Source organism: Pogoniulus pusillus, chromosome 37 (assembly GCF_015220805.1).
Source record: "Pogoniulus pusillus isolate bPogPus1 chromosome 37, bPogPus1.pri, whole genome shotgun sequence".
In the NCBI taxonomy this organism is placed as follows: Eukaryota; Metazoa; Chordata; class Aves; order Piciformes; family Lybiidae; genus Pogoniulus; species Pogoniulus pusillus.
The window spans coordinates 2,658,743-2,719,690 of record NC_087300.1 but is presented as its reverse complement, the minus strand read 5'-3'; the positions used below and the strand labels follow the sequence as shown (position 1 = coordinate 2,719,690).

At 61.0% G+C, this 60,948-nt stretch overlaps 1 protein-coding gene across 7 annotated transcripts; it reads right to left on the bottom strand.

The window, feature by feature from the left end:
- Positions 1 to 2,591: 2,591 nt before the first annotated feature.
- Positions 2,592 to 37,829, bottom strand: ADGRB2 (adhesion G protein-coupled receptor B2). Of its 7 annotated transcripts, XM_064172901.1 has the most exons (32): positions 37,752 to 37,829; positions 27,963 to 28,764; positions 21,900 to 21,983; positions 20,261 to 20,425; positions 18,284 to 18,448; positions 16,801 to 16,965; positions 15,820 to 15,984; positions 15,629 to 15,730; positions 15,312 to 15,418; positions 14,284 to 14,478; positions 14,109 to 14,177; positions 13,913 to 14,021; positions 13,693 to 13,839; positions 12,972 to 13,047; positions 12,792 to 12,894; positions 12,310 to 12,353; positions 11,144 to 11,270; positions 10,496 to 10,599; positions 10,153 to 10,255; positions 9,753 to 9,903; positions 9,137 to 9,206; positions 8,942 to 9,008; positions 8,733 to 8,818; positions 7,954 to 8,052; positions 6,870 to 7,041; positions 6,665 to 6,760; positions 6,441 to 6,480; positions 5,643 to 6,301; positions 5,246 to 5,281; positions 4,832 to 4,936; positions 4,595 to 4,648; positions 2,592 to 3,350 (listed from the first exon to the last, which is right to left on the bottom strand). In XM_064172901.1, the coding sequence occupies exons 2-32, from the start codon at positions 28,747 to 28,749 to the stop codon at positions 3,156 to 3,158; spliced, it is 4,647 nt and encodes a 1,548-aa protein (XP_064028971.1). In that variant the 5' UTR covers positions 28,750 to 28,764; positions 37,752 to 37,829; the 3' UTR covers positions 2,592 to 3,155. The 7 variants fall into 7 exon arrangements, with proteins under 7 accessions (XP_064028971.1, XP_064028975.1, XP_064028972.1 ...); XM_064172905.1 differs by lacking the exon at positions 4,832 to 4,936; XM_064172902.1 differs by lacking the exon at positions 5,246 to 5,281.
- Positions 37,830 to 60,948: the final 23,119 nt, after the last annotated feature.

Here is a 60,948-nt window from a genome sequence, read left to right as displayed (position 1 = left end):
AGCTGAGCTCGCTGTCGTCTGTCCGTGTCCCCCCCACCCCCGCCCCCGGGCTGCGCAGCCTCGGAGCTGCTTCTCCATCATTTCCTCCCTCCTAAACCCAACATTTTTGGCACGGAGCAGGGGTGCAGCTTGGCTCAGATGGAAGCTGCAGATGGAAAACGGCTCCAGAGTTCTGCAACCTTCTCAGACCCTCTCTGTATTCCCTCCCCCCTTGGACCTGCAGAACTGGGGGATGGTCTCCTGTCCGCCCCCCCCCCGACCCGTGCCGGGGCACGCCACAAGCCTGTGCCTCTCGCCCGGGCTCCGTTCCCTCCCCGCATATGGCTGCTCCATGAGTAATAAAAGCTGCTAATTGCCAACAGATGCCCCAGGAAACCCTGACGCTGCCTCTCACGGCTGCCTTTGGCTGGGAAGGGAAAGGAGGGGAGCTGGAGCTAGCCCCCAGCATCCCCCCCGAAGCATGGAGCGGGAGGATCCCAGTGAGTGGCAGCTCCCAGCAACTGGAGCTAGGGAAGGAGTTGGCTATCATTAGCCAAAAGGCAGTGGGCAAACACCTCTGGGGAAGGGCTGGTGCCCTCCAACCCCCAGCAGCACCCCTAGAACACCACCCACCTACTGCTCTCTATGAGGCTGGGAAGCCACAGCTGAGCCCCTACTGCAGCCCTTTGCCAGGCTGGGCTCTGCCACCCCTGTACCCCCTCAGTATGGGCAACCAAAGCCTCCACATCTGGACCTGGCCTCTTCCCTAGGTCACAGCTCCAGCATCTGTTGCACAACTGGAGCTGGCACCAGCCCAGTGCTAGGAAATCCGGGGACAAGAGGTGGCTGTGGGGGGCCTGGGACCCCCTGACCTCGCTTTCTGCTTTGTTTGAGGTTGCTTTAATGAGAGGGGGAAAGAGTTTGCCCCCTTCTCTCACAGGATGTCAGAGGTTGGAAGGGACCCAAAGAGATCATCCAGTCCAACTCATTTACCAGTGCAGGACTATACAATCTAGCTCAGGTCACACAGGAACACATCCAGCCAGGCCTCAAAAGGCTCCAGAGAAGGAGACTCCACAACCTCCCTGGGGAGTTCCCCCTTGTGTGGAAGTGGAACCTGCTGTGCTCCTTGTCCTGTCACAGGGTGTGAAGAAGCAGCTCTCAACCACCACCTCAGGACCACTGGTGAAAAACAAAGCCACTCCCTTCCTGCTCCCATCACTGTGCTGCAGCTCCCAGTTTGCTTCTCTCTCCACCCTAAGCCTGAACTGATGCTGCAGCAAAGAGCAGCTGCCCAGGTCTGGCACAGCACCCCTGAACCCCAGCACCCAGGGGATATGGAGTGCCTGGGGCACCACAGTGCAGACAAGAAGCAAACCAACACCTTGCAGCCCACTGGTCCAGACTGGACATCACGCTTTGCCCAGGAGATCTTGGCAGTGCTGGCATCCCTGGAGAGCAGGAATCCTCTGCCAGCCCTACAGATCTCACCAGCTTCATCCCTGTGGGAGAGCTGCCTGCCCAAAACAGGAGTGCTGGAGGGTGCTGTCTGCTCGCCCACAGCCACCTCCTCATCAAAACAAGCCCTTGAAGAAGCTTCTGGTGGCTTCTCCCAGAAAATTGGCAGCCATGGACAACCAGGGCATGTTCCTCACTGTCACAGCAGCCACACAGCTCTTCCCATGCCATGGTGGGAGGGTTTTGGTGCCAGGCTCCAGCTGAGCAGTCTGGGAGCCTGTCCCACGCTGTGGATCAACACTTAGCATGGATCTCATCAGTCCCTGAGGTGCTGAGAGCCACCAAGTAGAGATGTCATAGAACAGAATCATAGAATCAGTCAGGGACCACAAGGATCATCTAGTTCCAACCCCCCTGCCACGTCACGGAACCACAGAATGCATCCAGTCGGAAGGGACCCTCGAAGGTCATCTTGCCCAAGCCTCCTGCAGGCAGCAGGGGCACCTCCAACCAGAGCAAGCTGCTCAGAGCCTCCACCGCCCCTCCGGGCAGCCTGTTCCAGCGTTCCACCACCCTCCCTGTCAAGAACCTCCTCCTAACATCCTCTCCTCCAGCACTTTTCCTCTTCTCCCAACACAGTTCCTTATCCAGCATGAACCTGGCGGCCACGGCCATTGGCATCACCGTCCTGCAGGCACCCACACGGGCGGTACCCCCCCTGCAATGCCCAGCTGCAGCGGTGCCGACGCCGGGGCCGCTCCGGCAGCGCGCAGGACCTCACGTTCTGTGCCTCTCCAGCTTGCACGGTAATTGCCTTCGAAGTTCCTAATTTGCTCATAGATTAATTACCGTGTAATTTCCTGCCCTTGGCTCCCGCGATAAGGCGCTCTCCTTTGCAAGGCAGCTCATGGGCATTGCAGGGGGGGGTGGCGCCCGTGTGGGTGCCTGCAGGACGGCGATGCCAGCCCTGGGCAGCGAGGATCGCTCCAAGGCTCCGGGCAGGGATGGAGCCGGGAGGGAATGGCAAGGGGTGGGGGAAGCAAACAAGCTGCGGGTCCCCAATAGGTGACAGCCACTCCCCTCCCCAACCAGACTCCCCCTCCCCCTCTCCTCCCCTCCAACAGCAAGCACAAAGCGGCGGCCGCAGCCCCACGGAGCCACAGAGAGTGAACTTTTATTTCCAACAACGACAGCACCTGCCCCGTGGGGTGGGGACGGTGGGGAGGGGTGGCCTAAAAGCCTTGGGGTTTGGTTGGGGGTTTGGGGGGGGGGGTTGGGAGGGTTTGGGGGGCGAGGGCAGCCCAGCCCCGGGGGGCAGCCGCTCGCGTGCACACGGTGCACGGTGTGAAGAAACATCCCGGTAGAAAAGAAAGAAAATCTGGTGGCCTCCGCGGCCGGGCCTGCCCCGGGGGGTGCAGGCGTGATCGGTGGGGGGGGGGTTGGGAGGGGAAAGGGGTGAGGATGAGGAGGGTGAGTGGGTGCTTGTGTCCCCTCCACCCCCACATCCGAAGGGTGCCAGGGAGGAGGAACCGCGCCAGGACGGGGGTGGGGAGGCGTGGGCCATCCCGTGGGGACGGCTCTAGCCAAGTAGGGACCACCTCCCGCCCCACCCCCCCCACCCCGCCCCGACCCCCGGCCACCGAGACGATGAGAACGGAGCAAACCCAGCGTGGTGGCTGCGTGCCGAGCCGGGGGCGATGGACGGCGGGCGCGGGGGCTCACACCTCCGTCTGGAAGTCGCCGTCGGTGGCGTCCAGGCCGCTGCAGGGACTCTCCCAGTCTGCGCAGCGCAGCTCCAGCCGCTCCCGGTGGGCACTGGGCAGGGATCCCAGCGTCATGGCCTTGAACGTGCTCCACGGCTTCGGCGGCGCGGGCGGTGCCTGCTGCTGCTGCTGCTCAGGGCTGGCCATGTCCTGCCAGGTGAGAGCAAGCTGGGGCTGGGCTGCTTGGTGACACACGGCTCTGGTCCCCTGGGAACCAGCCCACCCATCCCCACCCATCTGGGATTCATAGAATGGTTTGGGTTGGAAGAGATCTAAAGATCATCCAGTGCCAACCTAGCACCCAGCCCTGCCCAACCAACCACACCATGGCACTCAGTGCCCCAGCCAGGCTTGGCTTCAACACCTCCAGCCACGGCCACTCCACCACCTCCCTGGGCAGCCCATTCCAATGCCAAGCACTCTCTCTGACAACAACTTCCTAACAACATCCAGCCTCAACCTGCCCTGGCACAGATTAGGGCTGTGTCCCTTTGTTCTCTTGCTGGCTGCCTGGCAGCAGAGCCCAACCCCACCTGGCTACAGCCTCCCTGCAGGCAGCTGCAGGCAGCAATCAGCTCTGCCCTGAGCCTCCTCTGCTGCAGGCTGCACACCCCCAGCTCCCTCAGCCTCTCCTCACAGGGCTGTGCTCCAGGCCCCTCCCCAGCCTTGTTGCCCTTCTCTGGGCACCTTCCAGCACCTCAACATCTCTCTGCAATTCAGGAGCCCAGAACTGGACACAGCACTGCAGGTGTGGCCTGAGCAGTGCTGGGCACAGGGACACAAGAACCTCCCTTGTCCTGCTGCCCACACTGCTCTTGAGCCAGCCCAGGATGCCATTGGCTCTGCTGCCCACCTGGGCACTGCTGCCTCCTCTGCAGCTCCTCTCTCCCAGCACACTCAGCTCTCTCTCTGCCTGGCTGCTCTCAGCCACTCTGCCCCCGGTCTGTAGCTCTGCTTGAGTTTATTCCTCCTGATGTCCAACCCAGGGAGGTGGTGGAGTCACTGTCCCTGGAGGCGTTCAAGCAAAGCCTGGATGAGGCACTTAGTGCCCTGGTCTGGTTGTTTGCATAGGGCTGGGTGCTAGCTTGGGCTGGATGAGCTTGGAGGTCTCTTCCAACCTGGCTGATTCTATTCTATCCTAGTCTCTATTCTATTCTATTTTCTATTCTGTTCTATATTCTCTTCTGTTCTAGTCTCTTCTAGTCCATCTCTTCCCTGCTTCAGTTTCAAACCATTGCCTCCTGCCCTATCGCCACAACTCCTTCTCAAGGAGTCACTCCTCAGCCTTCCTCTAGGTCCCCTTCAGACACCGCAACGCTGCTCTAAGGTCTCCTCTTCTGCAGGCTGAGCAGCCCCACCTCACCCTGAGGCAGACCAGCCTCCGGGGCACTTACATTGGCCGTGCTCTTCTCCCCGCCTCCCGACGAGACGCTCCACCGCTTTTCTCGCTGCGGGAAGAAAACCCGCCAGCACTCAGCCCCGGCATCACCTCAGGCATCTGGGGTCTCCCCCCATCCTTCCTGGGATGCTGCCCTCCTAGTCCATGCAAGGGGAGGTGAAGGATCACAGAGGAACGGATCAGAGCAGGATGGGCACCCCCCCCACCCCACCCCCCCCAACTACGACCTCACCTTGGAGGAGCCGGCAGCCGGGGCCCGGTACCGGTCCAGTGTGTGAAACTTCTGGTTGAGCTCGTGGTAGAGCTCGGAGTGACGCTTCCGTGTGTGCATCACCTTCTGCGGGATGAGAGCAGAGCCCGTGGCCGTTTGGCATCCAGTATGGCTCTGCACCCGCTGGGACACACCCCAACCCCCTCCCCCTTGTCGTCCCCTGCCTTCCCAGGGCACCCCTTGGTCCCTGGAGGAAGAGGGTGCGGGTGAGCAGCAGAACCAGCACCCGCTTGGTGCTGGGGTTTTAATCCCAGCTCAGTCACTGCTGTGCTGACAGGGAGCTGAAGGGAGCTGGGGACAAGGTGGTTCAGTCACCAGGTGGCACCCAACCCCATGATGGGCAGTGGTGATGCCCGCTGCCGTGGCAAGACTTACCTCAAAGTCCAGGTCAGAGTACCGCAACCTCTTCCTCTGGCAGGGGACAGGCAGGGACCAGAGCAGGGGGAGGAGATGGAGAAGAAAAGGGAAAGGTCTTTGGAGGTCCAGGATGCAGCAGGGAGCAGGGGCAGCAGTGGGGGTGAAGCTCATGCCAGCCTCAGGCTGTGCCACTTGCAGGGGGCAGAGCCCAACTGGAGACACGAGGTGCCCAGAGAGAGACACAGGGTGCCCAGCTGAGCTACTGGGGTCAAGCAAGCCCTGAGCAAAGGGTGGCACAAAGGGCACTGAGCACGGGGGCACCTCATGCAACCTTGCACATGCACACATGCTCCTGCATGCCTAACTCCATTCCTCTGTCCCCTGGCACAGGCTTCCAGCCCAGCCCTCCACTCACCTCCAGGGACCCCACTTTCATGGCAGAGCCGGGCACCGTGCGGGGCATGGTGCGGCTGCGCTCCGACAGCTCCGAGGCCAGGATCTGCCTCACCGTGGGGTGCTGCTTGAACTGGAGACCGTAGGGAGCCTTCATGGTGGCATAGGGCTGGCTCAGGTTGACATTGACGTGATCCATGGCCACAAAGCCGGGGTAGGCATCGCCCTCAGCAGCCGGGCGCCCCGTCCCGCTGGGCATCCCCTCCTCGGTGCTGGGAGCCAGAGCGGCTTCTTCCCTCGGGAAGGGCTTGAGGCTGCTGGTGCGGCGAGGCAGCATCATGTAGTCGCTCTCCCGGGGGGGTTCGGGGGCCCGGACCCAGCCGTACTCCAGGGGGCGAAGACTGCTCTCCGTGCACAGGTAGACGGGACCCGGCGCCTCCATGCCCAGCGGCTGTGCCGGCGGCTCGCCCAGCTCGCTCAAACCTGCCACCACGTTGGGGGTCATCTTGGGGACCTGGACCAGGATGCTTGAGGGAGGGATGTTCCCTGGCAGGCTGGAGAAACCCAGGCCACCTTCTGAGGTGGTGTTGAGCTTGGGGTCTTCATCCCCGTCCAGGGAGATGCGGGACAAGGTGCCCGTGATGGTGGCAGGGTTGCAGGTGTTCACCTCCTTGAAGAGCACTGTGGGCAGGGAGATAGGTCAGAGCCGGAGCCGGGGGTGCCGTGGGAGGGTCGGACTGGTCCCCTGCACGCTGGCATGGCTGTCCCTCCCCGGCGCGGCACGGTGCCATCCCTGTGCCCAGCGCGGGGAGTCCCTCACCTGTCTGACACGCCAGGTCAACGTCCTTTTCAAAATCTGTCTATAAAAACACAGGAAGAGGGGGAAGAGAGAGAGAGAGGAGAGAGAGAGAGAGAGAGAAAGAGAGGGGAGGGAGAGGGGGAAATGAATGCACCTTGGCCAGCACGGGGAGCAGCGGCATGTGCCAGAGCCACCCTGCCCCCTGGCCGGCCCCGCGGTGCCCTGGCCGGCGCTGCCACACTCACCAGGATCTGCACCTGCCCGTTCTTGCAGGAGTCGGGCGAGTTCTCATTCTCCTCGCTCCTGCACCCCCCCATCTGACACTTCACCACGTCCTGGACCTGCGGAGACAAGAGCTGGTCACATCATCCCCCCCCCCCTCCCCGCCCTGCGCTGTGGCCAGGCCAGGGGATGTCCTCCCACCCTGGCACCCCTTTGGGGCCCCCCCACCTCTCGGCGCAGGAAGCCGTGGACGGTGATGATGACGAAGCCCTGGACGGAGTTGAAGACGGCGAAGAGGACCTGGAAGAGGATGGAGCGCCGGTCGGTCATGGCGAGCACGGCCGACATCCAGGTCAGCGCCAGCAGGGGCAGCACCACGCAGGAGCTCCACAGCGATGCCCTGGGGGCAGGGAAAGAGGGGCCAGGGTCAGCCCGTTGTGCCAGGGTTGCCCGGTGACAGCCCCTCCCCCCCCCGCACCCCAAGCGGCACCTCTCGCCCCACAAGCGATGCCACGGCTGACTGTGCACACGCAGTGTGGCACAGAGACCCGAGCCGGGCCCTCTGCTGCCCCCTCTTCCTCATTGTCCTCAAGCTGGCACCGGCTGGGTGCTCATGGCACTGCCTGCCTAAGGGTGAGGGGACCCATGGGTCCCTTCTGTTCCCCTGGTTTGAGCCGTTGGCATTGCCAAGGTGGCCCAGGCAGGGTACAGCCACATGTGTCCCTGTTCCCAACACAGGCAGCAAGGGTGCTGGGGGTGGGGTGGGGGCACAGGGCCACTGTCACTCTGCCACAGCCACGAGAAGAGCAGGAAGGAGATTTCTTTCTCTTCTTTTAACGGTGACTTTTTGGGGCAGCTTCCATCACGCCTAAACCCCTGGGAGCAGGGACCTCAGCTGGTGGTCACAGCCCAGCCCAGACAGGGGCCCCAGGTGCCAGGAAGAGGATTCTGGGGACACCCCCATGGCCAAGACCGACTCGTGGCCCCACAGCACACCTCATGCCCTCCTCCCCTCTCCCATGCCACCCCAAGGAAAAAGAACTGAGCCCCCCCAACGCCCCGACCCCAGAGATGAAGTGACCTGCGGGAAGCCATGCCATGCAGACGGGATGGCCATGGGGGAGGGAAGGGGGGCACGCACCCCCACCCTGAGCACACAGCCTTCACCTTTGTCCTGGAGACATCCCCTCCCCTCCCCCTCCCCAACCCCAGAGCCTGTTCCGCTTCCCCGGGGCGACGCCCAGAGCCCACCCTCCCCATTCGCACGGGTTCCAAGGCTGTGCTCGGGGCGGGGGGCGAGGCGGGCACTAACATGGCACTGCTGGCGGTGGCGGAGGTCATGGCCGCGCTGGACACCACGCCGCACTTGGTGCATTTCAGCAGCAGGTTACCACAGGGAGGGGGCTTGGAGCTAAGCACCCACAACCCCCCCAAGGGTGCCCCGCGGCCAGGACCGGGCCACGCGGGGATGCGGGCGAGGGAAGCAAGGCAGTGGGATGCAAGGGGCGGGGGGGGGGAATGGAAAAGGCAAGGGGAGGGATCAGACAGATGGATGGAGGGATGGATGGAGGGATGGATGGACAGACAGACACAGGCAAAAAGCAGATGGGAGAAGGAAAAGAGAAAGAGAGAAAGAAAGAGCCGGGTTAGTTGGGGGGCAGCAGTTGTTAATGGCGAGCCAAATGGCAGCAGGATGGGGCGGGCAGGGCTCAGCCCTCCTCCTCTGGCAGTGGGCACAAGGCTCAGCCCTCCTCTTCTGGCAGTGGGCACAAGGCTCAGCCCTCCTCCCCTGGCAGTGGGCACAAGGCTCAGCCCTCCTCCCCTGGCAGTGGGCACAAGGGGTCCCCAGGGTGTGGTTTCTCCCTTCCCCAGGGGAAGGTGTGGGGTTAACAGCTCCTCCCCGCTCCCCGCCCAGCCCCTCCAACAAGAGGCTGTTGTTGCCTAAGGCTTGACCCTTGTGTCCACTGATGAGATGAGGTCTGTCCCGCTCCTCAGCCCACTCCCGGGGGAGAACCCATGCCATGCCCCGCAGCAGGGCAGGGTGCTCCGTGCCAGCCCCAGGGACAGCCCCGCAGGGCGCAGGGCACTTACCCAGCTCGCTGCTTTTTGGACTTATCTGAAATGCCATCGCGGGACATGAGCTTGTTGAACACGATGATGCCAACCAGCATGTTCACCTTGGGCGAGAGCGGTGCTGGCATTAGGGCCAGGCACGGGGGCCCTCCAGGAGCCAGGACTGGCAGGAGCTGCCACCCACCAGGGTGGATCTGGGGGGGCTTCGAGGCTCGGGGTCAGCTCACCAGCACGATGACGGCAGCAGGTCCCACGAAGGCGTAGAGCAAACCGCCCTCCAGCGAGAGCCAGCAGCTGCAGGGGACCGCAGCCTGTCAAGGGCCAGCGGGGAAGGGACATCCCCGCAGTCCCCGCTGTGCCCTGCTGCCAACCCAGAGCGGTCCCCATGCCCGGCCCTGTGCCCCGCCCCCATCCCCACGTACTAGCTGGCTGTCCCGTAGCCTTTGGTCCGTGTGAAGCCGACGGAGACTGCGACCACGAGGGCGGGCAAGCCTGGAGAGGGGAGACAAGGCTGGAGCTGTAGGGGGGTGGCACCACTGTCCCCCTCCCGGCATTGATTCTGAGCCAGCATCCGTGGCTGGAGGACAGGGATGGAGCCATTCTGCTCTGGCTGGTCAGAGGGTGGTGCCACATTGAAGTGACCTCCACTGTGCCTCAGTTTCCCCATCTAGGGGGTGCCAGGAAGAGGCATAGGGCAGGATTATAAGATCATAGAATGGGGTTGGTTGGCAGAGACCTTTAAGATCACCCAGACCAACCATTCTCTAGCTCTGCCAAGACTGGTGCTAAACCATGGCCCTCAGCACCACAGCTCTGCCTCCTTGAAACACCTCCAGGAATGGGCACTCAACCACCTCCCTGGGCAGCCTGTGCCAGGCTTTGAGAACCCTTCCAGCCAAGAAGCTTCTTCTCATGTCCAACCTAATCCTCTCCTACTGCAGCCTGAGGCCATTTCCTCTTGTCCTGCCACTTGTTACTCGGGGGAAGAGGTTCCCTCCCCTCCAGCCCACCCCAGGACCAGCCATGCCAGGCTCTTACCCCATCCCAAGCACAGGAATCTCTTCCTGACCAGGCGTGTCCGGATCCGGCCGATCACCGCCAGGTAGGACTGCCAGGCTTCAGTCAGCACCCAGCAGAAGGACGAGAGGAAGAAGAAGTGGAGGAAGGCAGCTGTCATGGTGCACACACCCTGCAGGGACATGGGGCACGTCACCAGGAGGCAGAGTGGCACCCAGCTGGCACCGTGGCGGTTAAACTCCCACGCCTGGGCAAGGTTTGCGTCTGAGACACCGGCACAGAGATTTAATCCCCAGAGCAGTTAATCCAAACCCAATCTGCTGCTGCAAGGCAGCAGGGAGCAGGCTGGCAAGAGAGGGCTCGGACCTTGCCACAGCCCCTGTGCCCACCCCCGGGAGGGTGGCACGATGCTGGCACCCACCTTGCTGAGCATCTGGGACTGACCCACCAGGATGAGGATGTTGGAGGCCAGGATGGAGAAGCAGAAGTTGAGGAGGATGATGGAGCGCTCTGACTTGATGAACCTGTGGGCAGGAGCAGGGTGGGGTCGGGGTGCCAGCTTGTCCCATGTCCCTCTTCTGTGTCCCCTGCATGCTCCTGCGCCAGGGACGGTGCCAGGCAGCCTGGGCACTTCTCCCACCGGTCATTCTCTTCCCACCACCAGGCATTTAATCCCATTGACGCTGAGCTTTGCCTGCACCGTGCCCTCCTTTGCTGCCCCCCTCCCCACATGGTGCCACACCCCTGGTGCCCCCCGCGGTCACCTCCAGAAGGCAGCGTAGATCACCAGGAGGGTCAGCAGAGCCATGCAGGACACGGCACAGCCGATCATCAGCGGCACCGAAGGGCTGCCCGAGGGGTCCATGGCCTGGGGGGGTGCACGGACAAGGGGGAGTGGCTGAGCCTGGCCCTCCATGGCTACTCCCTGCCAGCCCCCACACTGGGCCCCTCCACCCTCCCTTTCCAGTTGGGGACCCCCTGGGTGCAGGAGGGGAGTCAGTGGCAGCGGTGGTGCAGCCAAAGCGCCTTCCAGAGGACCCGTGCCCATCTCCATGCCAACGGGGGACGCAGGCAGAATAGCAATGGGGTAGGGGGATGCCTGGGCTGCCCCCTCCCTTCCTTACACACAGCAATGCCCCATACCAACCCCTATCATCCACAGCAACCCTGCCCACTCGAGCCCACCCTCAGGGTGCCAGGGAATCCCTCGGGTGCTGGGAGACACCACCCTCACCCCCCCCTCCAGTGCCCACCCCACCCTGTCGAGTTGCCTGCAGCCAACCCAACGTAGCCCCTGCCCATCCTCATCCTCCCCCTAAGACCCTCACCTTGGGCAGGTCCCACATCCCCAGGGATCACCCCCCCTGCCATTCATGACCCATGTCCCCGGCAGGCTTGTCCCTGTCCCCTACCAGGTCTCTGGGCAGCTGGGCGAGGACGGCGAAGGTGGCGAGCTGGCGGCACTGGCATTTGGTGTGCGCTGGGAGGGTCTCCAGGGTTTGGCAGCTCTCCGTGTCCCAGTTTCCCAAGCCAGCATCCCTGATTAATGGGACCAGCGCGAGTGAGAGCAATTTGAACTGATCAAACACGGGCGCAGCCCCTTCCAGCCCCTCCCTCCCCAGTTAACCCTTTGCTGGTCCCCGTCTGGGAGGGGAGGCAGATGTTGGGGGGCGTGGGGGGTTGAGTACTGCCAGGTTAATCCCCTGAGCCCATGGTGGAGCTGAAACCAGCCCTACCCCAGTTCCTACTGCCTCCCCCCCAGGAATGGAGCAAAACATGAAGGATGATCTTTAATCAGCTCACCTAGGTAGGGGGGGGGTGAGGAAGGGGAAGGGCAAAGCACAGAGGGAGGGGCCCAGGCACAGGAGGAGGAGTGATGAGTGAGGCTGAGACTGCGCTGGAGCAGGTGGCAGCAGTACCAGAAGCTCCCCTGGCACACACATCAGTCCTGGCACTCATATGTGCCCTCCCCAGCAAGAGCCTTGGCTTCCACAGCTACCCCAAAGCCAGACCTGCCTGGCAGTGGGTGACATCCTCCTGCCACGGGGACCCCCCGCCGGGAGGGACCTGAGAGGGAATGCCCCGTGCTGGCACCAGCCATGGCACGGGAGAGAAGCCACCACTCCCAGCAAGGCAGGGAAAGTGGGAACTGGGTCTGTGGGACAGCTGAGGACGCAGCTGCCCCGGGGTTAGGCTGAGACCTGCCACACTCATCACCACCCCTGCACTGGAACCAGTGACCCCGAGGTGCAGAGCACCCACGGGCACCTGGGCTGGGGGGGGGGGGGGGGCTGCCAGCAGTGCCTCTCCCCCCGCCGTGCCCTACTTTTCCCTGGCTCCTGCCAGAGCGCCGGGCAGGGCGCTAACAAATCGCATCTGGCAGGCTGGCAGCGCCGTGCCCGCGTCACGCGGAGGAGCCACATCGACCCCGTGGCACCGCAGGAAGGGACCAGCCCTGCTCCTCATCCCTCCCACCAGCGTCTCAACGACCCCCCAGGGCACTGGGACGGCTCCATCGCCCAGTATCACCCAGTGAGGGCACTGCCAGGGTGTGCCTGTCCCCTTGTCCCTCACTCACGTCCTCGAGTAGTCCCAGGTGACACACTGCGGGTGGGATGTGCCCTGTGGGCAGAGGGAGAGGTTAGTGTGGCACTCCCTGCCCTGCTCCTACCCCTCAGGAGGTTATCTGAGCCGCGGGGACCTGCCCAATTAACTACCCCCACCATGGTGTGCCCCCATCATGGTGCTTGTGGCCACCAGCTGGGAGCTGCTGGCCCTTGTTCAGCTCCCAGTGCCTGCGGGCAAAGGAGTCAGTAGGAGCCACACGGCACCGAGAGGTGACAGGGCGATGTGGTGACACAGTCATAAAGTGGCACGGTGGTGGCACAAGGGGGGGGGGCACTCACATTGATGGTGTGGGCAAAGGGGGCAGTGACACCCATACAGGACTGAAGGGTGACCTGGTGACCAAGCGGTGGCACAGGAGGGGGCCAGTGACACCCGTACGGGACTGAGAGGTGGCCTGGTGACCAAGCGGTGGCACAAGAGGGGGCCACTCACGTTGATGATGTGGGAGAGCTCCACCAGGATGAGCGGCTCGGCAGGCTTGGTCGGCGGGCGCACTGTCACCATCAGCACCTTGGAGGTGACAGCCAGGGGGGTCCTGCAGGGAGGGTCAGCAGCTGGTCAGAGGTCCGGGGAGCTGGCACGGTGCGGGGGCAGAGGGCAGCCCCCACTCACCTGGGCGGGGGCAGGATCAGCCCCAGGGTGCGGTACAGCACTGCCCCGATGACGAAGTGGGAGGAGTCCTCTGTCTCTGTGGGGACACGGGAGGGGACAGCAGGGCCGTCAGCCAGCGCACGCGTGGGGATGGAGCCCACGCCTGGGTCCCCGACACCCGTGACGGCAGGGGGACCCCATCCCTGGCACAGGCGTGGCAGACACACCTGGGCTGGCTGGAGTCCAGACGTGCACACATGTGTTCTCACTGCCAGCTGTGCACACACACACACGTGTGCACACTCAGATGTGCACACACATTCCCACTCCCAGATGTGCACAAGCACATGTGCACACACACCTGTGCACACTCCCAGATGTGCACACTCCCAGATGTGCACACACATGCACACACCCAGATGTACACACATTCCCACTCCCAGATGTGCACAAAGCACATGTGTGCACACACACATTCCCACTCCCAGATGTGCATGCACACACAACCCAGATGTGCACACACACACGTGCACGCTCCCAGATGTGCACACACATACATTCCCATCCCCAGATGTGCACACACACACACGTGCACACTCCCAGATGTGCACACACATACATTCCCATCCCCAGATGTGCACACACACACACGTGCACGCTCCCAGATGTGCCCAGACAGTCCCACTGCCAGCTGTGCCCGCCCATGTGCTCACAGTCGCAGCTGTGCCCAGCCCAGCCTCACCGGCCGAGGCGAGGCTCAGCACCTCCCTGGGGATGAAGAGCTTGTCCTCGGAGCTCCGGGCCCAGTCCTTCATGCCCCTCCGCCCCTTCATGGGGAAGTTGATGTCGCTGGAGACAGCCGAGACAGGCTCCCTCTGGATGCTGATCACTGCCAGGGCAGAGCGGGCATCACCGGCCGGTCCCCGTGCCTGCCACAGCCCCGTGCCCACCCCGCCGCTCACCCAGGTTGTCGGTGACGATGAGGGAGCTCTGGATGGCCTTCAGCGCATCCCCCACCAGATGGATGAAGTCCTCCACCACCTTCATCAGGTGCACGGAGCCCGGCGAGACCTGCGGGCGAGGGACCAGCTCTGCAGCTTGCTGGGATGTGTCCCGGCTGCCCCCTGGTACCCAGGGCTCATGTCCTGTGCCGCTCACCTGTTGGGCATCCTCCCACTTGTCCCGGTTCTCCGCGTCCACCATGTAGCTCACCACCTGGAAGAAGCGCTGCGGGGACAGGGCTCAGCGGGGCTGGGCTCCGGGGACCGAGCGCCGCCGCCGCCGCCACCCCCGGGAAACGTCTCTCGCCGTCCCCTACCCACCCGCCCGCTACCTGCACGTCCTCGTTGGACGGGGTGTAGGTGGCCCTCTTGAAGGTGTCGGTGACGTTGCGCAGGATCTCCACCGAGAAGAGCAGGTCCCCGCTGTAGTAGGTCTTACGGGCCATGAGCTCCAGCAGGCTCCTCACCACCTGCGACATGCCCTCGCCTGCCAGCAGCCGCTGCCCCTTGGCCAGGTGCTCTCGCAGCTTGGACAGGGTGGGGACAACAGTGTCAGTCAGGCACCAGCATCCCCCGCCCTGCCCCGACAGTGCTCTGTGTCCCCAGCTCCTTCACGTCGGACAGGTTGGGGACAACAGCATCACTCAGCCACCAGCATCCCCTCCCCAGCAGTGCTCTGTGTCCCCAGCTCCTTCACCTCGGACAGGGTGGGGACAACAGCATCACTCAGCCACCAGCATCCCCTCCCCAGCAGTGCTCTGTGTCCCCAGCTCCTTCACGTCGGACAGGTTGGGGACAACAGCATCACTCAGCCACCAGCATCCCCTCCCCAGCAGTGCTCTGTGTCCCCAGCTCCTTCACCTCGGACAGGGTGGGGACAACAGCATCACTCAGCCACCAGCATCCCCTCCCCAGCAGTGCTCTGTGTCCCCAGCTCCTTCACCTCGGACAGGGTGGGGACAACAGCATCACTCAGCCACCAGCATCCCCTCCTGTGTGCCCAGCTCCTTCACCATGCCCAGAACCTGGGCAGTGGGGACAGTGCAAAGCTAATTGTATTAATTAGGGACATATGGGTCTGGGAAGGGGCTTTAGGGAAAGAGTGGGACAAAGGGGTCCCGGAGGGGTCCTCCCCATCCCAGTCACTTCCCGAGGACACAGGAGCACAGCTCAGACCAAGGTGTCCCCTTCCTGGCTCCAGGATGGGGTCTCCTTTCCTATCCCTACCCAAGGAGCCCTTCCCCAGTTTCCCCATGAGGTACCCAGCTGCTGGTTTTGCCTGCCCGGGGGTGGGGCAGCACCCCAGGAATGGGGAGGGGAGGGCAGGAGGTTGGGGGTCCACGCCAGAGCTGGCACCTACTGAGAGATGCAAGTATCGGTACTCGTGGGAGATGCAGCGGGCAAAACTGGGCACACCCCAGTAGGCAACTCCATGGGGGCTCAGCAGGCACCGGCGGCTGGCAGACCCTGTGCCAGAGAACCCAGTTCAGCACAGCACTGGCACAACAACCAACTTCCAGTACCCCAATGCCACCCACCAGCCCCTGCCCTCTGCCAGGGAATCCAATTCAGTGCTGGCACGAGAACGACTTGCCAGCACCCCGGTGCCACCCACCACCTCCTTCCCCTGATCCTGGTCATGCTGGGGCTTGGGGGTGATCGCTCCATGCCCCTCACCCGTGGCATTAGGGGGGCATTTGTTGTAGATGATCTCCCCAGCAGCTGTCTTCTTCCAGGTCATCAGCATGACATACTCGTCCTTGCACATCTCATGGTAGGCTGAGGGTGGGGGGGGATGAGAAGAGTGGGTCAGACACAGCCTGGATGCAGAGTGGTGGGCACCAGAAGGTGTGGGGGATGCCTCATACCTGGGCACTTCTTCTCGTTGCAGGTCTTCACCTCCTCGCCAGTGCCCTCGCAGGGGTAGCCCTGCATGCCGGTGCCCTCGCACATGCGGAAGCGCCGCTGCCAGCCGGTGTCACAGGTCTTGGAGCAGAGGCTCCAGTGGTTCCAGGGACCCCACTTGCTGTCAGCTGTGGGGATGGGGACACCGTGGGATGCCCATCTTGGCATGGGGAGCTGCACCCGGCGGGACGGGGGCGGGTTGCTGCCCACGTTACAAATGGAAAGCCCCACGGGGTACGGAATCCACGGAGCAACGACTGACATCTCTCTCAGGTGAGACCTGTGCCCTTGTGCAGACACCTGGCTGCTGCCCACAGGCAGCCCACGGGCACGCTTGGGGGCATGGCTGCTGTGGCAGCCATGGCACAGCCTTCACCTCCCTTTGCGCCTGCGACCAATGCCACGGAGTAGAAGGAGAAGACGAGGATGGGGTTTTAGGACGGGATGAGGATGATGTTGAAGGACAGGATGAGGACGGGGTCCACCCTTTGGCCTGCCTGCTCCCGTGCCCGCTGTGCCCCCAGCCCCAGAGCCAGCCCCGGCCCCACAGGCTGCCCCATGTGCACGCAGGAGAGATCAGACGCCCGAAGCACGCCAGGACCTGCAGCCACCAGGTCCCTTTGCTCTAACACCCGGGGTGAGGGCACAGGGGTGAGGGCACAGCACAAACCCCTGCCTCCTCCAACGTCCCTGGCAAGAGCAACCGACACAAGCCGGGTGGCTGCCGATCCTTGGCGTCGCCCTGGGTGCCCCCCCGCTGCCCGGGCAGCTCACGGGGCTGCCGGCACCCTGGCGTCACCAGCGGTGACACCGCAGCGGCTGTACGGCTGGGCCGCGGGCCAACGTGCCACACACCGACGTGTCCGTGCCAGCGGGCACCTGCTGGCCTCCCTTTGTCCCCTTCACCCCCACACCTCCCCCAAAACCATCGCGCGGGGCCTTACTGGGACAGGTGGGGTTGGAGCACTCCCGGGCGTCGGCGTGGGCCCCGCGGCACTCGGCCCAGCCGTGGGCTGAGACGCTGCACTTGCGCGTCCGCTGCTGGGTGCCGTTGGCGCAGGTGACGGAGCAGCGGCTCCAGGGGCCCCACTCCAGCCACTGCCCTTCCACTGCGGGGACAAGCGAGAGGGTGTCAGCCCCGCACCGACCGGCGGCCCCTCGGCCGCTCGGCTGCAGCTCCCCCGCCGCCCGCGGCGGCTGCTGCTCCGCGCAACGGGTCCAGCCCTACGGAGCTGCCGGCTTCTGCCGTGCCAGCCTCAACAGATGGCATCGAATCTTGCCCTGTCGCCACCACTGTCAGCTGAGTGGACGGTCCTACAGCCTGGCTGCATCACAGCGCCCACCCAATGGCATGGCACAGCCCTGGGACAACGACAGGTTTGGTCTCAATCCCTGCCAAGCCCAGCAGCCCTGGCATCACTCCCCACCAAAGCCAGCAGACCTGGCAACAATCTTTGCCAAAGCCAGCAGCCCTGGCATCAGGCTCCACCAAACCCAGCAGCACTGCCTGGCATCACTTTCCGTCCAACCCAACAGCCCTGGCATTGGTTTCCACCAAAAGCAGCCCTGGCACTGCTCTCCAATACAGCCAGCAGCCCTGGCACTGCTCTCCACCAAACCCAGCAGCCCTGATATCAATCCCTGCCAAATCCAGCAGCCCTGGCATTGCCCTCACCAAGCTTAACAGACCTGTATCACTCCATGCCCAAACCAGCAGCCCTGGCATCGCTCTCCACCAAACTCTGCAGATCCAGCATTGCTCTCACCAAACCTGAGCCACAGCAGGAGGGGAAGGAGCTGCCGTGAGCTCCAGTAGCATCTCCACAGGGCTGCCACAGGTGGCATGTCCCTGCTGGAGCTGCTGCAGAGCAGGGTCCTGTGCCCCTGCTGCTCCCAGACCACTGCCAGCCTCTCCCCATGGTTATGCCAGCTCCAACACAACCACAGTCACAGCGACCCCATAGCCACCACCATAGCCAGCCCTGGCACACGGGAGGAAGGGACGGCGATGTGCTGCCACCCGTGCACACACAGACCCTGCACTGAAACCCTTTGCCAGCTGCCCAACGTCCCATGATGTCCCCGTGCCACCCTGGCACCACTGCTGTGCTCACTGGGGACAAGCAGCCCCAAAAGGTGGGGAGGGAAGGAACTGGTTCCTCTATGGTCCCCAGGTTGGTCACCCTTGCCCATGGCAATGGCTCAGGTCCCCCAACAAGGCCAGCAGAGCTGATTGGTTTCCAGCAGGGCCAGGAGGGTGCACCCCCTGTCACAGCACCCATGGGCTGTCCCAGGTCCCCATGGCGGTGCCACCCATCCCTCACAGCGCCACAGCCCCATGCCAGGAGCGTGGTTCTGGCTCCTGGCCAGCGCCATCTCCTGGCATTGCCAAGGGGAAGGAGGAGCAGGGGAGAGGGATGTACTGACCCGGGCAGCTCGCGATATTGCAGGGCTTGACCTGCAGCTCGGGGCCCTCGCAGGCTTTCCCTCCGCGCCGCGGGGCCACGCACCGCCGCGTCCTGGTCCTGGCCCCTCGCCCGCAGGTCACCGAGCACAGGCTCCACGGGGACCACTCCTCCCACGCGCCGTGAACTGCAACACAGCACAGCACCCATCGCTGCACCTCCCGGCCCCGCGGGGCTTCAGCCTCATCCTCCTCCTCCTGGCACCGAGAGGTCCTAGTCATCGCGGACCTCTCACGTCCCATGGCACAGCCGGGCATGGTCCCTGGCTCCCTTTCACGTCTCACCAGCGCTGCCTGTCCCAGCATCACCCCTGGGCATGAATTGCAAGGGTTTGGTGCTGCTGCTGCTTCCTGTCCTGCTCCAGCCTCCCCGTTGGGTGTCCTGGTACCAGCGGCGCATGCCCACGCACAGCCCAGCTCGCCCCAACCCGTGCCAACACTCCGGGCACGGCCACCCGTGCCACGCCCACACCTCACTTACCCACACCGCACCCACAGCAGCTCAGCTCACACAAGAAAGCAACGGGCACCTGCAGGGCACACAAGCATCCTAAAGGATGCTCCTCTGTGACCTGCCATGTCCCTGAAGTCCCTGGTACAGTGGGCACACGCGAGTTTTGGGGGTGCAGATCCCCCCCCACCCCTTCCAGAACACCTCAGACACAGCACCCAACTGCCTCTGCAGCACTCCAAAGCCCCTCCACTGATCCCCATGGGAGATGAACAGACACCACCAAGGACAAACAGCTCAGTGCATGACCCAGAGAGCATCCCCAGCGTCCTGCCTGCCCGCTCCTGCCTGTGAGCAGCCTCGAAGCACAGCGCAGCTTGGCCCCCTCCTGCCCTACATGAATGGGGACTCCCCCACCACACCAGACCAGGCTGCTGAGTCCCAAGTGCCCAGTACAGGCTCCAGCCCTCACTTTTTCCCCAGCACAGAACCTTGGAGACACACTGGAGACAGCTCAAGCTTGGTGGGAGTGAGGATGGGGATGGGCTGCAGCTGAGCTGCTCCCAAGCAAATCCCCCAGCAGCACCAGTGATGGGCATGGGGCACCCATTCCAGATGCCTCCCCTAGTGTCACAGGATCCCAGCCTGGTTTGGATTGGAAGAGACCTTTCAAGCTCACCCAGTCCAACCCTTCTGCAGCCAGCAGGGACATCTGCAACCAGAGCAGGTCGCTCAGAGCCCCAAACAACCTGACCTGGCAATGGTTCCAGGGATGGGGCAGCTCCCACCTCTCTGGGTAACCTGGGCCAGGCTCTCACCACCCTCAGTGTCAAACATTTCTTCCTTCTCTTCAGTCTGAGTTTCCCTCTTTCAGTTCAAGCCATCAGCCTTTGTCCCATCCCAACAGGCCCTACTCAGAAGTCTGACCCCAGCTTTCTTATTGGCCTCTTTAAGTCCTGAAAGGCCACCAGAAGGTCTCCATGGAGCCTTCTCTTCTCCAGGCTGAACAACCCAAAGCTTGAAGCTCCCCATGGAGTTGATACAGCTGGAAAGGTGAGGTGAGGGTGGTGAGGCACTGGAACAGGTTGCCTGTGGAAGTTGTGGATGTTCTCTCCCTGGAGGTGTTCACTTCCAGGTTGGATGAATCCTTGAGCAACCTGGGCTGGTGGGAGGTGTCCCTGCCCATGCCAGGGGGCTTGGAACTAGATGATCCTTAAAGTGCCTTCCAACCCAAACCATCCTATGCATCTATGATGGAGAGATGCCAAACAAGGCTCAGAGCAGCCCAGCCCAGGATGCACAACACTTTTTCCCACGACAGAGCCACCACAGAATCCCAGAACCTTAGAGATTGGAAGGGACCTCCAGAGATCATCAAGTCCAAACCCCTTGCCAAGAAGGGTAGACCACGGCAGAGCCACTCCCCAGCGAACCCCTCAGTCGCACACAGGTCCCCAGCCCCCCGCTGCTGTGCCCAGGTGCCACGTACCTGGGCAGGTGGCAGTGTTGTTGCAGGTGCGAGTCTCTCGGAGCAAGCCGCTGCACAGCGTCCCGTAGGGCGAGGAGACACAGGAGCGCGTCCGCACCTGCGAGCCCTGACCGCACGTCAGGGAGCAGACGCTCCACTGGGACCATTCCTCCGCTGCCGGGTCCCCTGCGGGAGACACGGACCCTGAGACGTGGAGGGCACTGCCCAGGATGAGTGGCACAGGCAAGGTCCCACGAGTGGAGAACAACCTCCCCCCCACAGCCCGGCAGTGGCCAGGCAGCATCTGTGAGTGCAGAGATGAGGACAAGTTTGCTGCGGTGACGCTGGGGTGGCACTGAGGGTGGAAGTGGGGCGGGGGGGGTGGGGAGGAGTTCAGGCTGCCCTCCAGCACCAGCAGATGGGGAAGGGGTTGGGGTGCTGGATCACACACGGCACGGGGGTAGCATCCAGTGCAGGGTGGGGTGGAGAAGCTTCTCTGAGTGGAGACCCTGCAGAGGGATGGGGAAGCAGCCAGGCAGCAGCCGGGAGTGCAGAGGACAAGGTGATGTGGTGACACCAAAATGACACTGAAGACATAAACAGGATGAAGCACCCCATGCTGCCCTCCAGCCCCAGGACACGGAGAGGGGATCAGGGTGCAGGAGCACAGCTGGCACAGGGGTAGCATCAGATCTGGAAGGAAAGAAGGTTCCAAGAGGGGAGACCCTGCAGAGGGATGGGAAAGCAGCTGAGAGGGCAGAGCAGAGGACATGGTGCTGTGGTGACACTGAGGACACAAACAGGGTCAAGGACCCCATGCTGCCCTCCAGCCCCAGGACACAGAGAGGGGATCAGGGTGCAGGAGCACAGCTGGCACAGGGGTGCCACCCAGCCCAGGCAATGCGGGCAGCCCGGCACAGCTCCCTCTCCCCACCCAGAGCCAGCATTGACATTTACAACAACCCAGCTCTTATTAAGCTTGATGATGTCTCTGAGGCTATTGGACAGGCCAGAAGAGGAGGCCATCACTTCACATTAAACAGGAACACACGGAGGAGGTGCTCCAGAGAGGACAATTTGTCCTGGAGTCAGGCAGGACACAGACTCCGGGAGCAAGCTTCTCACCGAGGTGACAACACCACCCCACAGCACACAGGGACCCCAGGGCTGGATCACTCACTCCTGGGGTCACCTCATGCTCTGCCTAGCAGAGCCCAGTGGGGGCAGGACCCCTCCCATCCGAGGAGGAGATTCGAACAGCAGGCAGAAGGAGCAGAGCTGCTCTAGCAGCGCCGGGGCTCATCCATCTCCCGCTCGCCTCTGAGCCCTCCCACCATAAATCAGGGGTGGAGGGGGGAGGGGGTGGGGGAGCAGCAGCAGCAGCAGCAGCTCAAATTGCCCAGATGGATTTGCCAAATAAATACATTTGAACGAAACAATTAATGGATTATTTTGTTCTCCCTCTCTCTCTCCCCATTCCTTTTGCTTTACAACTCTCAGAGGAAGGTGTAAAGGAAAATATATATAAATGGAGCAAATTAAGTCAGTCCACAGGCAGGAAGAAAAAAGGGGAATGGCTCTGTCTCCATCAGCCCTGCCCTCAACCCAGTGCCACCACCAGCCTGCTGTGCCTCTGCCCATGCCAAGGCAGTGCTGCTACCTGTCTGAGCCATGTAGACCCCTGGCTCGTCTGCAGATCGTGGCCACTGGGTTTTCACCTTCTGGTTCTCCTCCAGCCCATTGCCTAGGAGAGAGAAAGGCTCTGGTTAGACTGGGGATGGGGACAGGGATGGAATTGGACCACTGGGCATTGCAGGAGGAAGAAGAGGGATGCCCACATTGGCATCCCCAAGGTGGCTGAGTAAGGTTGAGAAGACTCACGGAGCCCCCAAAAGGTGTCACAGCTCCCTCACTGCCCACCTCAGGGGTTGTAGCTGGAACACAGCCCAGGAGGTCAAGTCCCTGGCGAAGCCAGGTGCCCATGCCCGTGCCCTGCTGGGCAGAGGTGCTCTCCTGTCCCCATTTAGCAGCTTGCTGCAGTGAGGTGGCACAAATGTATGGCTCTGCTCACCAAAAATAACAAGAGATCCATCAAGAGCACTCGGCGTGAAATTAACTGGCATGTGGAGGGCTTGGCAGGAGGTGTGGCTGTGGGCACAGCAGGGGGGGCACCTACCCTGGCCTCCCATGCTCCTTCCTGAGCACCACCAGGGCCAGCCTGGGCACATGGCTCCCAAAAATACCGTTGGCACTTGACTGCTGAGCCAGCCAGGAGAGCAACCAGGGACAGCTCCTTGCTGAGCTGTCCTGGCACTGCCAGCCAAGCACAGTGATGTCCTCAAGGAACAGAGTACAGGTGAGAGACGGACACCTGGCATTGGCAGGGGAGTGCCCAGCCATGCTTTGGGCATGCTGCAGCTCCCATTGAACCCACGGAGGTGCTACACAACCCCGGGCAGGGACTGCTGCTTGCGCTGGCACCTGGTGCCACAAACCAGACCCAAATATGCCAGCTTGTGCCTTCAGCCCAGCTTAACCCCTGCCTGGGCTCCTCACTATCACCAGCCTCAGCAACTCTATCTGGGCAGTGGAGGGGTACAGGGGGGCTTGGAGATGCCAAGGGGCTGCCCTGGAGGGGGTGAGGGTGTGTGTGTGTGTCCATCCATAGGACCAAGATCCCTCTCCCTGCCAGGAGCTGCATGGCAGCATCAGGCGCGGCACAGTGAGCGCCCGGGGGGGAAGCCATAAATCCTGAGGATCTATGAGGCTGCTCTGCAGGGCTGTGTAAGACAGAGACACCAAATTCAATTTCCCTCACACAGCACTAAATCCCCACCTGTCACCCTGGGGCATCCATGCCCAGCACCAGCACCCGTGCCTGGTCCTGCCCCAGGGCACCCCTCCAGCACCCTTCAATGTCTCAGCTGGGCTGCGAGGATGGAGGAGTTCTGGGGACCACAGAAGGCACTGGCATGGAAAAGACCTCTGAAGTGGGAGGCTCAGGATGTCCCCCAAGGTCAGCTGTGGCTCCACGAGCTGGCAGCCTTGGCTCTCACCCAGCATCACCTCCCTGGGGGTTGAAGGATGATGGGTTTGGGGGTAGGGGTAAGGCAGCTCATGCCAGTGCCATGGGACTGCTTGGGAAGGTGGCTCTTAGCCATGGGATTGCTTTGGAAGGTGGCTCCTAGCCATGGGACTGCTTGGGAAGGTGGCTCTTAGGCATGGGATTGCTTGGGAAGGTGGCTCAGCCACTGGATTGCTTGGGGAGGTGGCTCCTATCCATGGGATTGCTTGGGAAGGTGGCTCTTAGGCATGGGATTGCTTGGGAAGGTGGCTCTTAGGCATGGGATTGCTTGGGGAGGTGGCTCCTATCCATGGGATTGCTTGGGGAGGTGGCTCCTAGCCATGGGCTTGCTTGGGGAGTTATCTCCTAAGCCAAGGGGAGACATAGCCCAGAGCAAGCCCCAGATGTGGACCTGCTCAGCCCCAGGGCTGCAGAGGTCTACTCCTTCCAAAGACCCTCCCCAATATCACCCCACAAAGCCCCACCCCCAGCTGTGCTTTCCACTCGTGTGGCCTCCACGCTGCAGCTTCCCACCTCCCACCACGTGTGTGTGTGTGTGCATGTCCCAGGGCAAGGGGACAAGCCGGGGGACACCATGGCGGGTGGCAGCAGGGAGGCCCTGGGGAGCTGCTGGGCTGGTGCCAGCCCCGGCGTGGCTGCGGCGGGGGAGGGGAGCTGGTGAGATCAGCGCTGGGTGCCCGCCAAGGCTCGGCTCACAGGCGCCATTCAGCCCCCCCCCCGGCCCTGCCTGCCACCCTGAAAGCCACCATTCTCCACCCCGAGGGGTGCTGGGGGGAGGCCAGGTGGGAGCCCAGGATCCCCCCCTCCCTGCCCTTGTTGCCATGGTGACAGCTCTGTGCTCCAGCCCCACGGGCACGGCACTGGCAGCGCAGGCGATGCCCTGCGGGGTGGGGGTGGGAGGGGATCACAACATTGGGGTTGCACTGGCATGGGGGCTGCACCTCCCCTTCTGACTCCAGCACTGCAATAACATGGAACCCCTGGGTGCTTCCAGGCTTTAATTGAATGTCAAATGTAATTTGGGGAAGGAGCAGGAGTTTGTGCTCCAGCTGCTGCAGCCAGTGGTGCCCGAGCCTGCCAGCTCTGCAGGGACACCCCCACCCCTGTCACCACAACCCTTCCAGCATTCTCTCTCTGAGCCATGCAGGGCATCACTTGACTTCCACCAAAGCAGCCCTGGGGGTAGTGGAACTACCTCCCCAAGAATCAGCACAGAATTGGCTTGGTTGGAAAAGATTCAGAGAATGGTTTGGCTTGGAAGGGATCTTAAAACTCAGCCAGCTCCAACCTCCCTGCCATGGGCAGGGACACCTCCCACCAGCCCAGGTTGCTCATCCAACCTGGCCTCAAACACCTCCAGAGCAAGGGAGCATCCACAACCTCCCTGGGCAACCTGTGCCAGTGTCTCCCCACCCTCACTGCCAAGAATTTCTTCCTAATAGCAAATCTAATCTCAAAGATCACCTAAGGTCATGAGCCCAACCATCCACCTAAGGCCACCATGGCCATTAAACCATGTCCCCAAGTGCCATGCCCAGAAGCAAGGTGATTAGGGCAATCCTGCAACTCACAGCACCCACTGCCCCCCAGTAACCTCAGTATGAGATGAGTGTCAACCCCTGCAGCATCCCTGCCCAGATAGGTTGTGGAATCTCCTTCCCTGGGGACTTTCAAGACCTATCTGGATGTGTTCCTAAGTGACCTGCCTTGGGTCATCCTGCTTTGGCAGAGGGTGGGTTGGATGTGATGATCTTCCAAAGATCACTTCCCACCCCTAGCTTCTGTGATTCTATGACTCCATGACCTTGGGGATGGATCTTGAACCTGGCACTGAGCTCTTAATCATCAACAGGGAGTTGCAATTAAAGAGGGAGGAAGGAAAGAGTGATTGAGAGAGTGATAGGCATTGGAATGGGCTCAGCTACCTGCAGGGAGGCTGGAGCCAGGTGGGGTTGGGCTCTGCTGACAGGCAGCCAGGGACAGAAGAAGGGGACACAGCCTCAAGCTGTGCCAGGGCAGGTTGAGGATGGATGTTAGGAGGAAGTTGTTGTCAGATAGAGTGATTGGCATTGGAATGGGCTGCCCAGGGAGGAGGTGGAGTGGCTGTGGCTGGAGGTGTTGAAGCCAAGCCTGGCTGGGGCACTTAGTGCCATGGTCTGGTTGGTTGGGCAGGGCTGGGTGCTAGGTTGTGCTGGCTGAGTTTGGAGCTCTCTTCCAACCTGCTTGATTCTATGAAAGGGAGGGGGAAAAAAACCCTAAAATAAATCAAATCAAATCAGCTCAAGCAGCTCCCTTCAAGCTGAGGAGATTTGTAACCCTGCAGCTGTAACAGACCAGGGGATTTAGTGGGGGGATCTGCCCATAATGACATTTAGCTCCTGAAAGAAATGCCAAAGCCCAATGAAATTATCCAGACACCCACAGCTCATCACCACCACCTAAGCTGCTGGACAAAGCCTCTCAGGCAGCTCAGTTTGGGATTGCTCCTCACCCAAACCTGGCAGAGGGGAAAAACATCTGGCCAGATGTGCTCACAAAACCCCTGCATCACCTCACTGGGCTCCACAGGCATGGTCCATGGGTGAAGGGATTGCCTGGGGAGGTAGCTCCTAGCCATGGGATTGCTTGAGAAGGCAGCTCCTAGCCATGGGATTGCCTGGGAAGGCAGCTCCTAGCCATGGCATTGCCTGGGAAGGCAGCTCCTAGCCATGGCATTGCCTGGGAAGGCAGCTCCTAGCCATGGGATTGCTTGGGAAGCCAGCTCCTAGCCATGGGATTGCTTGAGAAGGCAGCTCCTAGCCACGGGGTTGCCAGGGAAGTATATCCTAGCTATGGGATCGCTTGGGAAGCCAGCTCCTAGCCATGGGATTGGCTGAGGAGGTAACTGCTAGCCATGGGGTTGCTTGGAAAGGTAGTTCCTAGCAGCTGGCTAGCCTGGGGAGGTATCTCCTAGCCCTGGGACTGCTGGGAGAAGTCTCTCCTAGCAGCTGATTGCCTGGGGAGGCATCTCCTAGCCCTGGGACTGCTGGGAGAAGTCTCTCCTAGCAGCTGATTGCCTGGGGAGGCGTCTCCTAGCCCTGGGACTGCTCAGGGAGGTACCTCCCAGCCAGGGTCAGCCCGACCCCAGCGGTCAGAGTGCAGGCAAGCACCAGCTGCTTTCTCTTCACTCGAGGTTCCTGCGAGCCCGCCCGGAGCAAATGGCTCCATTCCGCCTGGTTAACAGCGCGGCCGTGCCGTGCTGTGCCATCCTGCCTGGAATACCAAGTGCCCAGGCTGCAGCAGTCAAGGGTAATTTGCCACAGGAAAGGGTCATTTTACCTGCAAATTGTTTTCCCAGGTCTCCAGCAATGCAGGCTGACAAGGCTCCAGCTCCTGCCTCTTGCCCAGAGCAGCAGCCCCTGTGCCAGGGAGCGAGGCCTGGGGGCCGTGGGGGCTGTGCCAGGGCAGCCATGGCAAACAGCCGGGGCGGGCGCAGCGGGAGCGATGTTAACAGAGCCTGAGCTCAGCTCCGCTCAGCAAGGGCACTGCTCAGGAGAGGTGTGCCCAGAGCTGGAGCATGCAAAGGATTTGTCCTTTGTGTGGCTTCCCAGCTCCATTCACAGTACCCAGTTCATGCCCTCTGTCCCAGGGAGTCGGCACGGGTAGGATCCATCCCTTGCAGAGCCTCCCTGCTCCATGCACAGCACCCAGCTTCTACCCTTGTGCCCTGGGGAGGGCATGAATGGGCAGGATTCATCCCTTGCAGAGCCTCCCTGCTCCATGCACAGCACCCAGCTTCTACCCTTGTGCCCTGGGGAGGGCATGAATGGGCAGGATTTATCCTTTGCACAGCCTCCCTGCTCCATGCACAGCACCCAGCTTCCACCCTTCCCCCCTGGGGAGGGCATGAATGGGCAGGATTTATCCTTTGCACAGCCTCCCTGCTCCATGCACAGCACCCAGCTTCTACTCCTGTGCCCTGGGGAGGGCATGAATGGGCAGGATTTATCCCTTGCACAGCCTCCCTGCTCCATTCAGTTCACATCTTCCTCCTCCAGGGAGCAAGCATGGGCAAGATTCAGCCATGCCACTGCCTTCCTGCACCGTGCACAGCACCTGCCTTGTGCCCTTCTGCCTTGGGGAGCACAAATGGGCAGGATTCAGCCATGCCACTGCCTTCCTGCACCATGCACAGCACCTGCCTTGTGCCCTTCTGCCTTGGGGAGCACAAATGGGCAGCATCCAGCCATGCCACTGCCTCCTTGCACCATGCACAGCATCTGCCTTGTGCCCTTCTGCCCGGGGGAGCAAAAAGGGGCAGCATCCAGCCATGGCACTGTCTCCTTGCACCATACACAGCACCTGCCCTTGTGCCCTTTTGCCCTGGGGAGAACAAATGGGCAGCATCCAGCCATGGCACTGTCTCCTTGCACCATGCACAGCACCTGCCTTGTGCCCTTCTGCCCGGGGGAGCAAAAAGGGGCAGCATCCAGTCATGACACTGCTTTCCTGCACCATGCACAGCACCTGCCTTGTGCCCTTCTGCCTTGGGGAGCACAAATGGGCAGCATCCAGCCATGGTACCCTCCTCCATGCCCTGGGCAGCACCCACGGAACAGGAGGGCTCCATCCCTGGGCCTCTCCCCTCACCCCACTCACCGTGTGGGACCTCGGGCAGGTCCAAGTCGTTGGCATTCGCAGAATGCAGGTCGGTGGGGCAGCAGTCGGCGGGCGGCGGGGCGGGGGTGCGGTCACCGTGCCGAGTGGCGTTGCGCCGCGGCGCCGGGGGGCTCTCCGCTTGGCAGCTGCAGCCAGCGTGGGTGAAGCCACAGCGGCGGGCACCGGGAGCCTGCAGACACTCCTCCAGCCAGCGGCACAGCACGCTGCAGGTGAACTGGCTGGAGTTGTTGTTGTTGATCAGCAGCACCTCCACGAAACGGAATTCCAGGGCTTGGGGAGCCAGCAGGCGAGGAGCAGCCTCGGGCTCGGCCGCCAGGCACAGCTGCACGAAGTTCTTGTCGAAGTGGAGGAAGGTGAAGGGTCCTGCACCTTCACACAGCTCCAGCTCGGCTTCCTCCTCTTCTTCTCCCTCCTCTTCCTCCTCCGGTCGCTGGCGGGCAGGTGAGGGGCTGGCAGCCTCGCCGCGGGGGTCGCAGGTGTAGTTGGCCAGGTAGTGGTCGAGTGGCAGCACCATGGGAGAGAAGTGGGTGCAGACCTGCTCCTCCCGGTTGAAGCGGAGGTAGAGCGAGTACTTGGTGGGGTCGGGGTTCTCCAGGGTCCAGGAGCAGCCGGAGGAGATGGTGGGGAAGAGGTCCTTGAGGGAGAAGGAGCCGTAGAGGACGCCGGAGGCCAGAGCGGAGCAGGCGCTGGGAGCTGGGTCGAAGCCCCGCGTGAGCCACAGGACAGAAGATATCACAGCCAGTAAGAGGGGACCAGCAGCGGTCATCCTATGGCATTTGCCCTGGCAGGGGGACAGACAGACAGGCAGACAGGCAGATGCTTACCAGGCGGCACACCGCTGCGGGATCCTCGCCGTGCCGCACCCCTACACCGAGCCCAGTCAGTGTGGAAGCACAGTGGCAGCTGATCCATGCCCCCGGCAGGAAGGGGACAACCATCAGAGCCCCCTGCCCTGTCCCCAGGGTGTGCCAAGGCAGTCCCTTGCCTGGGGTCTGCCCCCCCCATAGCCACCAGAGCAGAGACCCAGCTGCCACCTCACAGATGGCATCCCCCTACACAGACTCCCTGCCCTGCCCCCCAGGCTGTACCAAGTGTGCACTGCACCCCAAAAGCACCACAGCAGAAACCTCAGCTGCCACCTCACAGATGGCATCCCCCTACCACACAGACCCCCTGCCCTGTCCCCCAGGCTGTACCAAGCGTGCACTGCACCCCAAAAGCACCACAGCAGAAACCTCAGCTGCCACCTCACAGATGGCACCCCCCCACCACAACAGACTCCCCCTGCCCTCAGCTCACCCACCAGAGCCAATCAAGCACAACCTGGGCAAGGAGCCACCCGACAGCTAGGGCTGTGAAGCCCCTCACAGCTACAGCTGGTGCCCCGAGCACGGTGGGCACAGGCTGGTTGCTGAGCAGAGCAGATGTGCTGGGGTACACGGGCACCCCAGCAGCAGGGTGATGCCACCCCCAGCTGCTGTGAGAGCCTGGCACAGGGTGTGCAATCGTTAAAGCCCATCTATCTCGGGCACCACGCCGGGGCCGCAGCAGCGTCGCCGTGGATAGCTTTTTAATAACTCATTAATGAAATCATGCAGGAGGAGACCTTATTAAGTGGGACTGGAGCATGGCTCTGCAGAGGCTGAGGCCACCTCACACGTGTTGGCATCACCCTGCCAAAACAGCCTGTGCCAGGGCAGCGCTGGCAAAGGGGTACCCCCCAAGGGTAGCATCGTAGAATGGTTTGGGTTGAAAGGGATCTTAAAGGATCATCCAGTGCCAACCTCCCCTGCCACGGGCAGGGACACCTCCCACTAGCTCAGGGTGCTCAAAGCCTCATCCAACCTGGCCTTGAACACCTTCAGGGAGGAAGCATCCACAACCTCCTTGGGCAACCTGTGCCAGTGTCAAAGGCCACTCAGGAGGTGGTGGATGCCAAACCAGAGGTTGATTTCCAAAATCACCCAGCTCCCCATTCCTCTCCATGCCAGCCAGAGGTGGAACTTGAGTGCTTGGCATGACACAAAGATGCCCTTCTCCATCCCCAGGCATCTCCTGCTTCCAAATCATCCCTGGCCAAAGCCTTGTTACTGGGGCATCCCCCTGCTCATTGAGGAGAGAGCCTGAGCTGTGGCTGAGCCTGCGCTGAAGCCATGCCGGGCACATTAGAGAGCTAAAAATAACCCAGTTCTCATGCAACAGGCTGGCACTGGCTCCTGCCACCCTGGCAGCACGGGGGCTCGGTGCCAGCAGCTGGCCCCCACCAGCACCACATAGGCATGGGCGGAAAGGGGCTGGGATGGGGCAGCCAGACCTGCAGCTGGATCCGGGCAAGACAAGACCCTCCCCACAGGCCCCCATTGTAAGCAGGGAAATCCCTCACTTCCCAGCAGGCACTGCCACCCTGGGAGCCCCCAGAGGATTCAACAAGAGCCCCCCCCAGCCGTGGCAACAGCAGCAGCAGGGAGCCAAGACTGAGGAGCTCTGTAGGAATCCCCTTCTGATGCACCTCAAGCACTCAGCAAGGCCCTTGAGGTGCCCCCAAAAAGTCACAGCTTTCCGCTGCTCCGGAAGGGCCAGAGAAGGGGGGGGGGGGGGGGGGGGGGGGAAGGAGGAGGAGGAGGAGGAGGAGGAAGAGGAGGAGGTGGAGGAGGTCAGGCAGGGACGTGCTGCTGCTCTGCAGCGAGCTCCTGGGGCTCCCGCAGCCTGGCAGGGACGCAAGATGGTGCTTGCTTCCCTCGCCCGGACTGCTCCGGCAGCGCCATCCATCCCCATCCATCCCCATCCATCCCCCGCGGGTCCCGCCCGTGCCCGCCGTGCCTTCCAGGATTCCACCGGGGAAAAGCGGTTGCTGGGAAGCTGGCTGGGCTGGGCACGGCCAGGCAGCCCGCTGCTCTTTTCATCACGATGCCACACAAGACCCGAGTCCTCTGGACCGCGGGAAGCCTCCCCTCAAGCCCAGAGAGCCACCCCCCAAGGGTTGGGGCTGTGGGTGCCAGGGAGCCCGGGGCTGTGCCGGAGCTGCCACTGAGGTCCAGGGCTTGTGAGGAGCGGCTGGAAGCTGCTACAGCTCGCTCGGCACCAGCTCTGCTCCCTGCAGCGTTTGCCGTTGCTGCTGCAGTGAAAATATTTCACTGAGCTGCAAGCTGGGCCTGAGAAGATCTTTTAACATCTGGGGCACCGAGTCACCCAGCGGGAGCCGCCGAGTGGCACAGGAGGCGCCACCCTCACCCCGTACCTGGCACAGGGGGGGAGGAGCTCACGCCCTGCAGTGGCACCGTCCGCATGCTCCAGTCAGGGTGAGTGCAGCCTCACCAGGGGTGCCAGGGTATGGCCCCGCTGCCCATCTCCTCCCCCCAGAACAGCCTTGGTCCATGCAGAACAAGCCATGTGGCACCAGCGTCTGCATCCTGGCACTGCCAGCAAAGCCTGTTGATGGTAGGGGGATGCTGGTGGTCCCAAGCCACCTTGCTGGGCTGCTGTGGGAGCACAGGTGCTGCACCCTGGGAGTGGGGATGGCACCCAGGACACGGCTGGCACATTTGCCTGCTGCAGGCAACTGCTCCAGCCCCTTCCATTTGCCTCTGTGTGCGGGGGAAGGGGATGGGTTTTTAATTAAGGCTTTTAAAGAGCTGGGAAGCGACACCCCCTCAGCGGCTGGAGCAGGATCCCTCTCCATCACTGCCACTGAACCCTCTCTATCGCTGCCATCATCTCCCTCTTGGCTCCAGCAACGGGCAGGGCTCCCCTGCCCCTCCCCAGCAGCTGTGGCACGGTGGGAGGAGGCGCTGCTCCGTGCCAGCCCTGCTCATGCCACACAAACAGGTTGTTTCCCTGATGATGCTTTTGCCTTGAATGGGGATTTCGGCGTGGAACTGCTCCAGCTCCATCCTCCTGGCATGGTAGGGAGCAGCTTTGGACCATCAGGCTTCTGCTCTGCCATGGGCACCCCTCTCCAGCCAAGCAAAGCCAAACCAACCAAACAACCACCCCACTAAAAGCACTTAACCAGGCAGCACTAAACCCTGTTGGCATTAATAATCTGAAGAAACGATTAACAGCAGAGCAAAGGAGATTTGGGCTTTGAGGGCCACGGGCTTTAACCCACCACTGTTCCTCTAACAGGCTCTGGAAAACTCCCCATCCCTCAGCATTCCTGACACAAGGATATTCCTTGGGACAAGGGTATGAGGGGAAGGAAGGGCTGGGAAGGTGCTGGCTGTTGAATCCGGGTGCGAATGGCCTCGCTGCCTCCCGACAGACAGCAGGAGCAGGCTGGCCAGCAGCAGGGCACAGCCCTCAGACAGGCTGCATCCCGCGGGGACACATCCAGAGGTGGTGCTGATGAACAGAGCACCACGAGGAGCGAGCACCTCCTTCAAAGCAGCAGAACCCACAGGCCCTCCAGTCTCCAGGATCCTCTCTAAAGGCATCCGGGAACTTCAAAGCCACCACCTCTGCCCACCTCTCCGCGCCTGCCCCCCTGGCATGAGGGAGCCCAGCAGCACCAACAGCCTCTCCAGCAGCTAATGAGCACCGTGGGCATGGCTGGAATAGCTCCACAGCCCTCACCCCCCACCATCGTGGTCTCCATGCACCGCACACGGGCACCCCGTGGGGAGCAGGGGTATCTGTGCCACTTCCAACTGCTGTGCCACAACCCCTCAGTGCCCAGCACCACATTTCCTCCTCTCAACACCCCCACGTCAGCCACCAGCCTGTTGTGCCCCTCTCCCACACAGCTTCCACTTGAGAACACATCTCTCTGCCAGGCATGGGCACAGACATGCGTGTTCACAGGTGTGTTCCCATGCACACACTGGCACTCAGCAGGGCATCTGTGCCACTTCCACCTGCCACAGCACAATCCCTCGGTGCCTGGTGCCACATTCCTTCGTCTCAACGTTCCTACATCCCCTACCCTGTTGCCCCTCCTCAAAAACACATCTCTCTGCCAGGCATGGGCACAGACATGCGTGTTCACACATGTGTTCCCATGCACACATGGGCACTCAGCAGGGAGCAGGGTATCTGTGCCACTTCCACCCACCACAGCGCAATCTCTCGGTGCCCAGTGCCATGTTTCCTCCTCTTAATGCTGCCACACACCCACCCCTTTGCCCTCCTCTTCCCCTCCATACCCCCATCAAAACCACATCCCCCTGCCACGCATGGGCACACACACATGTTCACACGTGTGCCCCCACACACGGGCGCTTGGCAGCGAGCAAGGTATCTGTGCCACTTCCAGCTGCCACAGCACAACCCTTTGGTGCCCAGCACCACATTTCCTCCCCTTGATGCTGCCACACACCCACCCCTTGCCCTCCTCTTCCCCTCCATACCTCCCTCAAAACCACATCCCCCTGCCACGCATGGGCACACACACATGTTCACACATGTGCCCCCACACACAGGCGCTTGGCAGCGAGCAGGGTATCTGTGCCACTTCCAGCTGCCACAGCACAACCCTTTGGTGCCCAGCACCACATTTCCTCCTCTTAATGCTGCCACACACCCACCCCTTGCCCTCCTCTTCCTCTCCATACCTCCCTCAAAACCACATCCCCTGCCACGAATGGGCACACACACATGTTCACACGTGTGCCCCCACACATGGGTGCTTGGCAGCTAGCAGGGTATCTGTGCCACTTCCACCCGCCACAGCACAATCCCTCGGTGCCCAGTGCCACACTTCCTCCTCCCCAGGCTTCCACGTCACCCACCCCCTTGTCCCCCTCTCCCCGCCAGCTCCCCCGGCGCGCTGCCACCCCCTTTCCCGAAGCAGGCAGGCTGGCAGCAGCGCCGAGCTGTAATTAATGGTGCTGCTTTGCCAGGCACTGGCTCAGCCTCGCTGGCACTGGCAAGCAGAGGCCTTTGTATTTATTTTACTTAACTGCTGTTGGTAAAACTCCACTCTAAGAGCAGGGCCGAGAGGCAGCAGAGAGAAATCTCCCCCAGGGATTAGGCATTACGGTGCCAGGGAACAGCGTGTGCTTGCCCACCCTTTTCTCCTTGGCTGGGGGGGTCCCTGGAGGTGAGCTTCCCCCCCTCAACCCAGCAGCAGGGCACCTGTGGCCGTGGCTGCTCCTGCTGCTCTTTCATGGTTTCTTCTGTGTCACTGGGATGTGGCTCCTTCTCCTCCATCAGCTGCATCCTGCTCTGGCACTGTACAGCAAAGGGACAAGGGCCTGAGCCCCCCTGGAGGGGCTCCAAAGCTGGGTCCGAGCGGCAGGGGTGGCAGCAGGAGGTTGGCAGCCTGGCTGCGTGCTCACACCTGAGGGGGATTTCTGTATCCCACCGTCTCAGCCAGACCTGGATCCGCCAGGAGCCTCAGAGGTGCTGCAAGGAGAAGCAGGAACCTGGCTGCATCCTGCTCTTGGAGGCCATCAAGAATGAACAGACGGGACGAGAGCGGGGGGCACACGATGCCCCCCACCCCGAGCAACGAGGAGCTGCGGAGCTTCTGACTTCTGGCAACCGAGAGGGGTGGCCCAGGGCCAGCCCTGTCCCCGTTAGAGGACAGCTCCGTGGTAGGAAGTGAGTTTGCAGGGCCTCAGGCCAAATTCCCGTGGAGAAGGATCAAGGCATCGCAGCAGCCCAGCCACAAGGGCTGAGCAGGGACTGGAGCCGGGCTGGTGGCTCGTCCCGTGCTCTGTGTGTCCGTCTGTCCAAGCGTCACCCTCCTCCGGGCACAGGGGGCATGGAGTGCCCATCTTGGAGCCCACATCCAGTCTGGAGCACAGGGACTGGGCAGCAGTGGGAACAGTCCAGGTGAAGAGAAGCCCATCTGCTCTGCACAGGAGGCTGGCACCATGGCAGGGCTCTGCGCAGCCCAAGAGCCCGCCGCAGCTCTCTGGGAAGGGTCTGGCACCGTACCCATCACTGGCATGGCAGTACCCATCACTGGCATGGCAGAAGCATCACACTGGGCAAAGGAGCTGCACTGCTGGAGGACCTTGGAGGCATGGAGAAGAGATGGAGGTAGCCGGGAAGAGCTGGAGGCAGCCAGGAAGAGCAGGCAGCATGTCCCAGCTGGCGCCAGAGCACCTCTGCCACGCAGCTGCTGGTTGGCAAGCAAGCCACCCACGGTGCCAGCTCTGTATCCATTTTCCCTTCAGCACAGACCAAATTTGTAGGATCCTGGCTTCTTGCAAATTCCTTGGATCAAAGCAGGCTCTGGTGACAAGGCTTGATGAGCAGCCGGGCAGACCTCAAAGAGGAGCCGCTGCTAGGCTCAGGGAGCTGGCACTGCCCCACGGCCAACTCCAGCATCCACCAATCCGCCAGCATCGGTGCCACTGGTAACAAACCCCGCTGGAAAAGGGGGCACTGAGCGTCCCTGATGAGAGCAGCTGGACAGCAGCCAGGCAATGGTGACAGTGACGACAGCTGTGCCAACCCCGCTCCGCCCCACGGGCACCCAGTATAAGCCCTGTAAGCCAGATCCCTCCCCATGAGCCCTCCTAGGCTCAGCCACTGCCACCTTCGACAAGGGGGGGGAGAGGCTGGTCCCAAACAGCCACCCCAAAGGTTATCTGGGACCAACCAACAGCACGGTGCCAACGCGATGCCACCAGCTCAACACACACAACAGCCATTGGCCAGAACCCCTGATCAGATTCTCTGCCACAACCCAGCCAAAGCAGCACAGCTCAGTGCCACCCCGGTGCCACCAGCTCCCACCACCGGTGCCCACTGACCCCACGCGTGCCACAGCCGCCAGCCAGAACCCCAGACCAGATTCTCTGCCACAACCCAGCCAAAGCAGCACAGTTCAGTGCCAACCTAGTGCCACCAGCTCCAAACGCCGGTGCCCACCGGCTCCACGCGTGCCACAGCCATCAACCAAAAACCCAGACCAGCTTCTCTGCCACAACCCAGCCCCGAGGGGGGCACTTCCCCACGTCACCGGCGGCCCTGTCTGCCTGGCACCACGGAGCAGAGGCGGCAGTGCCATGACCTAGAAAAGCAAAGGGTGGTTCACAGGCTGTGCTGTCGCCAGCCCCCAGCTCCGAGCAGGCGGGCACGGTGCACACGCACCCACCCCCCCGCCCCGTGCCAGCTTTAGGCTGCAGAGCAACCTCCCCGTGCTTCAACAAGTGACCTACATGGGCACAGGGGTGGGCACACACGTGGCACAGCTCCCACCGTGACCCCCAAGGCTTGTAGGGCCCCTCGGAAGGGAAGCAGCATCCCTGCTGGCCCTCCCCACGCCCCCCCCCCGCAGATCCGGCTGCCACCTGCACGCTGCACGTGCCCGCGCCGGCACACGCTGAGTGCCCACGTGTGCCCCTCGCTGCACACCCACGGGCACCTGGGTGTCGCTTCTTGTCGTCCCGTCGTGTCGTGTCCCGTCCCCCCCCCCCCCAGCATCTCAGTCCGTGCCACGGGAGGGGGGGGGGGTGGTGGTGTGTCCCTGCAGCCCTCCACGGTGTCCCCAAACAAAGCCCCACGCAGGGGAGGGCTGCAGAACCTGCCACCTGCTTGCTGCCAGGGCTGTGCCAACGTGCTGCCCACACGTCCCGCTGCGTGCCCCTTCCCCATGGTGGCGGCACGGGGCCAGCCAGCGCTGGCGTGGGGTGACCCACTCACCCACGCGCGACAGGCTAGCAGCACCCATGTGCCCACGCCAAGGCTGGCAGCGATGCCAGTGTGCAGTCAGGCGCCTATGGCCTTGCCGTATGACACACCACGGTGCCACACATGTGCCCGGCAACACACATGTGCCCACTGACATGCGTGCAGCCCCCTTCACCTCGGGGCTACCAGAGCCCTCCTGGCACTGCTCGTGGGGTGGGACAGGGGCCCTGGGGCGGAGGGGCAGCACCGGGGGGTGGGTAGTGGGGGGACTGGGGGAGCCCTCGGTGGCAGCTCCGGCGAACGAACGGGAGCACTAGAGGGGGGGACGGGAACGGACGACAGGCAGCACCGGGGGAAGACCAGCATCCAGGAGGGCAACGGACAGCCGCGGAGGAGGATCGGCAGCCCGAGGCACTAACCGGGAACCCCGGAGGAAGACCGGCAGCCCGAGAGGCTAACCGGCAGCCCCGGAGGAGGAGAAGCAGCCCGGGGAGCTAACCGGCAGCCCCGGAGAAGGAGAGGCAGCCCGAGGAGCTAACCGGCAGCCCCGGAGAAGGAGAGGCAGCCCGAGGGGCTAACCGGCAGCCCCGGAGGAGAACCGGCAGCCCCAGGGGCTAACCGGCAGCTGCGGGCTTGCCCGGTGCCTGCGGCCAGCCCCGGTGCCGAGCCCGCCCCGCCGCCGCAGCCCCGCGCAACTTCCAGGGAGGGCCGGAGCCGCCCTAGGGCTACTACTGCCCGCACCGAGCACCGGGAACCCCCCCCCCGCCCCAGTACCGGGACGCGCTTGCAACTCCCCAGCCTCTGTAGCCTCGTTGCCGGGGCAGGAAAGTTGGCCGGGGGTGGCGGAGAGGAAGCAGAGGAGGAAGGTGGGGGGGGGTGGGGGGTGTCGGTGTGAGGCACAGCGGAACCGGGGCTCTGCCAACCGGTAGCACCGGCCGCCGCATCCCGCATCCCCAGCGAGCTGCCGCCCCCGCTGCGCCGTGGAGGGCGGGAGGGGGGGGAAAGAAGCAGACCGGGGCTCGGTGCACCGGGAAAGAAGACGAGAAAGGGTCGAGGTGGGGGGGGAGGAAGGCAAAGGAGAAGTCGGTGCCCCGGTCCACCGTGGCGGTGCCGGTAAACCGGGAAGGGATGGAAGGGGGGGGGAAGGGGGGAGGGGGGGGGGGTCACCGCCACGGCCGCCCTTACCTGCGCTCCGTCAGCAGCCCGTAGAGCCCCGGCGCGGCGCGGCCATCCCCGAGCGGCAGCGGCGGCGGCGGCGGCAGCGGCGGCGGCAGCAGCCGGTGCCCGGGCGCGCCCCGGGGAGCGCGGAGACGCGCGGGGCCGGGAGCGAGAACGCGGCGCGCCCGGGCCCCGGTGGTGGTGGCGACGGCGGCAGCGGCAGCGGCGGGAGGCGGCGGCGGCGGCGGCGACGGGGGCGCGCACGACTCGGGCACTTGCTGCATGCGCCGGGAACGGGGCGGTGTGACAGCACCGGGCATGGCGGGGAGCCTGCGCGGCGGTGGGGCCGGGGGCGGCGGGGGGAGGATGAGAGGGGAGTGGGTGTTGGGCTCCCTCCCCTCCTCCAGCCTCCTCCGCTCTGCACCGGGAGAAGGAGGTGGGGGAGGAAAGGGGGAGGGGGAGGTAGGTGACCCCCGGGACGCTGCAGGGTTGGACGGGGTTGGACACGCGTGGATGGGGTCTGCACACGCACACGAGTGGGGGGGAAGCAGGGGGGTGTGAGGGGAGGGGGGCGTGCTTGCACACGCGTGTGCACGGCTTGGTGATTCACACGTGTGCACCAGTGGTGTGACCATGCCACTGTGGGCACCGTGGGTGTGCACAATGGTGGGGGCTGTGGGGTGCACACGCATGTGCGTGGCACATCCCAGTGCATGCCACACATCACTAGTTCATGGCAAGTCCCGGTGCATGGCACACTCCAGCACATGGCACACACCAGCACATGGCACACACCAGCACATAGCACACACCAGTGCATGGCACACCCCAGTGCATGGCACACCCCAGTGCATGGCACACTCCAGCGCATGGCACACCCCAGTGCATGGCACACCTCAGCACATGGCACACACCAGTACATGGCACACCCCAGCACATGGCACACCCTAGTGCATGGCACACCCTAGTGCATGGCACACCCTGGTGCAGGATCCACATGCTCCTCACCCTGTGGCACTCGTGTGCATGCCATGGCACTATGTGTTGTCCAGCTGTGCAGTGGGGAGGTGTGGGAGGCAGGGTGAGGAATGGGACTGGCACATCTCATGGCACAGGTGGGATGGTGGCAGAGTCCCAGAGTCATGGAGAGGACCTGGGGGGTGCTGCAGGACTGCAGTGTCCCACCTGAAGGCCATGCACAGGCAGGACAAACTGGAGCATCTTGATGGCCCATGGGCGACCAAGAGCAGCTGGCACACAGGTTCCACTGCAGCCCAGATGGTGCCCACAGCATAGGGGGAGCTCTGGCACAGAGGGAACCGAGTGTCACCACCACCAAGCACAGCAGGACAGGAGGAGCAGAGCTGGCAATGCCACATGTTCCTGCTGCCCTGCCTGGCCCTCTCCACTGCCTTCATCCTGCTGGGCGCTGCGTGCAACTCTGCCCACCCCCAGGAGGGCACAGATCTCCAGGTGGCATCTTGCAGCCTTCATCCAAGGCTGGGTATGACAGAGACAAAATTCCGGTGGCAGGAGGCACCACTGGGATCATCACTCAGCACCCTGGGGATCTGCAGCTCAGTGCCAGCCCTAATCCAGCCTGGCACTGCTGGAAGCTCAGGGTCATATCCACCTGGGTGCAACCAGCTCCTTCCCTCCCTGGTGTTCCCTTTCCCGGCATTCCCAGACTCATCCCTCTGGGTCACACCAGCTTGCCAGGCTCTTCTCCATCCCGGGGAGAAAAACAGCATCAGCTGAGCCAGAAGCAGAGGAGATTCCAGAACAGGAAACAGGCAGCAGCTGCAGCACAGCAGAGAGGTGATCCCGAATCCACAGCGCTCCGGATCACATTCCCTGCTTCCCGTGGGCTCTCTGCTCCTGCAGCCATAGCTCTGCACACTTCATAGGCTTCCAGATTTCCCACTGCCCTGCGAGCCAGCCGGGATGCCAGGAGGGATGTGAGCTGGGATGTGAGCCGGGATGCCAGGCAGGAGGCAGCGGAGGACTAAGTGCAGGATGTGATATTGGAAGGGATGTGGGATGCAAGGTGGGATACAAGGTGGGATGTGATGTGGGATGGGATTCAGGATGCCATGCAGGATGCAGTGGAGGATCCAGTGTGAGATATGATGCTGTATGGGCTGTGGGATGCAAGGTGGGATGGGATTCAGGATGCCATGCAGGATGCAGTGGAGGATCCAGTGTGGGATATGATGCTGTATGGGATGCAAGGTGGGATGGGATTCGGGATGCGAGGCAGGACGGAGTGGAGGATCCAGTGTGGGATACGATGCTGTACGGGATGTAGGGTGGGATACCAGGTGGGATGCAACACGGATGGGATTCAGGAGGTGATGCAGGACGCAGTGGAGGATCCAGTGTGGGATATGATGCTGGATGGGATGTGGGATGTGACATGGGATGGGATGCAGGATGCGTTGGAGGATTCAATGCAGGATGGGATGCTGGATGCGAGGTGGGATACGAGGTGGGATGTGATGAGAGATCCAGAGCAGGGTGAGATGGAGGATTCAGTGCAGGGTGCAGTGCAGGGTGCAGTGCAGGATGCGATGAGGGATGTGGTGAGGGATCTGATGTGGAATGCAGTGGAGGATTCAGTGCAGGATGTGCTGAGGGATGCAGTGTGGGATGCCATGAGGGATGCCATGTGGGGTGCCATGAGGAATGCAAGGCAGGGTGTAATGCAGGATGTGACACAGGCTGTGATGTAGAATGTGAGGTGGGATAACATGCAGGATGAGATGTGGGATGTGGAGCAGGATTCACTGCCTGTGTGTTGCCCACAGGCTCTGCCTTGACCCTGGTGCCAGCTGTGGCACAGCCTGCCTTGTGTTGCCCTGTCCTGCCACCTCCTCCTGCTATGAGGCCTGCCCACACTCCATGGTCATGCATACAACATTCCACTGTGCCTACTGCTGCTCTTCCAGCCCGGGGGTCATTTCCACGTCCCACTCTCTAATCCCCCTGCCCCAGGCTCCCCACTGCTGCAGGCAGCATTCCCAAAACTCTGCCCTGTCCCAGGTGGGACCCTGCCATGGCAGGGAGGGGCCGGAGGGCTCTGATGCTTCGGGAGCTAGAGGCACCCACTGTTTCCAGGACAACTGGGTGCTTTCCATAGCTGCTTGTTGCTGCTGCAGCTCTGCAAGCCTCCCCCCTCCCAGCCACAGTACAGCTCCATCATCAGTCGTGTCCCTAGCCCAAAGCATGGCAAGGGGGAGGGGGGGGGAGGGTGTGCTGAGCCCCCCACTCAGCTTCCCGAGGCCAAGCAGTGCTGGGGAAGGTGCTGGAAACCCCTTCAGCCAAAACAAAACATCTCCCCAGTGATCCATGAGAGCACCCAGAGCCCCCCCAGCATCCTCCTCACCCCTGTGAACCGGTGGGAAAATGCTGCTCAGGGCTCCCAGTGCCCAGGGACTGGGGAGGGGCTGAGGAGCAGCAGAAGCTCAGCAGCTGTCAGGGCATCATTAGCGCAGCGCCCATGCGAGGGGAGGTTGTGACACCAGGGCTTTGCTGGCTGGCTGGGAATTAGCCCTGCCCATTAAGGCAATAATTACCCACCAGGTTGTCACAAGGTCCCCGGTGCCACCATGATCATTATGCTGGCGCTGCCGCAGCAGATCACAGCATCCAGCACGACGAGTGTGGGCATCGCTGGGACAGGAGCACCAGGCAAGGGCTGGCTGAGCCCTCCCCACCAACCAGGCACTCAGCATGGTTCTGTTTCCAACCTGGGGCTCTTGTTTCCCCTTCGTTTGGCACAGAAATCAGGGATGGGGAGAGTCACCGAGGTGGCAGCTACTCTGTGCCCAGCCCTGGATGAGGATTCAGGCAAGAGAGTGAGTCCAGCTCCCTGCTGAGGGGGGGAGGGAGGGGAGGGGGAGGTTGTTACAGAATCACCTGGCTGGAAAAGACCTTAAAATCATGGAGTGCAGCCATAACCTAACATCTCTCAGCACACAACTCTCAGACCATGTCCCTCGGCTCATCATCCAAACACACCTCCAGGGACGATGACTCCACCACCACCCTGGGCAGCTCAGGTGGTAGAAAGCTGGAACCAGCCCCTTCCTCAGCTCCCGTGGCCCCTGACAGACCTGATCCCCAGGGCTCATCTCCTCCAAGCAGCGGCTTTTCAGAAGGGCTTAGGAGGAAAGAGCATCTCTGCTGGAAGCGTGGGGTGAGGGGCGAGGAGGAGGCAGCCCCCGAGAAGCCGACAGCCGCTGCCCGCCTGTCTGAACGGCTTCCCGTTAAACTTCACCATCGATTGCTCCGGCAGAGAAACAAAAGCAGGCAGAAAGAGGGAAGTTTGGGCTGGAAGATAATCTGCTCTAACGGGAAGAGGCAGCAAGAGCCGGCAGAGGAGTCTGAACCTGGTGCCCATCACCAGGCTGGGCCAAGCAGCCTCAGCGCCTGAGGCTGCTGCTTGCCTCTGAGGAACCTTCACCTGAAGTTTGGTGGTGGTGGTGGCAGGGAGAAGAGGGAAGGAGGAGGGGTGAGGGAAGCCCTTCTGGTCATAGACTGGTTTAGAATCTCATAGAATGGTTTAGAATCTCATAGAATGGTTTAGAATCTCATAGAATGGTTTAGAATCTCATAGAATGGTTTAGAAACATAGAACTATAGAATCAGAGAATGGTTTAGGTTGGAAAGGACCTCAGAGCTCAGCCAGTTCCACCCCCTCCTGCCACAGGCAGGGACACCTCCCACTAGAACAGGTCACTCAAGGTCTCATCCAGCCTAGTCCTGAACATCTCCAGGGAGGTTGTGGAGCACAGAAGCACCCAATGTGATCTTTGATCACATTGGGTGCTTCTGTGCTCCACAACCTCCCTGGCAACCTGCGCCAGTGTCTCACCACCCTCAGCCTGTGCCAGTGTCTCACCACCCTCAGTCTGTGCCAGTGTCTCACCACCCTCACTCCAAAGAACTTCTTCCTACCATCCACTTTCAATCTCCCCTCTGCCAGCTCAAACCCATTCCTCCTCCTCCTCCTCTCATTCCCAGACCCTGTCAATAGTCCCTCCCCAACCCTCCTGTAGCCCCTTTCAGATCCTGGAAGGCCACTCCAAGGTCTCATCCAAGCCTTCTCTCCTCCAGGCCCTATCACCCAGCCCTAGACCATGGCACTAAGTGCCTTATCCAGTCTGTTTTTGAACACTTAGTGCCATGGTCTGGTTGCTTGGACAGGGTTGGGTGCTAGGTTGGACTGGATGAACTTGGAGGTTTCTTCCAACCTGCTCGATTCTGTGATCCCCTGAATAAAGGGAGAAGAGACCAAGTCCCACCTGGCTCCAGCCTCCTTTCAAGGGAGTTGTAAAGAACCAGAAGGTCTCTTCTCAAGCCTCCTTTCCTCCTGCCTGAACAACCTCACTTCCCTCATCTGCTCCCGGCCAACCTATCCCAATGCTTGCACCAAATCCCTCCAGCTCCCAAGCCGAGGGCAGCAGCTGAGAGCCAACCCTGCCTTGCCTCCTTCCCACCGCCGCGCTGCCTGCAGCCTGTAGCCATCGGGACCGTATCAGAGCCCGGAGCGGCAGCAGGAGCAGCCACCCAAGAGCAAAGAACTTGGCATAAATATTCATCTCGATTAATAAACATGAGGGCTGCAGAGAGCCTGGCTGGAGCCGGCGGCAGCAGGGACCTTATCTCTCTGCTGCTCCGCCTTGCCCTAGCGCTGCCGCTCAGCGCCTGCCCTTGATGGCTTTTCACAGCAGGAAAACCCAGAGGTTGGATGTTAGGAAGCTGCTCAGCCACGTCCCCTCTGTCTCCTTCTAAGCAGGGAGGTGTTACCTAGATAATAGAGAGAAACTCTTTTTCAGTAGAAACAAACTCTTGACAGTGAGGGTGAGGAGACACCAGCAGGGAGATTCCTGCCTGCCTCCTCCCCGGAGGTGTTCGAGGCCAGGCTGGATGAGTCCTTGAGCAATCTGGGGCTAGTTTGAGGTGTCCCTGCCCATGGCAGGGGGTTGGATCTGGATGATATTTGAGGTCCCTTGCAACCCAAACCATTCTCTGCATCTCTGACAGCATCTCTCCCGGAGCATCAGAGCACCAAGGAAGCTGGGATGCACAGGCTGCAGGAGGTGAGGGCACTGCCAGGCTGTACCCAAGGCAAGAAATTCTGATCATCTTTGCTTCAGCTGCTCTGTGCTTTCCACCTCCCCAGTGACAGCCTCACTGAGGCACAAGGTCCCTGCCGCAGTGTGGTGGCACCGAGGCCACCGTGCTGGTGGTGTCCCCCATTAGAGCACACAGGGAGATGGATCTGGAGACTTTCAGCTCCCACTGGGGGAGAATCCGAGGCAAAAGCACAGGCCCAGGGCTGCTGGAGGAGGCAGTGGCAGAGGCAGCAGCTCGGTGCTGGCCCTGTGGGAGCAGTGACACAGAGATGCTGGAGCTGGCAGGGCCAGGTTACTCCTGGCCCCTGCGGGACGCTGCCTTTGTCACTCCGCCAGCAACCTGGGGCATAAACAAGTGCCTGACATTTGCACACCGCTGCCAGGCTCCTCGGATAAAAGCACAGCATAATTAGCAAATTAATCAGGAGACAATAGCTGGGGATCCAAGGCTGCCCCGAGCTGTCATTAGCTCCACGTGGAGGTGACCCTGGGCATGTTCGGGGCCAGGCAAGCTGGGGATGGCCATGCTCAGGGAGGGGAAAGTCATAGTCCCTCTGTGCCCTCCAGGCTGGTGGCTTCTGCCTTGTCTCCTCCATCTATGCAGCTTTGGCAGCTGGCAGGGCAGGTCCAAGTCATAGAATCATAGAATCAAGCAGGTTGGAAGAGAGCTCCAAGCTCAGCCAGCCCAACCTAGCACCCAGCCCTGCCCAACCAACCACACCATGGCACTAAGTGCCCCAGCCAGGCTTGGCTTCAACACCTCCAGCCACACAGACTCCACCACCTCCCTGGGCAGCCCATTCCAATGCCAATCACTCTCTCTGACAACAACTTCCTAACAACATCCAGCCTCAACCTGCCCTGGCACAGCTTGAGGCTGTGTCCCCTTCTTCTGCTGCTGCTTGCCTGGCAGCAGAGCCCAACGCCACCTGGCTACAGCCTCCCTGCAGGCAGCTGCAGGCAGCAATGAGCTCTGCCCTGAGCCTCCTCTGCTGCAGGCTGCACCCCCCCAGCTCCCTCAGCCTCTCCTCACAGGGCTGTGCTCCAGGCCCCTCCCAGCCTTGCTGCCCTTCTCCAAACACCTTCCAGCACCTCAACATCTCTCTTGAATGGAGGAGCCCAGAACTGGACACAGCACTGCAGGTGTGGCCCAAGCAGTGCTGAGCACAGGGGCAGAAGAACCTTCAGTCAAGTTGCAAGTCAGGAGCTTGGGAATGAAACCTTCAAAGGGCAGCAGCTTCCCTTGCTCATCCTAGAATCATAGAGCCATAGGATGGTAGAGTTGGAAGTGACCTCTGAAGATCATCCAGCCCAAACCTTCCCTGCTCCAGCAGGGCACCCACAGCAGCTTGCCCAGGATCACACTGGCCAGGCAGGGTTGGAAGCTCTGCAGAGAAGGAGACTCCACAACCTCTCTGGGCAGCCTGCTCCAGGATTCTGGCACCCTCACATCACACCAGTTTCTCCTCATGGAACCTCCTAGGTTCCAATTTGTGCCCACTGTCCCCTTGTCCTGTCCCTGGGCACCACTGAGAAGAGCCCAGCCCCATCCTCTTACCCTCCCCACCCTTTGTCTCTTGCTGAGCATTGCTGAGATCCCCTCTGGGGCTGCTCTCCAGGCTCAACACCCGCAAGCCCCTCCAGCATCATCTGATGGACTCTTTCCAGTAGTTCCTTACCTCTTTCAAAACTGAGGAGGCCAGAACTGAAGTGGAGAGGCCAGAACTGAAGTGGGGAGGCCAGCACTGAAGTGGGGAGGCCAGCACAGAGCTCTCCCAGCCCGTGGCTGGCAGTGAATTTGCATGCAGCGGGTGGGACGCCCTGCAAACACACAGAACCTCGTTCAAACACATTTGGGTGATAAAATGATATTGACTCTGAGTAATTAAAACCCATTTCCATATTCAAATAGAGCTGATTGAGGAGAAATGCCTTCCTTTTAATTGCCTGGAGGGGAATTAGCAACTTTTGGAGCGTGCAGCCCAGCAAATGCATCTTCGCTTGGCAGCCTGCGAGAAGCCCGTGGAGGTGGTGGAGGAGGAGGAGGAGGAGGAAGAGGTGTAGAAAGGAGGAGGAAGAGGATGTGTAGAATGAAGAGGAGGAGGAGGAAGAGGAGGTGTAGAAAGAAGAGGAGGAGGAGAAGGAGGTGTAGGAAGGCTGGTAAGCAGGCAGGGTGAAGGTGTGAGGAGCTCTTCCTTTGCATGCTTGCCTGGTCCCCAAGGAGCCAGAGCTGATGTCCTGGTTTGACCCTGAGTCGATGCCATCCTTTTCCCACCCCCATCCATGGGGTCTTCCTGGGACATGTGGCCTCTGGCCCCTGTGACAGCAGCATTATGAGCTCTCTCCCAGGTGCTTTCCAAGCACATTGAGGCTTTGGCTCTGCAGTGTAAAAGCAGAAACAGCTCCAACAACTTCCATGCCTCAAGCTGTGCCAGGGCAGGCTCAGGCTGGATGTCAGGGAGAAGTTGCTCACAGCAAGACAGATTGGCATTGGGATGGGCTGCCCAGGGAGGTGATGGAGTCCCCATCCCTGGAGGGATTTGAAAGGAGGCTGCATGAGGCACTCAGTGCCAGGGCTTAGGTAATTAGGAGGTGGTAGGGGGCAGGTTGGACTCGATGATCTAAAAGGGCTTTTCCAACCTGCTTGAGTCTGTGAGGAGGGAAGGACCTTCCCTGGGCTCACCACTGGAACCCTGGCTGGAAAAACCTCTCAGTGTGAGCTTAATGACTGAGCACAGCCTGGCCTGCAAGCTGGAGCTGACACATCTGGCACACCTGGCACCTCTGAGCCACAGCTCCAGTGGCCCCGTGCCCATCCTGGTGCAAATCCCACGGGCCTGGCCCTCTGCCAGCTCATCCCACTCGTCCTTCTCCTCCAGGCCCTCAATGTCCTTGGACAGCATCAGAGAGAGCCCAGAGTGCTCCTGCAGCTCCAGGAGCTGGGATGCAGAGGGACACTGGTGCTGAGAACAAGGATAAATCCAGGCTCTGGGTACCACAGACAGCTCACAGGAGCTGCCACTGCACAACCAAAGCTTTAATGTGCTTGAAAAGCATCAGAGAGAGCCCAAAGTGCTCCTGCAGCTCCAGGAGCTGGGATTTACAGGGATGCTGTGTGTGAAAACAGGGATAGATGCAGGCTCTGTGTACCTCAGGTCACTCACAGCAGCTGCTGACTCCTTGCAGCCCCTCTAGGATTACAATGCTGGATGCCCATGGTGGGAGCAGGGTGATACCCTCTGGATGGCAGCCTGGGTAACCCCCAAGGTTGATACCCAGAGGCTCCTCTCCCCACACCAAGCCCTTAGCTTGCAAGGGTGAGGGGGAAACGCTGAAGCTAACAACCAGCCTCAGAGGAATTAAAGCACCATAATTAAAGAGAAACTCTTTCAGCACGTTGAAGGCAGAATAGGATCATTGTGTTTGCCTCCCACATCCCAGATGGATGCAGGAGGGCTGCAGACAACGGCAGAGAGCGTGGAGAAAGAGGAGGAGAAGCAAAAGAAGGAGAAGGAGAAGAAGAAGAAGAAGAGGAAGAAGGAGGCAGTGAGGTAGACCAGGCTGTGTGTGAGCAGAAATTGAATTTTTATCAGCCCCTATGTAGATTGTGTTTATTCATCTGTCTCCTATCCATCTCCCCCTGCATCTCCCTATTTCTTTACCCAAATTACTTTTCCTCCTTTGGCCTAATTTTGTTTGTACAGATAGTGGCTGCTTGCTTCCATTTCAGCAGAGAGAGGAGGAGGTTAGGGGGGGAATAATCAAAGAATAAGAATAATAACAATAAAAAGAATCTTTTCTAGTCAATGAGGTGAGAGATATCCCCCAGCAGAAGTCTGAGCAGCTTCTCCCCACCACCACCACCAAGAGCACATTAGCCTCTTGCTCCTGCAGAGCCACATTTCCATCACAAAAAGCTGAGCTTGCTGCCTGCCCTTGCAGAGGCTGAGGAGGGGGGAAAAGGTTCCTGGAGCTCATAGAATCAGTCAGGGCTGGAAGGGACCACAAGGAGCAGCCAGTCCCAACCCTCCCTGCCATGCCCAGGGACACCCTACCCTAGAGCAGGCTGCACACAGCCTCAGCCAGCCTGGCCTCAAACACCTCCAGCCATGGGGCCTCAACCACCTCCCTGGGCAACCCATGCCAGCCTCTCACCACTCTCCTGCTCAACAACTTCCTCCTCACCTCCAGCCTCACTCTCCCCACCTCCAGCTTTGCTCCATTCCCCCCACTCCTGACACTCCCTCACAGCCTCAAAAGTCCCTCCCCAGCTTTTTTGGAGCTCCCTTCAGATCCTGGCAGGCCACAAGAAGGTCACCTGGGAGCCTCCTCTGCTCCAGCCTGCACAGCCCCAACTCTTTCAGGCTGTGCTCACAGCAGAGCTGCTGCAGCCTCTGAGCATCCTCCTGGCCTTGCTCTGGACACTCTCCGGCATCTCCACAGCCCTTTCATCATAGTGGCTCCAGAACTGGATGCAGGACTCCAGGTGGGGTCTCAGCAGAGCAGAACAGAGGAGGAGAATCACCCTGTGTGGTTGTGGGAACCACAGGGCCAGGCTCAGCCCTGGCAGTCACAGAGGATGGGGAAGCTGCCCACACAAATCATGGAATGGGTTGGGGTTGGAAGGGATCTTAAAGCTCAGCCAGTTCTAAACCCTGCCCTGCCATGGGCAGGGACAGCTCCCACCAGCACAGGCTGCTCAAAGCCTCATCCAGCCTGGCCTTGAACACCTCCAGGCAGGAAGCATCCACAGCCTTCCTGGGCAACCTGTGCCAGTGTCTCACCACCCTCAACCTGTGCCAATCTCTCCCCACTCTCGCTCTCAACAATTCCTTCCCTATCTCCACTCTCAGTCTCCACTCTCCCAGCTCAAAGCCATTGTCCCTCATCCTGGCACTCCCAGCTCTCCTGAAGCCCCCTTCAGGTACTGGAAGGCTGCTCTAAGGTCTCCCTGGAGCCTTCTCCAGGATGAACAATCCCAACTCTCCCAGCCTGACCTCACAGCAGAGCCTTTCCAGTCCTTCCAGCATTGATGTGGCCTCCTCTGGTCCCATTCCAACAGGTTCCTGCCTCTGCTGTGCTGAGTGCTCCAGAGTTGGCTAAAGAAGTGTGTGTGCGTGGGGGGTGTCACAGCAGAGCAGAGGCAGAGTAGGGCAGAGGCACGGCAGAGCAGGGCAGGGCAGGGGAGCAGAGCAGGGCAGGGCAGGGGAGCAGAGCAGGGCAGGGCAGGGGAGCAGAGCAGGGCAGGGCAGGGGAGCAGAGCAGGGCAGGGCAGGGGAGCAGAGCAGGGCAGGGCAGGGGAGCAGAGCAGGGCAGGGCAGGGGAGCAGAGCAGGGCAGGGCAGGGGAGCAGGGCAGGGCAGGGGAGCAGAGCAGGGCAGGGCAGGGGAGCAGAGCAGGGCAGGGCAGGGGAGCAGAGCAGGGCAGGGCAGGGGAGCAGAGCAGGGCAGGGCAGGGGAGCAGAGCAGGGCAGGGCAGGGGAGCAGAGCAGGGCAGGGCAGGGGAGCAGAGCAGGGCAGGGCAGGGGAGCAGAGCAGGGCAGGGCAGGGGAGCAGAGCAGGGCAGGGCAGGGGAGCAGAGCAGGGCAGGGCAGGGGAGCAGAGCAGAGGAGCAGAGCAAAGGAGGGCAGAGCAGGGTCACAGTAGGGCAGAGCAGGGCAGAGGAGAGGAGCAGAGCAGGGCAGAGGAGAGCAGAGCAGGGCAGAGGAGAGCAGAGCAGGGCAGAGGAGAGCAGAGCAGAGCAGGGCAGAGGAGAGCAGAGCAGAGCAGGGCAGAGGAGAGGAGCAGGGCAGGGCAGAGGAGAGGAGCAGGGCAGAGCAGGGTCACAGTAGGGCAGAGCAGGATCACAGTAGGGCAGAGCAGGATCACAGTAGGGCAGAGCAGGGCAGAGCAGAGCCACAGCAGAGCAGAGGGGCAGGGCAGGGCAGGGCGGCAGAATCCTTTCCCTCCACCTGCTGCTCCCAGCTGCTGGGGATCCGCAGGTTGTTGGCTCACACCCAGCAAGAGCAGCACAACCCAGAATTCGGCCATCAGAGTTCGAGAAGGGGGGAGGAGGAGGAGGTGGGGAGCTCCCTGCCACCCTCCCCCGTGCTGGCTCGTCCTTGTCTGAGGGAATTGCTTTGTGCTGTGCCTGGCGTTAGGGGAAACTCGAACTGCTCAGCGCTGATTGATTCTCCCCCAGGGCTCGACCATTAAAAATGTATGGAATTACTCATGCAAAGTGTCCCCCCCTCTCCCCCCCCCCCTTACACATGAGCCCTTTGTGAGGACATTAAAATCCCAGCGTTTGTCACTCACTTACCCACTGCTTGTGATGTGCTCCCATTTATTATCCTGAACAATCCTGCATTGATTCTATTTTCGACTCCTGACACGTCAGGCTCAGCTCCCAGGCTCCCTGCTGGGACTCTGCCTGCTTGGCTCAGTGTGGCTCCAACCACCTCCACCCCAACCCCCCTCCCTTCCCGAGTTTTGGTACCCACTCAAGGTATGGACATCCCCCCCCCAAGACCTCTCTCTGCCATGAAGAAAGCTCACCTGGGGAGAGGATGGGGGAGTGTGGGGTTGGGATGGATGTTGGTTGAGCTTAGAATGCTTCAGGTCAGCCTCACTATATCCTCCCAGCTCCTTTCCCACCTCTTCTGGGGGGAAAAAATGTCCTCTCCACCTTGAGAGGTCAGAATGCTCAGGATCAGGCTTCCCCATCCTCTCCCTGCTCCTTTTCCACCTCTCACAGGGACAAATCTCACCTGGGGGAGACCAGAAGGGCATCAGGCTGCTCAGGGTCAGGCTTCCCCATCCTCTCCCTGCTCCAGTCTCACCTCTCATAGGGACAAATCTCCCCTGGGGGAGACCAGAAGGCCATCAGGCTGCTCAGGATCAGGCTTCCCCATCCTCTCCCTGCTCCTTTCACACGTCTGATGAGAGCAAAACTCCCCTGGGGGAGGCTGGAAGAGGATTAGGAGGTTCAGCATGCTCAGGATCACCTCACAGCCTCCTCCTCACACCCCTCCTGTACATTCCCATCAGCTTTCCCAACTTTCTGGGGGAAAAGCTCAAGCTCAGAGGTCAGGAGAGCAGAAGGCTGCTCAGGATCAGGCTTCCCCATCCTCTCCCTGCTCCTTTCTCACCTTTCATAGGGGCAAATCCCACCTGGGGGAGACCAGAAGGGCATCAGGCTGCTCAGGATCAGGCTTCCCCATCCTCTCCCAGCTCCAGTCTCACCTCTCATAGGGACAAATCTCCCCTGGGGGAGACCAGAAGGGCATCAGGCTGCTCAGGATCAGGCTTCCCCATCCTCTCCCGGCTCCTTTCCCACCTCTGACAGGAGCAAAGCCCACCTGAGTGTTGGCCAGGAAAGCACTGGGATGCTCAAGGTGAGCAGAAGCTTCATCCCTGACCCGTGCTGCCCACTAAACCCCCTGCCCAGTGTTGCCTTCAGTGCCAGGCTGGCTATGGTGGGTGCCCAGCCTGCTGGACAGCGACTGCTGCAGCAGGCAGCTCCCGTTTGCCTGCCAGGCTGCCGGGGCTGGGTGGGAAGCAGCACATTGGCACACACAGCACAGGGAGGTGAGGGAGTGTGAAGAATGCAATATTTTGTGTTCAGTGAGCTCCTCTTGCTGGGAGGGACGGGGCTGGAATCACAGAACGTTTCCCCTCTGCTTCCAGAGCATTTCAACTTGTAATGCATTTCCCTCCCTGCCTGAGCACCTTGCAGAGTCAGAAAGACAAATGTCCCAAGGCTTCCAAAGCTGCTGAGAGCCACAGCTTGCTGCCTGCAAACCATCACTCATCCACCCAAAGAGCCTCGCTGGCTCCTGCCCTCCCTCGCCATCCTCTCCCCTCCCATCCCCAAATGACAAACCAGAGCGTTGCCAGGGGCTGGGTGAGGCTGCCAAGCACAGCCCCCAGCTCTCAGAGCCTGGGGGGCACTCGGTGTGGTGCCTCCTCACTGCCCACCTGGCTGCCAACGGCGTGAGGGGACCCAGAAAGCAAAGGAGGGCTTAAGGCAAGGTGGGGCTGGGGGCTCTGGCTGCAGGGAGGGTGAGGGAAGCTGGATCTGACCCCAGCCCTTGGTGGTGAAGCACAGAAGAGGAGAGGACAGTGCCATGGTCACCATAAGCAGCACTCAAAGTGGCAGCAATGCCCACAGCACTCACAGAGATGGCATCACTGGCGCCCAACCCTCAGCCAGAGAGCCTGGCAGGAGATGATGCCAGCACAAGGGCAGGACACGTTCCACAAACCACTGCAGCACTCCAGAAGCAGTCAGCACATCCCCAACCCTCTGGCTTCAGAGCCAAGGCATTGTTTATTAACCCAGAGAGGAGTTGGCAGCCCTGGCTGGTGCCCTGGCACAAGGTGCCAATGCAGCCAAGCCATGACAGGTAGAGGTGGTGGCAACAAACCAGTACCAAATGACACCTCCTAAAAATAGGCTGAGGAAGACACCAGAATGTGGCACTGCTCCAGCTGGGAAGCCCAAAGAGACACACACAAAGTCCATCCATCCTTCATGCCAAGCCGTGGCACCATACCAGGGCAAAGCTCCTTGTGCCAGGGAGCGTGGCAGGATCTCTCCTCCCAACACAACCCCAAACAAGGGAGCTTAACCCTAACTACTTCTCCCTAGGCAAGGGCACAGCTCAGTCCCTGCCCTATCTCTTCCCACCGGAGAATAAAAACACATCAGCTGGTGCCTGAGGCAGGAGGAGGAGGAGGAGGAGGAGGAGGAGGAGGAGGAGGAGGAGGAGGAGGAGGAGGAAGGAGGGGGGAAGGGGGAAGCAACACAACAAAAAGAAACCAACAAAACGAAGCAAAACTCAAACACTTCCACCCGGGGAATGAAACAAGAGGCAGCGGCGGCGCCGCAAGAGCTGCCGCTCGGGTACGGCTCCGACAGGCTTTGTTCTCCTGCCTCCCGAAATCAGAGGGAATCAAAACACTTCACAGCCCCTCAAATCCCTCCTCAGCCACCGCAGCCTGCCCTCGCCAAGCCTCAGCTCAGAGCAGAATCTCAGCGCGGCAGGGAAGGGAGGGTTGGAAGGGAGCTCTGGAGCCAGTCCGACCCCTCTGCTCCAGCAGAGCATCCGCAGCAGCTTGCCCAGGATCGCAGTGGCCGGGAAGGGGGAGTGGGGATGGGAGCTCTGCAGAGAAGGAGACTCCACAACCTCTCTGGGCAGCTTGCTCCAGGCCTCCAGCACCCTCACACCAGAGAAGTTTCTCCTTGTGGAACTTTCTGGGCTCCTGTTTGTGCTCATTGCTCCTTGTCCTGTCCCTGGGCACCACGGAGAAGAACCCAGCCCCAGCCTCTTGGCCCCCACCCTTTAGGTCTTGCTGAGCATTGCTCAGATCCCCTCTGAGGCTGCTCTCCAGGCTCACCACCCTCAGAGCTCTCAGCCTTTGCTCCTCACAGATGTTCCAGGCCCCTCAGTATCTTTGTAGCATCTCCTGGACTCTCTCCAGCAGTTTCCTCTCTCTTTAGAAGTGGGGAGCCCAGAACTAGACCCAGAGTACTTCAGATGTGGCCTCACCAAGGCAGAGCTGAGGGGCAGGAGAACCTCAGGATCACAATGGCCAGGGTGGGGGTTGGAAGCCCTGCAGAGAAGGAGACTCCACAACCTCTCTGAGCAGCCTGCTCCAGGCCTCCAGCAGCCTCACACCAAGCAAGTGTCCCCTTAAGCTCAAGTGAAACCTTTTGTCTTCTGGTTTGTACCCACTGCCCCTTGTCCTGGCACTGGGCACCACTGAGAAGAGCCTGGCCCCATCCAGCCTGGCCTTGAACAACCTCCAGGGAGGGGGCAACTACAGCCTCCCTGGGCAACCTGTGCCAGTGTCTCACCACCCTCACTCTAAAGAATTTCTTCCTCATCTCCAGTCTATATCAGCTGTTCTCAAGCTTCTCCTCATCCCACTTTCTCCCATTCCCCACGGGAACTCCATTCATCCCCCAGCCTGCTGATGGCAACAACCCATGGCAAAGCCCTCATGGAGCAGCATGGAACCTCTAGCAGCATGGCCCTGTCTCTGTGGATGTCCCCAGCAAAGGGAGGGGGCCACCTGGGCATCCCTGGGCTGGCAGACACTGAGGTCAGGATAGCCTGGTGGTGAGGATAGCCTGGTGGTGAGGATGGCACTGAGGGCAGGATGAAATGGAGGTCAGGAGGGCATGGAGGGCAGGATGGCACTGAGGGCAGGATGAAATGGAGGTCAGGAGGGCATGGAGGGCAGGATGAAGTGGAGATCAGGATGAACTGGAGATCAGGAAGGCTTCAAGGGCAGGATGGCAATGAGGGCAGGATGAAATGGAGATGAGGAAGGCATGGAGGTCAGGATGGCACTAAGGGCAGGATAGCACTGAGGGCAGGATGGCATGGTGCTCAGGATGGCATGGAGGTCAGGATGGAACTGAAGCCAGGATGGCATGGAGGTCAAGGATAGCATGGTGCTCAGAATGGCAATGAGGGCAGGATGAAATGGAGATCAGGAAGGCATCAAGGGCAGGCTGGCAAGGAGGTCAGGCTGGCACGGAGGTCAGGCTGGCCCCGGCAGCCCCGCAGCTGGCCCACAGCCATGAAGCGAAGCGGCACAGGCAATTAGTAAGTGAATTAGGGAGCGGTGAGGGAGAGCTGCTGGGCTGGGAGCTGTCACCTCAGCAGTGCTGTGTCACCCGGCGTGACGACTGACAGAATGATTACTGCGGGGCTGGGGCGAGAGAGGAGAGAGAGAGAGAGAGACTCGAAGGGAGAGGGGAGGATAAAAATACAAAGGGAAGCGCTAGGAAGGGAGGAGTGGGGATTGGTGCTAATGGGAGCTGGCACGGGGACAGCATCGCAACCAGTCCAAGACAACACAGACTACGCTGCGAGCGCCTCTGAATGAGCCTCCTAATTATCAGCCAGCACAAAAGCAGCCTCTGCCCACCCCCGGAGAGCAGAGGCACACAGAGTGGAAGAGGTTGGAAAGGGCTTGTGGAGATTATCCAGTCCAACCCCCACTGCCAAGGTCAGGGTCACCTAAAGAAGGGGACACAGGAACATGTCCAGGTGGGTTTGGAGTGATTTTGGAGGTGGAGGATCACAGCAACAGGCAGGTTGGCAAAGCTTCTCAGGATCAACAAGTCCAACCTAGAACCCAGCTCTGCAAGATTCACCTTAAACCACAGCCCTAAGTACCACATCCAAACTGTGTCCAGTTCTGGGCTCCTCAATTCAAAAGAGAGCAGCCAGGCAGAGAGGGCCCTGGGGGTGCTGGGAGAGAGGAGCTGCAGAGGAGGCATCAGTGCCCAGGTGGGCAGCAGAGCCAATGGCATCCTGGGCTGGCTCAGGAGCAGTGTGGGCAGCAGGACAAGGGAGGTTCTTGTGCCCCTGTGCTCAGCACTGCTCAGGCCACACCTGCAGTGCTGTGTCCAGTTCTGGGCTCCTGAATTGCAGAGAGATGTTGAGGTGCTGGAAGGTGTTTGGAGAAGGGCAGCAAGGCTGGGGAGGGGCCTGGAGCACAGCCCTGTGAGGAGAGGCTGAGGGAGCTGGGGGGGTGCAGCCTGCAGCAGAGGAGGCTCAGGGCAGAGCTCATTGCTGCCTGCAGCTGCCTGCAGGGAGGCTGTAGCCAGGTGGGGTTGGGCTCTGCTGACAGGCAGCCAGCAACAGAAGAAGGGGACACAGCCTGAAGCTGTGCCAGGGCAGGTCTAGGCTGGATGTGAGGAGGAAGTTGTTGTCAGAGAGAGTGATTGGCACTGGAATGGGCTGCCCAGGGAGGTGGTGGAGTGGCTGTGTCTGGAGGTGTTGCAGCCAAGCCTGGCTGGGGCACTGAGTGCCATGGTCTGGTTGGTTGGGCAGGGCTGGGTGCTAGGTTGTGCTGGCTGAGCTTGGAGCTCTCTTCCAACCTCATTGATTCTATGATTCAAACCACCCTCAAACACTTCCAGGCTGGGTGACTCCAGCACCTCCCTGGGCAGCTCATTCCAGTCCCTGACCACTCTCCATGAAAAACTTTTTCCTAATGTCCAATCTGAACCTCTCCAGTCTCAGCTGGAGACCATTCTCTCTTCTGGCTCCAGTTCTCTGTGAGAAGAGCCCAGCAGCAACCTCTCCACAATGTCCCCTTAGGTAGTTGTAGACAGCAATGAGGTCTCCCCTCAGTCTCCTCTTCCTCACACTAACCATCCCCAGCTCCCTCAGTCTCTCCTTGTCAGATTTATTCTCTAGGCCTTTCAGAACTTCTCTAGAGGGGATGCTTGGAGCCAAAGGCATGCTTGAAGGAGATGCTGGGAACAGAAGGGATGCTTGGAGTGGACAGGGATGCTTGGAGCAGAATGGATGCTCAGAATCAAGAGGATGCTTGAGCCAAGAGGATGACCAGAACCAAAGAGGGTGCTCGGAGTGGAAGAGATGCTTGGAGCAGAGATGATGCTCAGAGCCAAGGGCATGCTCAGAGTTGAGGGCATGCTTGGAGCAGAAGGGATGCTCAGAGCCAAGGGCACGCCTGGAGCTGGAGGAACGCTCAGAGTTGAGGGCATGCTTGGAGCAGAAGGGATGCTCAGAATCGAGAGGATGTCTGGAGCCAAGACAATGCTCAGAAGGAATGCTTGGAGCCGAAGGTGATGCTGGGAACCAAGAAGCTGTCCAGAGGCTGCTCAGAGCAGTGAGCAGCGAACCCTTCTGACCCCTGTGTGGAGCAGCCTAATGCCAACTCGACAGCTTTGCCTTCCCTTTCTTTCCTTTCTTTACCCGCTTCCACCTGGCACACCAAGCTGCAGGGACGTACCCAGCGGCGCCACCAGCGAGAGCCTGCTCAAGTCCCTGTCCCCCCCTCCTGCCACCCCAGCGGTGGCACCGACAGGAGAGGGAGACTGCTCGGCACAGCCTGGAGCTGCGCACCGGAGCCGGTAGCTGCGGAGCAAACAACTCCAGGAGGCGATTTCCCTTCCCCACCCTGCCCCGTTTTCCTCTGCGTTCTCCGGGGCCAGATTTAAGCTGCATATCCAATAACACATAAAAATAACAGCCCGCCCTCCCACTTGGGAAATTGATTCCTTCGCTTCCCACCCGCCTCGGGTTTTAAATATCCCCATTGAAATGCAGATTGTGCCTCCTCCCTGCCACCGCCTGCTGCCGAGCTGCTGCCTGCATGGGCTCGCTGGGACCCCGACCCTCTGCTCTGCTCCGGTACGAGGTGGGCAGAGAGCGCCTAGAGCCTGCAGCAAGGTCCCTGTGATGTCCTGATGCTCCTTCCCAAATCATGACAGATAGGAGGTGGAGACAGAGGGGGTGTAGAGCCTGCAATGAGGTCCCTGTGATGTCCTGATGCCCCTTCCCAAACCAGGACAGGTATGAGGTGGGCAGAGAGGGTCTAGAGCCTGCAATGAGGTCCCTGTGATGTCCTGATGCCCCTTCCCAAATCAGAGTGGGTACGAGGCGGGCAGAGAGGGTCTAGAGCCTGCAATGAGGTCCCTGTGATGTCCTGATGCCCCTTCCCAAACCAGGACAGGTATGAGGTGGGCAGAGAGGGTCTAAAGCCTCCAGTGAGTCCCCATGGTGTTCCAAATGCTCCTTCCCAAACCAGGACATGAATGAGATGGGAAGAAAGGGTCCAGAACCTCCATCAAGGTCCTCATGATGTCCTGATGCTCCTTCCCCAACCAAGACAGGCATGAGGTGAGCAGAGAAGGTCTAAAGCCTCCAGTGAGGTCCCCTTGATATCCTGATGCTCCTTCCCAAACCAGGACAGCAACGAGCTAGAGAGAGGGATTTGGAGCTTCCAACAAGGTCCCTGAGGTATCCTGATGCTCCTTCCCAAACTGGGCACCCCAGAGTGGCACCGTGCTCCAGTGCCACCTTTCACCACGGGAAGCCAGGCAGAGAGCAAATGGAGCAGCAGGTCTCATCCTGCACCAAGCTTCCTCTCATCCAACACTGGACCCCGTGGGTGCTGCACCTCTGGAGGGCCACATCTGCTTCCCCTCACCCCCCATCCCCGGGAGCAGCAGATGCTGGTGGAGAGGAGGAGGAGGAGGAGGAGGAGGAGGGATTAGGAGCTGTGGGCTGCACGGCTGCGCCCTAGTTTTAACGGGTAAAGCGTGGAGGGGGAAGCAGAGCTGTTGTGTGAGCAAATACAGCAGCTGTGCCGACTGGCAGAGCTCACACCCACGGCCCCCCAGCCCTCCCCAGAGGAGAGAAAGCAGACCGGGGGAAGGAGGAGCACGAAGCACAGAGGGAATGGGGCTGGGATGAGTGCCTGAGGCAATGGGAAGGGATTTAAAGGTCCCTCAGGTCTCACGCAAGGAGGTTGGGGAATGGATAGCACAGAATGGTGAGGGGTGGAAGGGACCTCTGAAGATCACTGAGTCTGACCCCCCCCCCCTGCCAGAGCAGCATCACCTAAAGCCAGAGAAGCATAGAACGAGTTGGGTTGGAAGGGGCTAAATGTGCAGAAGAAACTCTTGCCAGTGAGGGACACTGGCAGAGGTTGCCCAGGGAGGCTGTGGATGTGCCCTCCCTGGAGGTGTTCAAGGCCAGGCTGGATGAGGCCCTGAGCAGCCTGGTCCAGTGGGAGGTGTCCTTGCCCATGGCAGGGAGTTTGGAAGTAGATGAGCTTTAAGGTCCTCTCCAACCCAACCCATTCGAGGGTTTAAAAGGAGCTTCTGGGAAGAGAGCTGCCAGTGCTGAGGGGAGCTTGCACATCCAGGCAGCCCAGCTCCTTACCTCTCTGCATCCCAGCGTTCCCTGGTCCAAAACATCACCTCCTTGGGCTGAAGCTGGCAGAAAAGCATCCTCCTGCTGAGCTGAAGGAGGCACCAGGGTGAGCACAAGGAGCATTTACATATTCAAGAGCCTTAATTCTATTTTAGCACCTCTTTGGCTATTTCTGTCCCAGCAGAGACACGAGAGGAGGACAAGGCCAGAGAAAAGGGCAAGAAATGGGCTCGAAATGTGGGGCAGGGGCACAAAATTTGTCATCCCAACCTGGGCAATGAAGCTGCTGAGACCTCTCCCACTCACCACACCCAGCACCTTGAGCTGCTGTGGTCTTCTCCCTGCCTCAACTGGCAGCTGCTGGGATTAAACTGGAGGTGGAAGGCAGATTGGTTCCAGCCACAGGGAATTTCCCCTAAGAGGGTTAAAAATGGGGAGAAATTCACCCAAAATAGGGGCAGTTTGAACACCTCCCCCCACCCCCACCCTGGGGGGGCTCCACTTCTTCCAAGCCTGCAGTGAAGTTGCACATCTGCTGAGACTGGGAGGGGAAGATGGATGGCTTGGGGGTTTTGGGGGGAGTTACATCCAGCCCCCAAGCCCTGGGCAGGATCCCCACAGGGTTCTACCAACCACTACCCCAGAGCTGGGGGCTGAGAAAGGGCAGAAGAGTCCCAGAGCAGTGATGTGATGCTGGCAGCCAGGCAAGGAGCCCTTCCCTCATGAGCTAATCACTGCCCTGCTGTGCCACCAGCCCTCCTTTGCTCCTCACCCCCTCCAGAATCACAACCCACCCCAGGAACTTGGTGGGGACAAAAGGACACAGATGCCCCCAGATGGGTGGGCCTGGGTGTGCCCAGGGGGAGCAGAGCATGCCAGGGCCACGAGGACAGGGTTGTGGCTGGGGCAGAAGCTCAGTGCTGGCTGGGAGATGTAGCAGGATGCTCTGAGGCAGGCTCAGGGGTGGATATCTCAGGGTGAGGGCAGTCCCCCCCCTCCCATAGCCTGGGGCTGCCTCAGCAGCATCCTTGGCTGTTGCCAGGACAACAGGGATGTGAGGGAGCCATCTCCATCAGGGCACTGGGAGATGGTGGAGTGGGGGGGAGAAGCAAACAGCCAGCAGGTTTGGGGTGCTGGGGAAGCCTCTCCAGGCTGGGGTCCATATAAACCTACTGGTACCCCTTCCCCTCCCTCCCCCCCGAGGCAAGCACCATGCCAAGTGCAGCTCAGCAGGCCCCACACGGACAGGGACATGACCCCATGGCATGGAGCACTGTGGGGCCATGGGGAAAGCAAGGATGGAGCAGGGAGTCCATAGGGATCAAGCCCAGATCCTTGGGGAAGGGCCAAGACAAAACCCATGGCCCAGCCACCCCTTCCCTATGCTTCAGCTCCTCAGACACGGGGCAGAGGCTGCAGGGGGAGGCACCATAAGGTCTTTTGTGCCCCACAGCACCAGGGCAGAGGGGCTGGGAAGGCTGAAGGCTCAGGAGCAGCTATAAAGGTGCAGCTTCATTCCTTGGCTCCTGGTGCCATGGCAACCTTTCCCACTTGGCTTAATTACAGAGCCCTGATGCCTCAGCAGGGGGCTGGGGGGGGATGCTGCTTGTTTGCTGCTCCCTAGAGCCAGGGCTGCAGCACAGGAGCTGATAGGAAACCACAGCTGGAAGATCCTTACCCAGCCCCGAAGGAGCATCCTCATGGAGCAAACCTGTTGTGTGGGCAAGCTGATGCCCAGCTGGCATCCCACCTGTGACTGGCCCTGCTGAGGAGAAGGGGCCACCTAGATGCAAGGCCTGCAGAGCCAATTCCTGTACAGGAGGAAGATCTTCTTCCTCCTGCCACTGCCACCAGTGCCCACAGCAGCCCTTGTGCCAGCTCAGCCTTACCCTCACTGCTCCTCCAACACTCCTGCATGCAGTGGTTGGCCCAGCCCCAACCATCAACCCCAAGAGGGTTGCAAAGCAAGACCAGGCCAAGGGGATGAGGTAGCCCCAGCTGCAGGGCACACAGCACAATGGACATCAGAGAACACTTCTTCCCTGAAAGGATTCTCAAAGCCTGGCACAGGCCCCCCCCCCAAGCAGGTGGTCCAATCCCCAAGCCCTAGAGGTGTTCAAAAGAGGCAGAGCTGTGGTGCTGAGGGCCATGGTTTAGCACCAGCCTTGGCAGAGGTAGGGGATGGTTGGATTCAGTGACCTTGAAGGTCTTTTATCCAAGCTGAATTGATTCTGATTCTAGGATGGCCACAAACCTGCTCATGCTCCTCCCCAGAACACCCCAGGCTGCAGATCACAGCCTTCTTGGCTCAAGAGCAGCTGGGACCATCCTGCTGTTCCAAAGTTGGCCTCTCCATAGAGTCATAGGGATGTGAAGGGCTGGAATGGACCTCTGGA

Coding starts and splice junctions, on each gene's coding strand:
- ADGRB2 (XM_064172901.1), bottom strand. CDS start 28,749: ATGACCGCTGCTGGTCCCCTCTTACTGGCTGTGATATCTTCTGTCCTG. Junction 8,053..8,732: donor TCCAAAAAGCAGCGAGCTGG/GTAAGTGCCCTG, acceptor GTGGGTGCTTAG/CTCCAAGCCCCCTCCCTGTG. Junction 5,282..5,642: donor TGAAAGTGGGGTCCCTGGAG/GTGAGTGGAGGG, acceptor GTCCCCTGCCAG/AGGAAGAGGTTGCGGTACTC.